This window comes from Cupressus sempervirens, chromosome 1 (genome assembly GCF_028749045.1).
Source record: "Cupressus sempervirens isolate cs-2001-9-10 chromosome 1, ASM2874904v1, whole genome shotgun sequence".
NCBI classification, from domain to species: Eukaryota; Viridiplantae; Streptophyta; class Pinopsida; order Cupressales; family Cupressaceae; genus Cupressus; species Cupressus sempervirens.
In genome coordinates this window covers 877,975,276-878,047,364 of record NC_143118.1, presented here as the reverse complement: position 1 = coordinate 878,047,364, position 72,089 = coordinate 877,975,276, and positions in this window count along the sequence as shown.

Here is a 72,089-nt window from a genome sequence, read left to right as displayed (position 1 = left end):
TTCCTTAATATTTTTATAAATCTTCTCTCGAGAAAAAAAGTTGGCTCCTCTCTATCTCTAAAAATTTTGTTGTTCCTTTCCTTCCAAATACTCCAACAAAAGTGAGGCAGAATCTAGGAGCTTAATTCCTGCAAAATAGAAGAATTAAATAGAATTTTCCATTCACTGAAGAAGTCCAAAAGATTTTTTGGCAGACACCAGCTAATCCCTAAATCCTAGGTTACAAAATCCCAAACCTCCCTAGAGTAAACACAATGAATGAACAAATGGCTTCCCGATTCTAGCTGGTTTTTACATAAAATACATCTATTTGGCATAACATGCCCTCTATAAGATTATCTTGAGTGAGAATTTTATTCTGAAGGGCCAGCCAGTAAAAGATATTGATCTTAGGTATAAGACTAGGGATCCAAGCTTTTACCCAAGGGGGTTTCTCCCTTAAGCACCAAAGAGAGTTATAGCTAGAAGTAATAGAATCACTACCATTGGGATTATCCCCCCAATTCACTTTATCTCTCTTTTTACTTAGAACCATAGAGTTTAACATTATCATAATTGGTTTTAGATCCTCAGATATGATGGAAAGATCTCTCCAACCCTAGCCAATCCTATAATTGCTAACTTTCAACCCAAATTGTCGAATACATTCATTGACCCAAACTTCATAAATAATATTATTAATAAGGGGACCTTGAAAAAACCAACTATCAGACTAGAACTGGATATCCTCCCCATTGCCCAACTTCCATGAAACATTGGCCCTTGCCAGATCCTTGGCCTTCAAAATACCATTCCAAATGACCGACCCTTTAGGAATGTCCTCATTATTAAGAATAAAATGAAGAGAAGGCCTTCTAATTTATTTATTAACCAAGATATCTCTCCATTCTCTAGTGATATTAAAAATACCCCATAATTGCTTTGCTAGAAGAGCCTTATTGAGATGGGTTAACTTCTTAATTCCAAGACCTCCATACTTGTTTGGGAAACAAACATTCTCCCAAGAAATGAGAGGATACCTTTTTCTCCCTTCAAGACTAGTCCATAGAAAATCTCTTTGAATTTTTTCCATTTTCTCAGCAAATCTCACTGGAATCCCAAAAAGACTCAAACCATACATTGGCAGAATCTGTAGAGTAGATTTGACCAGTTGACATTTACCTACCTAGTTGAGTGAAGCACCTTTCCAACCAACTAGCTTTTTACTAAATCTGTCCAATATCCCATTCCAAAATGAATCAGGAGGAGAAGAACCCAAAGGGAGCCCAAGGTAAGTAGAGGGAAGTTTTCCCACTCCACAACCAAGGATCCTAGCAATTTGCCTCTGTCTATCTTTTGGGGTATTAACAAAGAATATCGAGCTCTTATCCCAATTAATTAGTTGCCTCAACCCTTTAGTGTAAATATCAAGGATCTCCTTCATAGCCTTTGCCTCCTTAATAGAAGCCTCCCCCCACCATTATTGTATCATCCACAAATTGTTGGTGGGAGAAAGGATCATACTTAGAGGAAGGCTTAATCCCCTTAAGTCTTCCTTCCTTTTTTTTTCTCTCAATAAGCCTACCAATACATTTAGCCAAGATAATGAAAAGGATAGGTGAGAGGGGATCTCCCTATCTAAGACCTCTAGAAGGTTTAAAGAAGTATGAAGGATCACCATTAACCAAAATAGCAAGAGAAGAGGTTGAAACTAGTTGAGAGATAATCTTACAGACTTTTTGATCAAAACCAAAAGCCTGAAAAACCAAATCAAGAAAAGACCAGTCAACCTGATCATAGGCTTTAGAGAGATCCAATTTTAGTAGCATACCTTCATGTTTACTAGCTTCCATAGATAAATTACTTCATGAACCATCATTATCAAATCTAAAATCTGTCTTCCAGGGACAAAACCAGTTTGTTGCTAAGATATCATCAGAGGAAGAATTTTTAGCATCCTTAAAGTTAGCACCTTCAATATAATATTATAAAAAGAGTTGCATAAACTGATAGGTCTAAAATTATCCAAAGAATTATCCCAGGGAGATTTAGGAATGAGGACCAAGAAAGTGGAATGTATCTCCTTAAGAATACTTCTTGCTCCAAAGAACTCCTAAACAGCCTTCACCACATCTTCCATAACCACCTACCAGTACATTTGAAAAAAGAAGGTAGGAAACCATCCAAGCCTAGGGATTTATCAGTAGGCAAAGAAAAAAGAGCTTCTCTAACTTCCAAAGCATTAGGAATAGCTTGAAGCATTTTATTGTGGTGGGTTTGGATAATTGTAGGAATACACAAAACAATATCATCCTATTCCACCCTTCATAACAAGGGGTCCCAAGACAAAAGAGAAGAGAAGAAAGACACCGCCTCACCAGAGATATCATTCTCTTTTGATAGCAAAACCTACCCCTTCTTGATTCTAGAAATTTTTTTAGTAGCTATATGCTTGAGAGTGGTAAGGTGAAAAAACTTTGTATTTTGATCTCTGTCCTTGAGCCAATTTATCCTTGATCTTTTTCTCCAAAACTTTTCCTCCTTAATGATGATATTATGCAAGTCAGATAGAATAGTCAACTCAACCTCCCTATTTAACTCATTATAGCCTTCTTGCTAAATATCATCTTGAATTGAAGTTAATTTTTTAGACAGATCCTCCTTATCATGAAAGATATGACCAAAGTTTGTTTCGTTCCATACTTTTATCATCCTCTTCACATTACTTAGCTTTCTGGTAACTCTGAACATAGCAGTACCTTCCACATCAATCCCCCACTAGAATTTCACTTTCTCTAATAGGTCTAGGTGAGAAGTCCACATTTTTCAAACCTAAAAGGGAAATTCCTTCTTGGTTCAATAGGAACAACCAAAAGGGAAATAGGAGAGTGATCAAAACCAACTCTAGGAAGCAGAGATAACTTACAAGAGAAAGTTTGCAGCCAATCAGGAGAAATTAATGCTCTATCCAATCTAACCTGAATACACTCTATCCAATTCTTTTGTTAGACCAAGTAAAAACACCTCCCATAAGATCTAGATCCAAAAAATCCAAAACATTTATAAAACTGGAGAGGTCCTGTTTACTATCCCAATCTAGCACCAGACCACCCCTCTTCTCCTCATCCACAAGTAGAGTATTGAAATCTCCCATTATAATACCTTTCCTTAAGTTACTAGTCTGCACCAGCTCTCCTACTTTAGACCAATAATTCTTTCTTTCTCTTTTATTGTTAGGAGCATATAAATTCAATGAAAACCAGCTTTCATTAGAATGCATATGATAGACTCTACAAAAGAGAATGTTGCCATCATTATATTCTAGTTCAAATCTAAAATGCTTATTATTATACAAATTTAGCAGCCCTCTAGATGCACCCTCTGAGTTTGAAGCTTCACCACTCATGATGTTACTAAATTTAATATTCCCCAAACTCTCCTTCTTCATCTTTCTTTCTTGGATCATCAATATATTTGGTCTCTGATCTCTAATCATGTTCCTTATAATTTCCTATTTGTGGGCACCATTTAGTCCCCTTATATTCCATGAAATTATCTTCATTTCACAATAGTAGAACACTCCAAAAGAGTTCTCTGGCGTCCATCTGCCAAACATCTTTTGGTCTCCTCCTCTTTGGCTTTCTTTTTAGATCTTCTACCTCTTCTAGCCATTGTTTCCACATCCAGTTTACTACTGCTTCTAGTCTCAACTAGTGAAGCCATAGAAGGCTCTCTAATGTTTCTCTTCTTAGGGTTTGGAGATAGAGATGATTCTTTCTCCAATTCTATATCTAGTGACCTAGAAACAATTAGTCCTATCCTTGGGGTACTAGGAATATCCTCCCACTCAACATGATTACCCTTCTGAATTTGAAAAGTAGCTGTTGAGTCACGTTCCCTCACAGCCTTCGGAGGAACCTCTAACACTGAATCCTACAGACTCCCTCTCTCAAAAGCCTCCAAAACCCTTCCATTTCCTACAAGAGAGGAAACAAGATTGTCCTCTGGGCCTTAAAAAATAATAAGATCTTTCTCTTCTCTAACCAACACTTCTTCATTGGATGCAAAGGAAACCTCCCTCCCAGAATCTGTAGGAAAACCCACTAAATCTTCCACTTGCTTGGACACTCAAAAGGAATCAATCCCTTCTACTTCCACTGGCTTACTCTGCTATAAGACATCAATCCCTACAAAAACATGAGTATCCACGTGCTCTTAACTATACATGGACTTAACAAGATCTATAAAGTCCACTCTTTCTAGAATATCCTTAGTCTTTGCAAGTTATTCCTCAACTATAGATTTAGGAGCTTGACCCAAGATCTTAGGTCCAGGGAAAAAAACATTGCCTTTCTAAGATTTTGTGGATGATTTTTTCTTAATATCTCCTTTCTTCTCTCCAATCTTTAGAGTAGCAATCATCTGACCATTCTTTTGAAGTCCCTCCTTCTGATCTACATGGCTGATGTTCTTTTTCCATATCTTTTTGTCCCTTTGATGAGAAGAATAAGGAAACTTCTTCTTTTCCATTTTAACTTTCAGACACTGAAAAGCCTTGTGCCTAGTCTCCAAACAATGAAAGCACACAAAAGGGACACTTTGATAATCCAGCTTCTGAATATGAGTTCCTAGTTTAGAGTGGAAACACACTACTTTTGGCATGTCATCCCCCTCCCTTACTCCTATACAAATTCTCACATAGGTTAGTCTACTCTTAGAAGTAGTAATCGGATCTATGGATAAAAGTTCCCCAAAAGATTTAGCCACTCCCATAAAAACATCCTCATTCCAGAATTCCAGAGGTAGCTCCAGGAGTCTAACCCATACCGGAGCTTGCTGAAAGAAGGATTCATTTAGATCTAGTTTAGATGACCATTTTTGAAGCACTAGAGTAGCTCAGCCTGTGCTCTATGGTCCTTCACACAAAATATTAGCCAAATCCTCATTGCATGTGAAATCAAAAGAAAGAAATCCTTTTGCCATTTTTGTAACACTAACCTAACCCTTAAGCTACCATTTCTTTGTAGCGAAGGATCTCACCACATCAATATTTGGTCTTTGCCCAATAAACTTCCCAACCAGAGTAGAAGCCATCGAAGCAATACTGTGATTAACTAATTCATCCAAGATTGTAATCACACATGACCCCTTTTCTAGACTAGATAAAATCTTAATTAGAGGGAAAGATGACTTACCAGAGGGTTTGACACCAAAAAGCGAAGACCATTTTACCAAAAGATTCCCTAGCCTATCCCTATTCTCTGCCTCTCCACCCTCTACCTAACTCTCCTCCTTCAAACATAGTTTTCAATTACCTCCTCCCTAAAGATTCCTACCCAACACTAGTTTCAAATTTTGAAAGGGCTCTCCACGTCCTCTCCCATGTCTGCTCCCACTCTCGCTCAACATTTTTCTCTAACACCTATGCCAAAGTTAAAACACACTATGAAGTTGATTTTAGATAAGGTAGAGGCAGATATTCAAAAGTTTGATAATAAAAATTTAAGGCATGAGATCAAAGGAAAAGGAGAAGCTTTAGAAAGAGAAGGAGAAGGAGTGACTTCAGAAAGAGACTGTATGATAGAAACAATCGGTAGACAACATAGAGGATATTATGGGAGCCACTGGATAGAATCCAGGAAAGTGTTGCAGTAGGCGCTATGACATTAGAATCACTTATAATTGTCTTTGATAATTTACAATCCAAATATCAAATGCTCATAAGAGTGTTTCAAGTATTGGCACAATCTCCTTGCAATGATCCCAAGTATCAAATGCTTATAAGAGTGATTCAAGGTTGGCAACCACTTCAACATCCTTTGCAAGGTTTAGAGGTAATGTCATTGTGGAAAAGGCTTCTGCAAGGGAATGAGCCTTGTGATTATGGCTAGTTTCTTTCTCAAAATATTGGCTATGATATATTTTGTAAATTTCTTGCGAACTCTGCCCATTTTTTTTGGTCTACATTATTTTTCTAGAGGATCTTGAGGTAAGTCACTTAACATGGGTTGAGTGATTTTTATTTTTATTTTATTTGGATTCTAGATTATGTATGCAATTGGATCAATTTTTTTGTTGTGTAGCTAATATGTAATAAGCACCTTAAAAAATATACTAGATACACATGTTCAAAAGGAGATATAAAGAGATACATGTTTAGCAGGAAAAGAAACCAACATTTACATACCCTTGGTGTAAATAAGTACTTTACTATTTACACTTACTTAAGTTTACTTAGGTTAATGCATTATTTAATTATTTTGCATTATTTTATTATTTTTATTTATGAGACTCTTAGGAGTTTGCACACCTTTTGAGTTGTCATGTTGACAACACAGGAGTGTGCAACTCTATTTGAGCACATGGTGTCTACAACACTATTTTGCATGTCCCACCCTTGTAGACTTATCCTCTCATCACCACACTTACTTCTGTGCTTAATTGAGGATAATCTATATCTAGTGGACATGTGCTTGGTTGTATGACACTTCATGGTGCTAACTTCTATGCTTTCTAGAAGCTCTACTGAGGCCTTTATAGTCAGGCACTCCTAGTGTACTCTTAGCATTAAGTTATTAAATACATTGTTATTCTAATCATACTCTCTCCATTTTTTGTCTTCATTTGTGCTTGTGTTTGAGTTCTTAGTTCTTGGGTGAATTTTTCCCTTAGGAAAATTCTTACAGCTAGCAAGAAAATTGTAGAGAAATGGCACAACATGGCAATGAAATCGCAAAGCAAGGGCATGCCATGGCATCAAAATCATAGAGCTAAGGCATGACACTAAAATCATAGAGCAAGGGCACGACAAAAAAACAAAGAGATCACAAGGGCATGGCAACCAAATCACAGAGAAAGGGCACAACAACGAAATGTAGAGATATATAACATGAAAGAAATGCACCAAACACATATTCATAATCATGAGGCTCATTCCCTTGTAGATGTCATAACCCACTTAAATATACATATATATCAACCCATCTAATCAACAACTAGAACCATTTAATAGGTTATGGCTTGTTTCTTTTTAAAAATATTTGATATGATATATTTTTGTAAAATTTCTTGCAAACTTAGCCCATTGTTGTGGTCTGCATTATTTTTGTGCAAGATCTTGAGGTAAGTCACTTAGCACAAGTTGAGTGAGTTTAATTGTTTTATTATTTGGATTCTGGAATATGTATATAGCTAGATCATATATGTAATAAGCATCTTGAAAAAGATCTCCCTAAATATATAAAGAGATACATGTTTAATTAGAAGGACATATAAAGACACAAATGTTTACAAGGAAAAGAAAAAAATATTTACATATGTACCCCTTCTTGCCCTTGAAGAAAATTGTAGAGCTAGGGCATGTAGTTCACAAGGGAATGGCATGACAATGAAACCATAGAGCAAGGTCACAACATGACAATGAAATCACAAAGCAAGGGCATAACATTACAATGAAATCATAGAGCAAGAGCATGAAAAAAAAATGCAGAGATCACAAGGGCACAACAACCAAATGCATCAATCACAAGGGCACCATGAAAATGTTCATACCTCTCCACCTTTTTCATAGCTCTCCCCAAAATCAAAATAAGTGGAAAATGATTGTCGTCTAATCTTCTTCTATTTTATGCTCATGAGGGCATCATAATTATGACATCAACATTGGTATTGTGATGTCATTGGTGACAATGGCAAAAAAATGAAAATAACCACAAATTACACCACCGTTGCAAATTATCCTCGTAATTCAACCCCAAACATTGTAGCGATGGTTGAAAAATGTGACATTTTTTACTTCTTGAAGACAGAGGTCAATGGTTGTTAAAGGATGTTCACCATGTTCCCAAGTTGAGGTAAAATCTAATTTCTATTAGTTAGCCTTTTTCACAAGGATATCATCCATTCCTTCATCTGGATACTCGGAAAGTTACCAAGGGTTTGAGGATCATTGCCAAGGGAAACAAAGTTGGTAGTATTTATCTCTTTGAAAAGCCTATCGAAGTAGGTGTTGTTATGAAAGTCGTGGGCAGCGATGTGACACTTTGACATCAAAGATTAGGCCATATGAGCAAGAAAGGCCTTGAGGTAACACTCAAAAGGGATCAACTACTAGGTCTCCAATTAGAAAACTTGGGGTTTTGTGAACATTGTCTTTACAACAAGAAAAAGAAAGTCAGCTTCTTGAAGATAGGCATCACATGAAGGAAAAACCATTGGAACTTGTGCACTCTGATGTCTTTGGTCCTATTGAGGTAAGTTCTTTAGGAGGTACAAAAAATTCCATTACTTTCTTTGGTGATTGTACTAGGAAATTTTGGGTATATATGATGGCCAAAATTCTTTGCTTAATTCAAATTTTTCAAAGCTCACTTTGAAAACCAAAGAGGTCACAAGATTAAATTCTTGAAAATGAATAAAGGAGGTGATTTTTATTCACTAGAGTTTGACAATTATTGTGCAGATAATGGAATTTGAAGGGTGAAAGTTGTTCCCTACACCCGTCAATAAATTTGGGGTAGAAAAAAGAGTCAATAGGACTATGTTTGAGAAAGCTAGGTGTATGATTTCAAATGTAAGTTTGGGGAAAGATTTTTGGGCTGAAGCATCTAATACAATCATGTATCTAATTAATCAAAGTCCTTCATCGAGGTTGAACTTTGGAATTCTAGAAGAGGAATGGAAAGGAAGAAGAGTATCTTACTCTCATCTTTGGGTTTTTTGTTGTCAAGCGTTTGTACATGTCCCTAAGGGGAAGAAAAGAAAGTTGGATCCCAAATCATAGCCTTGTATATTCATTGGATATGAAGATTAGTTTGGCTTCAGACTTTAGAGTTTAACTGGAAAGAAAATAATTAGGATCATAAATATAGTCTTTAATGAGAAGGTATTTCCTCATTCTAATGATCAAACCTCTATCAAAATAATACATCCCTTTATTTGATATAATGGAAGAAATTCTCAGCATGGAAACTCCTTTCCTACATCACAGTCTTCACAATCTAGTAACTCCTCACAGTCATCTATGAGTAATGTATGGAAATTTACTCAAGATAATAATTCAAGAGACTTTGATATAAGAAGTTATTTACACATAAGGTAGAATAATGATTCTGAGATGAACACTCACTTGTCCCCATTACAAAGATATAGAGAAGATGAAGTATTTTCCCAACTTCATATACATTCTCCTATGGAACCTGATATAGTATATGGTATTAATCCCTCTACAGACCAAAGCATTCCATATGATTCCAACGGCATCCACAATGACCTTCGCAAGGATCTAGCAAAAGGTCAAATTCAGACAACTTGGGCCTCTTCTCTTACATAGCCTTATGACAAAACTTGCACAGTGAACCCCTTTGCTATGTTGGACACACAAATTGGACCAACATTTGGCAATTCATGTGGAATGGGTAATCCAACTCAAGCAACCCATGATTCTGATAGGCATCTCACCGATGATGCACGTTGTCAAAATATTGCATCTTGTGCTTTCCAAGAGTAAGACACGATAATAATGATATGATTTCCCTATCAAGGATACAAGTGTTAGTTCCTTTTCACACTCAATGATAAATGCATAACATCCAAATGTTCAACCATGGAATAACCTTCCAAATTGCAATGTCTTAGATCCAAGTGAGACCAAAGATAGTCACAAGACAATCCAATTACATGGAACTCTTTATAAAACTAACATGGAGGTCACAGCAACTAGGCTTAACCAGAACACTAGAACCATTGACTAATAGTGGCTAGGAGTCATCCCAACCACTCTTAGCCAATAGCTTGGGGCCACTATTATGCATTGGTCTTTGGGCATTAGTTAAGAGTGGTTGGGCCCACTCTTAACCACTATTAGTCAATGGTTTGAGTGTGTCAGTTAAGTTTCTCAAGTCATAGCATTCAATCTACATGGTGCTCTATCCACAAAGGATAATCTATGGCAAGAAGTTTCCTTATGACACCTACACAAAGGATTTCATCATGGGACACTCGGTGGAGTTTAAAATCATAATGCTAATCCACCCAAAATGGCTATGCATGTAGGTAACCAAGCTTCACCAATAGAAGATTGTATAAACACAAAATACAGTAATACTATTGTTAGTTGCAATGATACTCAATGAGATAGAAATTTTGGCTTGCATTCTAAACCAAATCTTGTCAATAGTATTGTGCATAACAGAGTTTTATCTTAGAGAGGAAGTCCCCATGGTGAAGCCTATGAAAAATACTCTCGTAGAGAAAATTGCACAAATATTGACAAAAGACTATACAAATAGAATAATGATCTCAATAGAAAAATTGAAGCACAAAACTTAGAGCCTCAATTAAGGAAATCCACAGGAGAGAAACAAATGCTAGCTAATTTCTCTTACTATGAGCTCTTGTTCGTTGAAGAGGCAAAGCCTTCCATTTTAGTTTCTGAATTATCAAAACCAACTACATACAAAGTTATTGTTAAAGATTCAAAAAATGACAAATGGAAAGTTGTGATGCATAAAGAGATAGATTCTTTACTAAAGAATTCGAGTGCCTCTTGTGTTTGCAGTCTATACCTTGTTATATTTTGATCTGACAGATACTTGTCACTCATGTTATTTTTACATTTGAGATGACCCGAGGGTTAGATGTTATACTTTGATTTCAATATCATACATGTTAGATTACTATGATGTGTAGATGATCATATTTGCATGATGATGTCATTTTCAGATGATAATATGTTTAATGATGATATTTGGTTATCCAATATTTGGACATATCTATGATTTGGTTATATGTTGGATTTAATGTTATGGTTATTTAATTCATTCTTTCTTTGTGATGCTTTATGTGAATGTGAGTGATGTAAATGGATTATATCAGTATAATTAAATAAATGGTTAAATTAGGGTATTAATGCATTTATTGCTTTGGTTATGTTATTATATGTAATTGCACTTGATCATGTCTTGTAGTTTGTAGGATTTATATCCTTAGCAGTGGCACATGGAGTTAGTGATTCAGTTGTTCATATTTTACCAATGCCATCCATGTATGGTTGACATATCTTATTTAAGTGTTTAATTTAAACCTTCTAATGATTTGATTAAATCTGGACTCATTCGCATTATGTGATTAGACCTGTGAACATGTCTATACATTTAGAGGTTTGCATTACCACGAAAGTTGTTAAGGAAATTTTTGTGATTTTGGGTTTTAGGGTTGTATTTTCATTGATTTTAATTTATGGCAGCTTTGCCATAGATGAATTCCAATTACTTGGAATAGTTTTTTTTCATTTGGGTTGATTTGAGAATTAACTAGGTTTCCTGGTTAATTATCCTAATTGATTATTCACTCAAAAAGTGAATAAGTATCCAAAAAAGAAATTAATTCCTCACTTCTCATTTTTGGAAATTACAATTTTGAGAGCATTTTCTAAAATTCTCTTCTAGAGGATTGTGTTTTTGTTCATTCTAAGAGCTACGAGCATGGGATCTTCATGAGATTGGTCTAGTTGGATCCATCTCAGGGAGACTTTTCTTTGTCCTAACATTCAAAATCTTATGTGGTGTATTTATTTTATCTGGCTAATTCTTGTTTTAGCCCTCTTGGCTATCAGGTTGGGCTCTCCCATTTTTATGTTTCAGCTCTATTTTTTGTTCTATTTCTGGTAGTTGTTTGTTAGGAGGTTGAGAACTAGTGTTCCCCTCCATTTTTTATTGTTACTTCTACTCGGTTGGTCAGGTATGAACATTTTTCCTAGTTTTCAAAATGAGGGTTTGGGGTTTTGCACCGTTATGCTGGTCATTTTTTCATACAGTGTCCAAATTTGAATTTTATTTGATTTTCATGGCTTTTTTGTCCTAAGACCAAATGGGTTTTAATTTTAAAGTTTTTTGAGTTTTGGGGTTTTTACCTCAATTTGTGTGTCGACCAATTTTCTTTGCATTTTGTTGGTTGTGGACTTGGATCATCTGTAGGATGTCAGTCAAACCATTTTTGTACTTTTATGTTGCACTAGGATGCATGTCACATCTGTCCTCCCAAAATTGTTTTAGTTGAGTGTTATTTTGTTTTTGTTCTCATCCATCCCTTGTGTTATGATCTTCGTGATGGTGGTGCACCACACACAAGTGCATGCATGTACAATTGGCAGATGAATTGCAAGGGCCAATCTCCCATTTGTATTTTGGTTGAGTTATGTTCATTTGGGGTTGGGTTGGGAATATGCATGCCTATGAGCAATCATTGTTAGATGAGCATGGTTAGGATAGGGTAGCACCATGGAGGGGGCTTCTATTATTGCACTAAAGAGTTGGCATGAAGAAGTTTTAAACAAGTGATAACTAAACAAAATACTAGGTAATAAAACTAGATAATAAAAGGACATAGTGTGAGAGACTTCCCTTGGGAAGTTGAGTTTGCATGATACCAAGCTTGGGCTAACTGATGCCAAGTGACTCTACATGCAACAAGTTAGTTTGTAGTACTTGCATTGTCTCATGTTCTTGGTTTTAGTCATCTTTATTGTCTAGTGTGAGTGTTAGCCATGGATGTTTTATTTATGTGTGTTTTTGGTTGGATCATTATCTCCATCAACATAGGAGTGGACCTATGGGTTTCACATGGTTCGAAGGTGTAGCTACCTATACCATTACTAGGGACTAGTGTACAGAGATAGTCTATTGTTCCAGTGTGATCGGTGCTTGATGTTTCATTTGGTGTATTTGGGATTCCAGAGTATGTTTCCTTATGATTTATGCTTTTATTGGAATGCTTGGATATCATATTTAGATGATGTTAGTTTATTTGACACATTCCTATATTATGATGTTTAGCATATTATTAGATGATATGATTTACTTGACTGGAATATCTATTTCTTTAATGGACTAACATCTTAGATTCCTTGTTCTTATGATGTTATTACATTTTAGTAGTGATGTCCTCATAAGACAAATCTGACTATCTAGCCGGTAGTTTGGTATGTTATTCTTGGGGGATGGCTAGGACCTTTGAAGTCTCATGATGCTACTATGGTTGGAAGGAATCGTGCATGAGTTTGGTTATATTTGTTCATTGTGATGTTGCTTTTAGTACATTTCCTTACTACTATGTTTCATATGGTTAGTTGCTTTTTCGTTATGCATTTCTTGTGTTCTAGTGTTCAAGCCTTGATTTGTGGATTTGGTACTCCTCGGTGTGGAGGAATTGTTTTCCCTATATTTTCATCTTTTATTTTCCTTTCTTGTTGTTGTGTTTCCTTGTGTGATATTGTACTCTCTTGCATGAGTGTTTGATGTCTCATGTGGAGGCTTGCATTGTTGCTTGCACTTCCTTGCATGAGCCTCAGCATCAGTATAGTGGTTTCGTAGCTGGGCCAAGCAGTTCTTCACATGAGAAGGTAGTTCCTCATGTGACTTGATGCACTTCCTCATGTGAGACTATCAATTATGTTTTCTCATGCAAAAAATTGGGCGTATCTCCGATGTTTTTCGAAGAATGCAATTCAGTGTTTCATGTACCCTTTGGGATTGCTTGAATTTCCAAGCTTCGACAGATCAAAGATTTTCTATTCTATTTTTATTTTTGGTTTTTGTCCTTCAATTGAGCATGTCAGTTGGTAGTGGTTTTTGGAGATTCATTGGTTGTCAGGATAGTTGGTTAAAGTCCTCATTGTGATCTTTGTGATCTTTGTATGTTGATGGTCTTGTGCATCCATACATGTCTTTAAAAAAATGGCTTTTATTTATCCTTGTTCCAAGGATATCCAAGTAGGGCATTACAAGAATCGAACTTGATACTTAGTTTCTCTTTTGCCAAATTGAAGACCCCTTAGGAACAAGTAGGTATACCAATTGAAAGAGGAAGCAGAATGCAAAAATCACTTCAAGACCAAATTGGTGGTAAAGGGATTTGATCAAGAAAAGGGGATTGAATTCAATGAGATCTTCTCATTGGTTGTCAAAATGACAACCATCTAAACTATTTTGGGATTAGTAGTAGTGTGGGATCTTGAGTTGGAATAGCTTGATGTCAACACCAAATTTCTTCATGGTGATGTAGAAGAAGCATTATATGTGGATCAGCCTCAAGGATTCATCAAAAAAGGACAAGAATGTCTTTATTGCTAACTAAATTAGAGTTTGTATGGGCTCAAGAAAACCCCAAGACAATGGTATATAATATTCGATCCCTTCATGGTTGAACACAATTTCACAAGATGCAAATCGGATCTATGTATCTACTTCAAGAAACTTCCTAGTGGTCAGTTTGTCATTCTTCTTCTTTATGTCAATGACATGTTAGTAGCTAGCACAAATAAGAGGATAGTTAATGAGTTAAAAGAGAAATTGGCAAGAAAAATTGCAATGAAAGGCTTAGGGGCAACCAAGAAGATTCTAGGCATGATGATCACAAAGGATAGGAAAAAGAGGGAAATCACTTTGTCTCAAAAACAATACATTGAAAAAGTTCTTAATGTTGAGAATTGTGTCTCAACCTTGCAAGCTTTTTTCCAAAAATTCTAGAAATTTTTTAGAAAAGTCTAAAATTTGTTTGTGTTAGTTTTTGACATTTTTATGAGTTGGAAAAAGGTGTACGATTTGTTAAAAATGTGTCTAGTCTCTAGAACAATGTAGAAAGGCTATTTTTAGAGTGTAAAAAACTCATTCTATGATTTTTATAGGGGTTTAAACTAGAGGATGAAATTATGGACGAAAATGGTATTCTTGGAGTGAGAAATTACAAGTGGGTAACATGTGGCATGGTTGTTTTACCCATGGTTTCATAAAATCACAAATGGTTTCCAAGTGGCAAATCACTATAAAAGGAGGACTTGGGGAGGTGTTTGAATCATCAAGTTCAGTTTGCAAGACTAGTGCTAGAAGGAGTCTCTCTGAGTTTGAGTCCAAATTCAAGTTGTGGTGATGCACTCCTATAAGAACTTGCATTACAAGTGTATTATGATCTTCTTGATTTGAGAATACATTGTGTAGGTTTTGGAGGGTGGGGTTTATTCTCCTAGAAGGGTTTCCCTATGGTAATCATTGTGTTATGTGTTCAATTTTATTTTTATTTTGTTATTATGCATTTCTTGAGATCTCTACAATAGTTAGTTGAATTTGCATAATCATCCTCTCAAATATTAGTGTGGGAAGCAATTTTGTGAACCTTAGATTCCTTACAAGTAGTATCAGAGCTTGGATAGTTTTGGTTCTATTTGTTGGGTGTAGGGTTTTTTGAGCTAATCAAGGTTTGAGTGGGAGCTTGTGTAGAGGTTTTTATTTCTATGTTCCAAGATTGCAAAGATGGAAAGCACATCAGGGAGGATTGATGTAGAGAAGTTTTTTCACAAAAACTTTGAAATGGGGAAGCTGAAGATGGAAGATCTATTTATTGATTGGGATCTATGGGATGCGGTCGATGAAAAGATGTTGAGACCCATAGATCCAACTTCAGCTACAAAGTATGATGTGAGAGACGAAAAAGATAAAAGTCTCATCATATTGTGTCTTGTAGATTCTATACTAATTAATTTCCATAAAGAACCTACCTTGAAGAAGCTTTGGAAGAAGCTAATTGAGATCTATCAAGTGAAATCACTTCTGAACAAGATTTTCTTGAGGAATAAGTTGTATTCCATGAGAATGGAAGAAAGTGGAGAGATTTCTGAGCATCTTTAAAGTTTCAATAAGTTGGTGACTTAGTTGACCTTAGTTGGGGTGTGTATGGATGAAGAAGAAAGGTGCCAAATATTGCTATGTTGTTGCCAAACTCATGGGATAGCCTTGTCATGGCCATAGGGAGCACTTCAATTTTCTTGAAGATGGAAGATGTTGTTGGTTCTCCACTTTCTAAAGAGATGAGAAGGAAGGTCTCTTTGAATGCTAAAGAGGCTTTGAGTGTTCGAGGAAGAAAAAAGGAAAGAGGCAAGAATGAGAAGCAGCATGGCCATTCTAAGTCCAAGAATAAGGGGAGATCAAAATCTCATGGTAAGTCCAAGGAAATCTACTAGAATTGTGGCAAACCTAGACACTTTTGAAAGGACTACAAAGAGGAAAAGAAAAAGAAGAAGCATGATTTTGATTTTGAGCCCAAGAAGGAAGATGGAGATGCTTTCATCATAGCCTTGGCCACTCATGTAGGTGATAATGCATGGTTGATAGACTCAGGTGCATCTTTTCACATGACTCCTAATAGAAATTGGTTTAGTAAATATGAAAATTTTGATGGTGGTAAGGTATATTTGGGTGATAACTCAGTTCTTGATATTAACAGTCATGGAAGTATTTGTCTGAAATTTTATGATGGTAGAATTAGAAGATTTGATGGTGTCTTGCATATCTTGAGACTAGTGAGGAATTTTTTATCTATTAGCAAACTAATAGATGTGGGTGTGCATGTACAATTTTTTGAAGTGTGAAAATGGTGAGAGGTGCTATTGTAATAGCAAGAGGAAGCAGATTGGGTACATTGTACCAGCTTGATGCATGCACAGTTGAGTGCAATAGTACTTCTGATAAGATTGTAAAGAGGACTACATTGTTGGAGAAGGAGAGGGTTTCTCTTTCAATAGATGACCATGGTTTTTGGGTACCCAAGGGTGCTCTATCTAGTAAATCAAAGTTATCTATAGAGAAAACTATGTTATGGCACTGGAGACTTAGCCACATAGGTGAGAATGCTCTATGAACCTTAAAGAATAAAAACCTTGTTGATGGGTTGAATGATTGCAATCTTGAGTTTGATTTTTGTGAGCATTCTATCTATGGTAAAAAAAATTGTGTTTAGTTTTACTCAAGTTCTCATACATCCTCATGTATTTTAGATCTAATCCATTCAAATGTATCTGGTCCAGTTGATGTTCCTTCTATTGGTAGATTAGTTTATTATGTTTCTTTCATTGATGATTTCACTAGAAGAACATGGGTTTATTTTCTTGGAAGTAAAGCTGAAGTTTCCAATCATTTCAAAGAATTCAAAGTAATGTTTGAGTTGCAAACTAGAAAGAAGATAAAGCATTTGAGAACTAATAAATGGTGATGAATATTGCTCTAATGATTTTGACACATTTTGTAAAAATTGTGGTATTAAAAGATATAACACAAATCCCTATTCTCCACAATAGAATGGAGTTACAAAAAGAATGAATAGGACCTTGATGGAGAAGGCTAGGAGTATGCTAAGCAAAGTTGGACTACAATAAAAGTTTTGGGTCAAACCTATAGCCACTACCTGCTACCTAATAAACAGGTCTCCTACATAAGCTCTTGTTGATAAGACACCAATGGAAGCATAGTTATGCCACAAGCCTTCACTTAGACATCTGTGAGTTTTTGGTGGTAGGCATATGCTCATGTGCCAAAGGAGAAGTGGACAAAATTGGGCAAAAAATTTGTCAAATGTATCTTCATTAGATGTAATTATGGTGTGAAAGGATACAAGCTTTGGGATCTTATTGCAAAAAAGGTATTTTACTCTAGAAGTGTTATCTTTAGAGAAACTAAGCCTTCTGTTATAGTGTAGCCAGAATAGATAAAAGAAAAGAAAGATGTAATTCAACTTCCTACTACACCTAAGAAAGTTAAATTGAGGCCCTTAGAAATACAAGTTCTTAAAGAGAGCTCTATGAGTTCTAAATCATTAGAAGAAGAGGGGGAACTTGATCATGAACCTGAACTAGATCTTGTTCAAAGGTCTAGTAGATAGAGGAAAGCACCAGAAAGATATAGATATTCTCCTGATGATTGGAGGTGTATATTTTCTTTGAATGCTAATACTGATGAACCAAAATATGTAGAAGAGGCTTTTGGTATGAATGATTCAAATTCCTAGAAGATGGATGTGAAGAGAGCTTTCCTTCATGGAGATTTGGAGGAAGAAATTTATATAACATAGCCAGAGCACTTTGTGGTGAAAGGTAAAAGTCATTTGGTTTGTAAATTGAAGAAATCCTTGTATGGTTTTAAAAAAAGTCCTAGGATGTGGTACTAAAAGTTTGATACATATGTATTGATTTTAGGATTTGTGAGATCCAAATCTAATCACTATATATACTACAAGCCTAATGGTGATTATTTCCTAGTTATTGCCTTATATGTTGATGAAATGTTGTTTATTGGTAAAAGAAAAGGTTTGATCGTAGAATTAAAATATCATCTCTTAGCAAAGTTTGAGATGAAAGATATTGGTACAGGAAAGTACATTCTAGGAATGGAGATTATAAGAGATAGACAAAATAGAAAGCTTTGGCTAGGCAAGAGTAAGCATGTTGGTAATATTCTAAGAAGAATCAATATGCGGGAACAAAGCTTTCTAGCTCATAGTGTCCTTCATTTCCATCAGAGATGGAAGAGATGAGTCAAGTATCGTATCAAAGTGCTATTGGAAGTTTGATGTATGTTATGGTTTGTATAAGACCAGACATTGCCAAAGTAGTGGGAGTACTTTCCTGTTATATGTCTAATCTAGGAAGAGCACATTGGGATCTAGTAAAAAGAGTTTTTAGATGCTTGCTAGGTACCTCAGAGTACTCTATATTTTTTCATGGAACAAGATATTATCATTCCTTGGATATTCAAGGCTATATGGATTCAGACTGGGCTAGCAATTTTAATAGAAGAAGATCCACCAGTGCATATGTGTTTACATTATTCAGTAGTGCAATCAATTGGATGAGCAAGCGACAAGTTGTGGTCACTTTGTCCACTATAGAGGCAGAGTATATGATAACTACTCATGCCTCCAAGGAAGCCATCTAGCTTAAGAGACAATGTTCAAATATAGAGTTCAAATAGGGTGCAGTGACAATTTATAGTGCTAGTCAGAGTGCAACCTACCTAGCGAAGAATCCAACATTTCATGCCAAGACCAAGCACATTGATGTACAATATCATTTTGTGAGAGATATGGTCAAGGATGGCAAGGTGAAGCTACAAAAGGTGGAGACTTTGGTGAATGTTGCTAATGTATTAACTAAGCCCATGAGCACAGAGAAGTTCAAATGGTGTTTGGAGTCTATAGGCCTCTTGGCCCCTAGAAATTAAGTCCATGACACTATGGATCCCCTGACTCTTGCAAGGTGTTCGACAAGTGGGAGAATGTTGAGAATTGTGTCTCAAACTTGCAAGATTTTTTCGAAAAACCCTAGAAAATTTTCATAAAATTCTAGAATTTGTTTGTGGTAGTTTTACACATGCTTATGAGTTGAAAAAAGGTGTATGAGTTGCTAAAAATGTGTCTAGTCTCTAAAATAATTTAGAAGGGCTATCTTTAGAGTGTAGACAACTCATTATATGACTCTTATGGGGGTCTAAACTAGAGGACAAAATTATTGACGAAAATGGTATTCTTGGAGTTAAAAATTACAAGTGGGTAACATGTGGCATGGTTGTTTTGCCCATGGTTTTAGACCATGGTTTCATAAAACCACAAATGGTTTCCAAGTGGAAAATCACTATAAAAGGAGGGCTTGGGGAGGTGTTTGAATCATCAAGCTCAGTTTGCAAGACTAGTGCTAGAAGAAGTCTCTCGGAGTCTGAGTCTAAGTTTGAGTTTGAGTTGAGCTGATGTGCTCCTATAAGAACTTGCATTGCAAGTGTATTGTAATCTTCTTGATTTGATAATACATTGTGCGGGTTTTGGAGGTTTGGGTTTTTCTCCCGGAAGAGTTTCCCCATGGTAATCATTGTGTTATGTGTTCATTGTTATTTTTATTATATTATTATGCATTTCTTGAGATCTCTACAATAGTTAGTTGAATTTGCATAATAGTCCTCTCAAAGATTAGTGTAGGAATCAATTCTACACACCTTAGCTTCCTTACACTTGAGAGATTTGACATGGATGATGCAAAAGTTTCTCATGTTCCACTTATTGGTCATTTTCAATTAAGTTCAAAATTGTGCCCAAAAACAAGAGAAGAAAAGGAATTCATGGACAAAATTCCTTATAAATCAGTAGTTGGTAGCCTTATGTATGCCATGGTTTCTACCCACCCCGACATTGCTTATGCAGTGGGAGTTGTGAGCATATTCATGTGCAATCCTAAAAAAGCTCATTGGGAAGTCATCAAATGGATACTAAGGTATATAAAAGGAACTTCAGATTATGCATTATGTTTTAGAGGAAATAAGGTTTAGCTACAAGGTTACATTGATTCTAATCTTTCTGGAGTCTTCTATAAACAAATGTCTACCACTAGTTATACCTTCATGTTTGATGGAGGTGCAATTAATTGGGCTTCACAGTTGCAATATTGTGTTCCTCTTTCTTCAGTTGAGGCTGAATACTTGGCTCTTTCTGAAGGGCAAGGGAAATGATTTAGCTTCAGCAATTATTTGGTGACTTGAAAGTTCATCAAATCAAATATAATTTATTTTGTGACAGCCATAGCACGATCTTCATGGCACATAATCACTCATCACAACATCTCTCTAAGCATGTTGATGCACATGCTCACTTGGTCCGTCATGCAGTTGAAGAAGACAAACTGGAAGTTGTTAAGATTGATACCAACATCAATACGATTGATATTTTCATAAAGTTTGTTACCAAGAGAAGTTTGAATCTTCTAGGACTTCTCTTGGGCTTGTGAAGAAAAGATAAATCATCATTTAAGTGGGGTATTGGGTGATTAGTTCTAGCATTAGTTGTCCTTCAGGTGGGAGTTTATTGAGATGTGAACACTAATAGACATAATATTTTTTTCCCTCGATTATGACTCTTCATTTTGAAGACTCTTCATTATGTAATATTATTGGTCATGATGTAGCTACATTTGTGGTGAACTAGGATAAATCTAGTGTCATTCTTTTTCTCTTGTTCAATTGTAATTTCATCTCTTGTTTTCTCTCACGAATTCAAACCTTTCACACAGATCATGAAAACTCCTACGATAAAACAATTTAAAAGATCACCAAAACTTCCACATAAAAATAATATGTATTGACCAAAGTCTCCAAATTTTCTTCTTTTTTTAAAACACATTGACCGAAGTTTGCAAATTTTAAAGGAAATAGATCGAAAAATAATTAAACTCCGAGAAAAATATGAAGAACCAATCAATTTTTAAAAAAATGACCAATTTAAATTAAAAATAAAAGAATAAGTGAATATTAGAAATCATACAAAAAAATATTTTAATGCAAAATTTGATTCACTGAAAACATAAGTCTCCCCCTTAAAAGGTGGGACTAAAAACCCATTCTCTACCATCTAGTTTTGGATTCAAAGAAATGTTTATGACCTTAGAATATGGAAAATTCTTATAAAGATGTCGAATGCCTAATAGAAATCTTAAACGCTCTTATTTGGTCTCTAGCCTCTAAATGGATTTGTATCTCATGACATCTCTACATTAACTTGATCTCATGGTTGGTCTTCAAAGTAACTTTATTCATCAGATCTCATTTTCAATCTTTAACCTTCGAGATTTCAGACTCTTATCAACTTCCAATGGCTAATTACATATTATACTTGTCTATCTACGAATTTTTGAAACCATCCTAATGCAATGAAACCAAATGATAGTTAGGTAGTTAAAAAATCATGGATCAAAATCTGTGAATTAACTATAGAGTAGGAATGGTGAAGTTGCTGAAAATTACTTTGAGCTCTTTAAGATGTCAAAATTTCACACCTTATCAATGCAATGCTTAAATACATTTAATTCTACTTTAACATCAAGGTTAGAGTGGTGTAAATTACTTTGAGTTGTTTAAGACATTGAAATTTCACACCTTAGAATTATTAGATATTAAGTTATCAATGCAATGCTTAAATATATTTAATTCTACTTTAACATCAAGGTTAGGTTAGAGTGGTGTAGTCTAGAATATTTTGACTGATAAATCTTGAATTATAGTTGTTAATAAAATGATTGTTTGTCATTGTGGGAAATATTTTTAAATATTTTGAAATATCATTCAGCTATCCTTCTTTTATCTATTATTTCATCTACAGCAGAGATTCGTCCTTGTTTTGCAAGTTTTTCTACTTTTTCTATTTGTGAGAGAATAGATTTTAAAGTGTACTTAGTTTTTAGGTCCTAGTTCATTACTATCTATCTAGTTAGTTATCTCATAAAATAAGGTTAAGATGTATGACATCTCAATCTTGTTTATTCATACTCAACCTTATCTCACAAGTACACTTATAATCAAGCAAAAAACTTATTCTTGTCATTATATCTTGTAGGAGTCTCTTAGTTATGTAGACTCAATCTTGGGGTGTGTGGAGTTCACAATCATCTCTTATAGAATAGACTCAAACACTATGGGAGTCATTTTTAAAATATACCATGCATGTTGAAGTGGTGGAGGCCCTTGGAAGACCACAAGTTGTGAACTCTAATAAGACTTCACAAGGCTAATATATGCTTCTCATGTAACTTGTTTTTTTTCTCAAATGGTAGAATCCTTGTATGAGATGTGAATATTTTTCTTGTGTAAGCCTTGTGCTACATCTAGGAATATTTAGTAAATGAAGATTTTCTTGAACTAAAATAAGAAATTATGATATTTTTCAAAGTATGGCTACAATAGTTGGTGGTTTCTTCAAATACTCACAGATTCTATCATCTTCTTCTATGAGACACACCTATGATGATATAAACCACGAGAAATATCACTATACATAATTTGAAGTGCATGCACATAATGTAAACGTAGGTTTTGAACAAGTGAAAATATAGAGGAGGTATTCCAAGCCATTCTCTTTATAATCAAACATCACCTACCTCAACCTAGTTCTCTTAGAAATCTTTGGATGTAGATGAATAAATCGGTTTGGTGATTATATCATCCCACTCAAAGGGTCATTCTTGTTTCCCTTACTTGGATATCAAACCATAAATTTTTCCTTCTAAAGGATTTTTTTATAGTCATCGCGATCTATATATGACCTCCTCAAGCACTTTGTGTAATAGTCTTACCTTGTGTGTGTGTGTGTGTGTGTGTGTGTGTGTGTGTGTGTGTGTGTGTGTGTGTGTGTGTGTGTGTGTGTTTGTGTTCTTACATGTTTTATCAAAAAAAAATTAATATAGGGTCATTTGTTTTAGATTATAAAATGTGAAATTGGTATCTAAATAGATTGAGAAATGGATATCTAATTAGGAAAATAAATTTCTTTGATTGGATTGAAAAAATGGGTTTCAAGTTTTTCTTTATTGGTACACATGTGAAAATATGTGTTAAGAGGACATAAGGATTTATACAAACATAATCAATGATATTTTCCGTCCAAATAAAATGGAACTAATGATTATATATTCATCTCTTGAATTCAATGTATACGACCTAAATATAAATATGATATGGTCTTATTGTTCCAAAAGTATAAGGAATGTATTTAGTTGCTAAATAGATCAAGTTAGAGTTGTTAATGGTGGTAAATCTTAGAAAATGTTATTGTTATTGTTGTTATAAGAAAATGGCAAATTTTCAATTAGAATAAAAAAATTTGTATTCCTAATTCTCAAATCAAATTCTCCAAAAATGCCAAATTTTTAATAGAAAATTTCTTAATTGTAACACAATTTTAATATTTATCCTTACTCCATTTGTTGGAATGAGCACAATGAATTTCAACGAAACCATTGGCCATTTTTTTTCTAGGCAACCTTATATTTTATTCAATAAAGGTATCAAACAATTTAAATATTTATGGATATTTTCTTCCCTATAATGATACTCTTGGCAAGACAAGAGTCATATGGATTGAGTAAAAATCATACATAACTAGCACTTGTACATTTGAAGGGTGCAAGGGTTAAGCTGGTAGTATTATATTTAAATGACCGTAGTATATTAATGATACATAAAGATTACTTATAATATTATTGATATGACTAGTGTATTCTTTTTCATGCACATTATTAGCTACATTAACAACATGTAAAAATGGTAATTTATGTGCCTATATTTCATTCTAATCAATGCATGATATTATCTTCTTCTTTTTTAGTAAACTCTAGCTTTCTATATATAATTTCTCCCCACAACTTGTTATTCTCTCTATCAACTCCAACTCCATCTTTTCCACCAGTTACCACTACAATTATTTCACTCTTTCCATTTGAAAAGTTATTTTTATTGTCTATCTCTTGAATAGCTTAAAGTGGTCATCACCATCTTTGAATCCCCATCACACTCTACCCACTCGTTCACTTTTGCATAGCTCAAACGTGTTGACAAAATTCTTGCATGAGAATTAGAAAATTCTACTGATCATACTTTCAACATCTTTTGAGTTAGTTCTATGTAATGATTATTTGGGACACATTCAAGTAATTATTGTGAAAGGATTATTTGAGCAATTGTTTTGAAAGGATTATTTGGGACACGTGAAAGTTGAGTTGATCATATTTCATTAGAACCACATATATATTTATTGAAATAACAAATTTTAGAGATGTTGTAGCCCTAGCATGTCCACTTATATATGTTAAATTGGGTAGTGACCATTAAAAAGATTTCCTCAAACACCATCTGTAACTTGTTGGATAACAGGATATCACTCTACACTGGTAGACGATACAACTCTTCAACACCTAAAACACAAGCCAAAAATCTGTGATAAACAAGTGGTGAAGTACCAACCCAAGAGGACGGTGGCTGAAAAAGCCAGTAACAAAAATATTGGAACATGTATCAAACAAAAAGAAAGGCCTTTGCAAATCATTAATCTAAGTTTAGAACTCTATAGATTGAAGCCGTTTGAGACAAATGAAAGTTATAATAGCACATATTAAAGACTTAGCTTTAAAAATACCATCAGATATAAATTCTACCTTTAGAAAAACAACAACGATAAATAGATCTGAAATGAAATATCAATGATGTAATGAGGCGTCAACCTCCTCAATCATGACATTGGTCATATGAAATGATTGGAAGATCATATATCATAGGAAATGATTGGGGCTACTACAACAACTTCCTTCCAATCTAATAGCATATTTTTGTTCACCACTTTAGAAACTACTAGAGTATTGTACACCATAATCAAACATGGTGACAAGCCCATTATGGGCAATGGGTCAAATTCTATCTTATTTACTAGAAACTATGAGAAATAAATCACAACTTTAAAAAACTTCGCTCAGCACTAAAAATTACTGAGTGCCAGTTTTCTCGGCACCTTAAGGAGCCGAGTGGTAGTTTTCTCAACATGTGAAGGTGTCGAGTGGCATTTTTCTCAACACATGAACGTGCTGAGTGATAGGCAGTAGGTGTCAAGTTAGCTTGGCACAAGAAGAAGTCGAGTAAGCTTGGCACACAAAGGGCAATGCTTGGAAACAATGGATGTCAAGTTAGCTTGGCTCAAGCTAGAAAAATTATAACTTAGAGAAATTTCAACGTGAATATTTCCACCATTAAAACTAGAGAGCCAAAGCTTGAAGCTTCTAAACAAACTTCTCAAATGCAATGAATAGGAGAAGAACAATGGATTCAAGTATGCCTTCTTGCTTTCTATTCAACTTTGATTAAAAAATATTAAAAAGTCTAGGAGCATTCGGCTTCAACCAGAAAACCCTAAAATAACCCTAAACTGGTAAAACTTCAAACTTTAATGAACTTTAAACTTGTAGCTCTAATGGTTACATAAAATGGTGCTTAGAGCAATCACTGCTTCAACAGGACAAAACCAACAATAGAAAACTTACAAAGTGAACAAGTGAAACACTTTCCAACTGGATCTATTGATCTCTTTCTTTTTGCTTTACTCTGCTCTGCAATTTCTATCTTCTCTGCTCTGTTGAACTGACTCACTGAATGAATGAATGTAGAAAACATTCCTTTTGTCATATTCCATTTTACCTCTCAACAATCAAATTTCAAAATCACCTACCAAAATAAATGCCTGCCATCCATAGATGCCTATGGGAAAGAAACTGACAGGGTAGATGGGTGTGGGGCTTGAGGACAACCTGCAAGCTCTCAATGTTCAATTTCCAACACTCCCCCTTTGTCTTGAGACCCACAAACAAGGATCACTGCTGATCCAAATAAACTACACCAAGACACTCTCTTACGTGCACAAAACTTCCAATGCCTAATGGCTTTGTGAAAATATTTGCTAGCTACTACTTAGACTTACAAAATTCCATCTTGATATCCTGATTCTCCACCAACTCTCTAATGAAGTGATATCTGATCTCAATATGTTTGCTTCTCCTATGGAAGACTGGATTCTTGGACAATGCAATTGATGAAATTTTTTCACAATAAATTATGGTTCCATCCTCTTGCCTTTCATTCAAATCTATCAAGATCCTCCTTAGCCAAATTGGTTGACATGTTGTTGCATTTGGTGCTATGTATTCAACCTCTGCTATAGATTGAGCAACAATAGGTTTCTTCTTGGATGTCCATGAAAGTGCACCCGATCCCATATGAAATACATATCTAGAAGTTCTCTTCCTATCATCTATACTTCCAGCCCAATCACTATCAGTGTAACCAACCAACTTGAATTCATTTGATGCAGTATACAAAATTCTAGATCCCTTGGTACCTTTCACATATCTTAGGATCGTCTTTCCCACTTGCCAATGGGAATCCTTTGGTGTTTCCATAAATTTGGAAATCAAACTTACTGCATGCATTAGGTCTAGTCGAGTTGTAGTCAAATACAATAAACTTCCAACCATACTCTTGTATAGTGTTGGATCAACTCTCTTGCTAGAGTCTTCCTTGCTCAACTTTAGACCTACTATTGTTGGTGTGGGGGTTGCCTTACTATTCTACATTTTGAATCTCTCTAAGATCTGTCCTGCATATTTTTCTTGAGAGATGAAGATGCCATTATGCATTTGTTTTACTTCTATGCCTAGAAAGTACTTCAAGAGACCTATGTCTATCATTTCAAACTCATTTTTCATGTTATCTTTGAACTCACCAATTAGAGCCTTGTCATTACTAGTAAAAATCAAGTCATCTACATACAAGACAACAATCAACACATTTCCATTTGTTGCGTTGATGTAGAGAGTAGGCTCACCATTACTTCTGCTAAAGCCTTTGCTCATTAAATATGAGTCAATCCTACTGTACCATGCCCTTGGAGCTTTCTTGAGCCCATAAAGAGCTCTCTTCAATCTATATACTTTGTTCTCTTCACCTGCTACTTCATAATCAGGTGGCTGCTCCACATACACTTATTCCTTCAATACACCATTTAGGAAGGCAGACTTCACATCCATTTGCTATACCCTCCATTTGTGTTGAGCTGTAATTGCTATGACAGCACACACAATTTCCATTCTTGCAACCGGGGCATATGTCTCATCATAATCTCTACCATACTACTGTTTGTAGCCCTTGACTACCAGCCTTGCCTTATGCCTATCAATCTTGCCTTCAGCATTGCATTTGGTTTTGTAGACCCATTTCACTCCAATCACTTGCTTCTTGGGAGGAAAATTAGTTAGCTCCCATGTCACATTCCTTTTTATAGCATCTATCTCCTCATCCATGGCCTTACACCATTTCTTCTCCTTAACAGCTTCTTCAAAATATATTGGATCACTATGAGAAAATAATGCAAAATTAACACTCTCATCATAATCTTCATACCTTTCATCTTCATATATCTCCCTAAGACACTTGGTCTTTCTTGGTAATAGGGAGGAGAGTGTGGGATCATAATCTTCACTACTGTTGCTTTACCGACTAGCTCGGTCTTCACTGTTACTTAGTGTATACACCTAAATCTGATTACACCGCTTTGGTAATCCTATTTAGATATGTCTAAAGGCATCATTAATTAAATTCCTATTTAATTAATCCTTTTCCATCCCCTAGCTAATTAATTTAATTAATCAACTATAGTCCTAATTGATAAATCAAATAACACATTATTTATCAATTAATCCTATTCTCCTATCTAATTCTAAATCCCAAATTTATTAAAATCACATTAATAAACAAAACCCTCAAATCTAATAGCCCCTAAAACTATCCTAAATCCCCCACTTAGCCTAATCCACCCCATTCACCCATACTAACTAAGCTTAGCCACTAACTTACCCACCCTCATGAATGCCATCCACTTGCACATCTCTAACATCATTAATCTAATCCTAACCCAAGCCTAATCCTCCCCCTAACCGTGTCACATTCCCTAAGTGAGCTTAAGACTTTCCTAAGCCAAACCAAAGTCTCCTCCCTCAAAATATCCCAACCATAAAACTTTATCCCAACCACAAAGCCTTCAATGCTCTTACATGCCCTTAAAATCTCTTACAAGCCATTATGAGGACCATTTAAGGCCTTGAGCCTCCTTTGTTGACTCATCCTTGCCTTTCCCTCCACCCAATGACCTTGTGACATGTGTCACTCCCTAATTGGTGCTAAACAAGCACAATCCATGTGCTCCTCTTTGAATACATCATAGCCCTCCCTAAAGCTTTCATCTCTCCTTGCATCTTGGCCCTCCATTCCTCCAACCCTTGGCCTATAAATTGAACCTCCTCCCTTCACAAAAAGAATCCACCTTCCATGCAAAGTTATAATGCTATTTTGAGAGCTCATAAACTACCAAAATACCATTAAAATGGCAAAATCACTCCATGACTCCATTGTTGAAACCTTGCTTCATTCACTACATCCATCCATCTAAGTTTGAGCTATACTTGTGAGCATACATACCTTAAATTGGGGACATATCTATTGCATCATTGTGTTATACCATTTGGAGCTTACCATTCTTGGTTTGCCTCCATTTGTGGTGATAACAAATCGGTCCTATCTTAAGTGTTTACTCATTTTAGTATTGTTAATGCTTTCCTTAATAGTTAGTGTTCATTTTACTCTACTAAACTAGGTGATACACTTGGCACTGACACTCGATCATGCCTAGAGGAGCTTGGCAATGACTGAGGCTGCTTGTCTTTTCTTCTATCTGCTCCTTCTTCTTGATGTTCATCAGCATCCTCTTCATTCATAATTGGTACTTTACTTGAGGTGCTGGGTGACTTATTAGTTTGTCCATACCAAGACTGGTTTTCAAGAAATTCCACATCTCTTGATAGAATCATCTTATTGTTCAATGGGTCATACAACTTGTATGCCTTTGATTATGAGCTATACCCTGTGAAGATGCACTTCACACCTTTGTCATCCAATTTTTTCCTTTTCTCTTTAGGCACATGTGCATATGCAACACATCCAAACACCCTTAGGTGTTCAACTGTCCATTTTCCTTGTGACCATGCTTCCATTGGAATTCTATCACGAACTGCCTTTGCAGGACACCTATTAATTAGGTAAACTGTTGTTGCCATGGCCTCTCCCCAAAATTTAGTTGGGAGACCTTTCTCTTTCATCATGCTCCTTGCCATTTCAACAATGGTCTTGTTCTTTCTTTCAGTCACTCCATTCTGCTGTGGTGTATAGCTGGTTGTGAGCTCTTTCTTTATACCATGTTTGCTACAAAAATTTACAAAAGAATTGGAGGTATACTCCCCTCCTCTATCTGATCTTAGGACCTTGATACAGTGTCCACATTCTCTTTTAGCCTAGGCTTTAATTTTTACAAATTTATCAAATGCTTCAGATTTATTCTTTAAGAAATACACCCATGTCCTATGACTAAAATCATCAATGAATGTCATGAAATAAGTACTCCCCCCAATGGAAGTAACTTGCATAGGACCGACTAGGTTAGTATGCACTAACTCTAATGGATATCTAGCCCTCCTAGACTTTCTAGAATTAAAGGGAAGCCTATGTTGCTTAACCAAAATACAAGCCTCACACTTGTCACATGAATTTCCTATACGTGGAAAACTTTCTACCATTCTTTTATTTGACAAAAAATTTAAACTAGCATAGCCAAGATGACCATACCTGAGATGCCATAGTCATGAGGGGTCTTCAATCACACTCCTTAGAACTAATTGTGTGGGAGGTACAACACCAACTTGAGATGAGAAACATGTCTCTATCCTCAAGGGAAACATTATGTTCTTTGTCATTTGAACTGTTGCAAGTAAGTTCTTGCTCCCATCCTTTTCATGAATGACACACATGTCATTATCCATCAGTACTTTGTATCCATTTTGAATGAGCTGACCAATGCTCATCAAATTGTGCTTCATACTAGGGGAAAAATACGCATTTTGCATTTCCTTCTTCTCACCTTTCTTGGTGTAGACCATAATAGATCCTTTTTCCCACAACTGCTAGGGTTCCATTGTTACCCATTTTAATCTTAGATTTGAAAATCTTGTTAATAAATGAAAAAAAGGTTTCATTACCACTCATGTGGTTGCTACATCCACTGTCAAGGTACCAAACCTCAGGGCTTCCTTCTTCACCAACATTACACATGATGAAGGCAGTGGCATTGTTTCCACTTCCCATGTTCACATCAGCCACATTTGCTTGTCTTGACTAGTCATTTTACTTCTTCCAGCATTCACCTGCATAATGCCCATATTTATGATAGTATTAGCATTCTACATTACTCCTATTTGAGTTGTAGTTTTTCTTACCTCCTCTTGAAGTATTTTGTGAGCTACTTGCTCCATCTACTCTTCCTGAGCTTTCTGCTGCAGCATTTCTTTGTCCTCCATTACCTCGGCCTCTACCTCTAGAGTTTCTGCCTGAGCCATTTCTTCCTCTCCCCCTTCCTCTTGAATTTGACTAAGCCTTGAATGCTTGCTCTTGGGAAGAAGATGCAAATCTGTTGATCCTATGCTCATGGGTTTGAAGAGTACCCATCAACTCATCCATTGTCAGAACAGTGAGGTCTTTTGCCTCTTCGATGGTCATGACCAAATTGTCATATTTATGAGGTAAACTCCTCAATATCTTTTCCGCTATCCTCTGCTATTGATAGTCTTCTCCATTTGACTTTAGTTGATTAATCACATTAGAGGTCCTTGAACTGAAATCTGCAACTGATTCATTTTCCTTCATCTGAAGGTTCTCAAACTCCCTCCTTATATTTTGTAGCTTTACAATACGGACTTTATCAGTGCCTTTGAAGTTCATCTCAAGGATATCCCATGCTTCCTTTGTATAATTTGTTGCTGCAATCTTTGGAAATACTATCTCTGCCATTGCTGCTTCAATAAGACTTAATGCCTTAGCATCCTTCCTCCTTGACTCTTTCAAATGAGTCTTCTGTGCATTTGTGAGAGCAGCATACTGAGTTGGGTCTGTCACATCATTAAACCCATTAATCACAAACTCCCATAAATCATTTGCAACCATTATGGTTTTCATTTTCTTTGCCCATGTATCATAATTTTGCCCATTAAAAGATGGTGGCTGCTACCATATCTTTCCTATATCTACTGCCATGTCAAAAATCCCAAGAAAATAAATTCCCTAACTCACTATGGATGTGGGGCCTCAAAGCTCTGATACCATGTGAGAAATAAATCACAACTTTAAAAAACTTCGCTCAGCACTAACAATTGCTAAGTGCCAGTTTGCTCGGCACCTTAAGGAGCCGAGTGGCAGTTTGCTCAACACGTGAAGGTGTCGAGTGATAGGTAGTAGGTGCCGAGTTAGCTCGGCACAAGAAGAAGCCAAGTAAGCTCAGCACACAAAGGGCAATGCTTGGCAACAATGGATGCCAAGTGAGCTCGGCTCAAACTAGAAAAATTATAACTTAGAGAAATTTCAACGTGAATGTTTCCACCATTAAAACTAGAGAGCCAAAGCTTGAAGCTTCTAAACAAACTTCTCAAATGCAATGAATAAGAGAAGAACAATGGATTCAAGTATGCTTGCTTGCTTTCTATTCAAATTTGATTAAAAAATATTACAAAATTTGGGAGCATTTGGCTTCAACCAGAAAACCCTAAAATAACCCTAAACTGGTAAAACTTCAAACTTCAATGAACTTTAAACTTTCAGCTCTAATGGTTGCATACAATGGTGCCTCAAGCAATCATTGCTTCAACAGGACAAAACCAACAATAGCAAACTTACAAAGTGAACAAGAGAAACACTTGCCAACTGGATCTGTTGATCTCTTTCCTTTTGCTTTGCTCTACTCTGCAACTTCTATCTTCTCTAATTTGCTAAACTAACTCACTAAATGAATGAATGTAGAAAGCATTCCTTTTGTCATATTCCATTTTCCCTCTCAATGTTCAAATTTCAAAAAATAAATGCCTGCCATCCATGGATGCCTGCGGGAAACAAACTGACAGGGTAGATGGGCGTGGGACTCGAGGACAACTTGCAAGCTCTCAACGTTCAATTTCCAACAAAAACATTATGGATAATTGATGGTGGTAAAAACAAATTTTATTTTGCCTAAAAATATCATACCCACATACTTATTGTTCCATTCAAACAATTGCAATCACTATGTAAAAAATGGAGAGTAAAATGTGATCTCGAGCCAAACAATTCTTTGGTTCACAAGTTTAATCTATATTATTTCTTCCACTTAGAAAAATAAGGGATGACCACAAGATTGAAACAACCAATAACAAGAGCTCTTGTGAGAGCTAGAGTCCCTATCTTGTACAGAAGGGAGAATTAAAAAAAATCTGAAGCATGGAACAAAACCAGTAAATTTTGAAAGTGGAAATTGGAGCTGTCAGCTATTAGAAATTTTCCTAGTTCTTTAGTTATGCTTCCAATTAGAAATTTGGGAATCAGATTTAAATGGCTAGTTAGTAGTGTTCCTATTCCTAGGTGTTTAAAATAATTTAAAATAGTATATAATATCAAATACATAATGTTAATTTGAAAAAGACAATCCTGTGGAGAAACTAAGAGGAGTGCCTCATGTTTTAAACATAATATAAATTAACAAATTAACAATTCAAAACTCTTTATAAAAGATCTGAATATTACATAGATGTGTAGTTATATTTACATAGAGTTCCTCATGTTTTAAGCATAATATAAATTAACAAATTAACAATTCAAAACTCTTTAATAAAGATATGAATATTACATAGATGTGTAGCTATATTTACATATTGTGCCACATATCTAAAAACAAACATTTATAGAATGTTTGAAGAAAAAAAATGACTGCTCGCATTTTTTTCCAATTTTGTTACAAACAAATTAGCATATTTGAAAATGAACATGAATAAAATCTTTTTAAAATAGATATTACTCCCAGCCTCAATTTTCAAATTTGGTCATTCCAAAGCATTCTCATGTCTTCCAAAATTATGCAAACTAAATCTAAACAAAACTTCTAAAAGGAAGAAAACACTGGAATAGAGAATGAATAAATTGAATAGTACATGGTTGTAGTATAAAAGGAATTTATATGCGAGTTGGTGGGTTCTGATAACAACATCAAGACAATTAATTATGAGAAAGTTAAGAGAGTAGATTTGAACTATCGGACCAATTCATAATCTGCCCTTCTTTTAAATTAAGTGAAAGTGCTCATTGTAATAGGATTTGAGAACATATGCATGAACTTTGATTGAAACCTACATGGTCTAAACTTGGATCTGTAATTTCTCTAAACAATGCCTTCAACACTTGTTGTCTCCAACAATGAAGATTCTAGAGTTTCTTTCTTTAACAATGAAGCAAGGCAAAGATTCCACCTTTTTATTTTCTAATTTTTGACTTTCAAAAATACCTATAAACCCTAGGAAATTATGGATGGGTTAATCAGAAAACCAAAATTTGTACATATAATTGGTTTTAAAAATAGAACCTTGGAATCTTTGCTATAAAACATGTTTTTTTTGGCATAAATTAATTAATGTCCACCAAATGGGGACTAAGGGGAACATTAGTTCCCTGCCTTATATAAGGAAAGGACTAATAATAGCTTGTGATTGATGGAAACTAATCAAATTTTGAGTACGAGTGAATATAATAGTAGAAATTTAATTTACATATCCACATTTTTTCAAATTAATTATTTATAAAAGAATATTTTTGCTATTTTTCAGCCTCAAAAAAAAAGATTAACTTTGTAAATTGAACAATCATGAACAATCCAGCATTGGGCAGGTGCCACTCTGTCTATTGGCAATTCACTGGTGGAATGTTTGCATACCAAAAGAACCTTTTGGAACTTCAATGGCGATTTTCTACCTTAAGGGAATGCACCAAAGCTTGGTGTAATTGAATCTTGAAGATATCTAAGTTGTAGTGTTTTTGTTGTAGAGTTATGATGAGAAGGAAACAAAGAAAACAATTGGGGGCTAAGATGTACAATAAAAAAATGTATTTTGAAATTGTCAAAAATATTGTTTAAGGCTTGATATAGCGACCTCAGCTACACTAACTAGGTAGTAGGCTACATGTAGCCACTATTCATTTTAGTTTCCCATTAGCTAGCAACCAAATATAATTAGAGTTGCAGGTACACACGCTGCTTAGTCTTCATAACATGACTATGAAGCACCCAAAAACTAATGCCACCAACACTTCAAATTCCTATTGCAAATGTAATTAAACAAAGGGATCCTTACCCCATCCTAGAGCTTATAAATAGTAAGGCCAAAATGGAGCTTCACAAAAAGATCTTGAACAGTCAGTGAGTTGTGATTACAATTATAATCGAAATAGAAGTGGCAAGCAATTCAAAATATATCGTTTGCTTGTATCTAGAATTAAAATGATGAATTTATGCATTCACAAGAAGCAAGTGAATCACAAAGTCAAATCTTAGAAATAACCTTAGCTATCTTATTGAGAGGTGAAGGGATAAAAATGATAGGTTATTCTTGTTCATAGTCAAGTAGTGCTCTCAAATCCCATGCAAAGAAGATCAATAATAATTGTGGCATTGATTGTCATGCCACTTCAGGTTCCTCACAACCAAGAATGTAATGTTCTACTGTTACTGTCAAAAGTAGTTTTGAACATTATAAGGAGAATTTTAAAGCCCTAATACAGAGTCATTCATTGAATCCTCTAAATTTCCACCCAAGCCATCTAAATCAAATGAGAAATTTCTTGGCAAAAAGTCTACTGCCTAAGCATGATAAAAGAACGAGTAGAAGTACCCTTCATATTGGTGTGGGTCATTAAAAAAATAAGGCTTTGCCAAAACCTTTTAGAGGGCTCCTCTTTGTTGTGCTTTGGAGATCACAAGTGGCATTTCCTCATATGAAAGGGTTTTTTCCACTATCTACAGTACATGATGTGGTGGTTCTCCTGATATCAACTTTAGATGGTTTTATCGCATATGAATACGTCTCAGTGGTAGGCTTTGTGTGAGTCTTGTAATAGGGTTTATCTGTCATCTGAACCTCTATAATTAATCAAGAGCTTCTAGTCTTCTCAAAAAGATTCCAGCGTCCAGTTTCCAGTCTACCTCATAAGCTTCCACACCAGGGGAAAATTCTAGAGAATAGGAAAAATTTGTATTTTTTGAATTGAAAAAATAAAGAAACCCCAGCTAAGTTGTGAGTAGCCAATAGAAAAACAAAAATAATCATTGTAAAACTATTTTTAAAATAAAACTATTTTGAACTTTAGTACTTAATTTTTATGAAAGAATTAATTAGAATGAGGCAACTAAGAACATTAGTTTGGAAACTAAATCTAATATGAGCACATTCAAAATTTTATAATCACTATTTAAAAATTTAAATAAGAATCTGAGCCCAAGCAATATATAATTTAAATAGATTGAAGTGTTCATAAGGCATATTAAGACTTCAACTAAAACTTACTTTTGTGCAATATCTCATAATTCATAATTTATCTACTACAAATTACATATTGTGAACTTAATTCCATGACTTGCTATAAAGTAGGGGTGTACATTTAGTCATAATTAGTGGACTAGCTTGAGTTCCCATATCTAAAACTAGCACTTGCACTAGAAGGTACAATGTGTATGCCAATAGTAGCATATGATGTACAATTTCTTCAATGTGATAGAAGGGCAATCCTTTTTGCTGTTACTCTTTGCTTTGCTAATTGTTGGGATGATGTCTTGTTTTATGTGCAATTGATTTAAACAATTTGTAACAAGTGCACACCATCAACCTGTAACACTATGTTGAAATTTTTTCTTTTGAAAATCATATCATATCATGTATAAGAGATATAAATTTAATTAAAAATTGAGGAGCAACTTACTTTCTGATTGTTTGGTACCATGAATGTTCATATCAACATGTCCCTCCTTAAAGTTTTCCAATGAATTGTTCATACTTGAAGCTTGTTCTTGAACTATTTGTTGGCATCATTAAATTCCTAAAAATAAGTATTTTCATTACATGTATATTAGTTGATGACATACATATTTGTATAGAATAATAAATAAATAGTAGGCTTGCATACCTTCATTGTTGAAAGGGAAAGTTCTTCTAAGTGTGTTTCTTCTTTTGTCCTTATGGTTGTGAATGGATTGTTTTACATTTTGTTATATCTTTTGAATGAGAAATGTGGATGAATGCGCAGGCCCATTAATGACTTGAGTCTAGAAATTATTGTGAATGCCAAACCTTGCCTTTATATTTTACCAATATCAATTGTTGTATTATGTAGTGTATGCCCCTAAAATTTGAGGATAGTTAAAGCCCAAGCCACTGTTAGGTACTTTTATTTGTGATCCCAATGTCAAAGGAACTATTGGTATGACTTAAGATTGTTTAATGAGGATTGTATACCAAATAGTATCTTCAGGCGTGTCACTAGTAGTGGTGGTGTAGAAATGTTGAATTCATTTGATGCAGTCAAAGCATCCACCATTTCTTTTTGTTTGTTTTCATATTTATCTGGATCAATAGGAATAGGTGTGCCAAATATCTCCTTCTGTGTGGTTACGATTTGAAGATCACCAATGACTATCCACCTACAAATGTGTCACAATTATCATTGTTAATTGAGGATAAATCCAATAATAAATAATATGTTGAATAATGATATGATAGTAAGGTAATAAAGAATTGGTGTACTAACCTATTTGTACTCATTTGTGGGATACTATACTTTATTAATCGAATCATTATTCCAACCACCGTGTCTCTTTTGAGTATAAAATGATTGTATATGGTTGGTATTGATGCTCATTGACTATGGAAACCATCAGATACATATAACTTGTATCATCTAATACTCTCATCCATGCCACCAAATTTGGAGGTAGCAACAACTTGTACAATTGGTTCATTGATGATTTTTCCACTATGTATCTTGGTTATGGCATGTGGGCTTAATTGTAGAGCCATGGTGTCCAATATCAGTGCATCATCTTGATTGTTGATTATTTCATCATGACTTTATTCTGTGGGTATTGTGTTATTGTTTCTATAAAACAAACTTTAGAAGAATTAAATTTTCAATTGTGGATCAACTACAAAATTTATTTTGGTGAAATCATTAATAAACTCTCTTTTATTCTATTTAGTATTGTACAATAGCTAAAATTATGAATAATTGAATCATATCTCTGTTATTATTTTTCAAGAAAAAATCATGTATATAGTAGAATATATGTTTAGTGTGTTTTGAGAAGAGGATTTATTTTTGCACAAACCTAAATCAACATTTTTCATGAATAACTGAGATAACTCAACATCGATACAATAGATAACGATGTTTATAAAATCCATTAAACTTGATTGAGATATGCAAACATTAACAAAAGAGATAGGGATGTTTACAAAACCCATTAGATTATAATTAGATGGTTTTTTTTTTCAAGTATTTATTAAAATTGAAAATCTTGTTGACATTTATACAATAGATAGAGATGTTGATAAAAATCCATTTGACTCATTTGACATAGGTAAACACTGATAGAGTAGATAAAGATGTTTACAAAACCAATAGACTATAGTAAGGTGCTATTTTTTGGTAATTATAAATGAATTTCAAATTCTTCTTGACACATAGTTTGAATTATAGAGATAATATCAAATTTATTATAAGACATAAAATCATTTACTTAAAAAATAACATTGAAACATATTTTAAATATATATATGATAGAGATTCTTGTGGAATGTAAACAGGTCTCAATTGTCGAGATATTGACAAACTTATTGTAAGAGAGGATGTTGAAATCTATGACAACTAAGACAAATTATGGTTTCTCACATGGTTTCTATCATTGAGATATTCTTGAACTTATTGTAAGACAGAACAAGTTCTATACAATAATTTTTGTTCAGAGACTTTAGACAACAAGATAATACTTTTTATAAATGAAAACATGATATATGTTTGTAATTGGAAACTTTTAACTGCCATCAGAAATATACACCATACAAAGCTCCTATTCACGAAATTTACATAGAGTGTTTTCTCCTATAGATGCATAAAGTCACACTCCATAATTTTTTATCAAAATCATAAGCAATGTAGCTAAGCATAGAAGGGACATGGGTGGTTAGGACCTCAAATTACAACCAAACCAACCTAAACAATCATAATAATGCATACATAAAGACAAATGCAGCTATACATAATCATAAGTTGTTCACCACTCACGTAAGTGGTGAACATCCTTAATGAAAGAACTATATATGCACACTATTGGAAGGAGGAAAACTATTAACAAGAGAACCAATCCACCCTCTAGAAAAAATCTGTGAAGGGGCTTTGGAAAAGGCTAAGCAATTTCATTGTGTTGAGAATTGTGTCTCAACCTTGCAAGCTTTTTTTAGAAAACTCTAGAAAATTTTAGTTGAAAAATTCTACAAAATTATCAGAAAATTCTAGAATTTGTTTGTGGTAGTTTTCCACATGTTTATGAGTTGGAAAAAGGTGTATGATTTGTTAAAAATGTGTCTAGTCTCTAGAACAATGCAGAAGGGTTATTTTTTGAGTGTAAATAACTCATTATATGACTTTTATGGGGATCTAAACAAGAGGACAAAATTATGGACGAAAATGGTATTCTTTGAGTTACAAATTATAAGTTTTTTAAAACCACAAATGGTTTCCAAGTGGAAATCACTATAAAAGGAGAGCTTGGGGAGGTGTTTGAATCATTGAATTCAGTTTGCAAGACTGGTGCTAGGAGTCTTTCTGAGTCTGAGTTTGAATTCGGGTTGTGGTGATGTGCTCCTGTAAGTATTGTAATCTTCCAATTTTGAGAATACATTGTGCAGGTTTTAGAGGGTGGGGATTTTCTCCTAGAAGGGTTTCCCCATGCTAATCATTTTGTTATGCATTTATTGTTATTTTTATTATGTCATTATGCATTTCTTGAGATCTCTACAATAGTTAGCTGAATTTGCATAATTTCCCTCTCAAAGATTAGTGTAGGAAGTGATTCCATGCACCTTATCTTCCTTACAAGTGATATCAGAGCTTGGATAGTTTTGGTTCTATTTGTTGGGTCTAGGGTTTTTTGAGCTAATCAAGGTTTGAGTGGGAGTTTGTGCAAAGGTTTTTATTTCTGTGTTGCGGGACTACAAAGATGGCAAGCACATCAGGGAGGGTTGATGTAAAGAAGTTTTCTAGCACAAACTTTGAAATGTGGAAGTTGAAGATAGAAAATCTATTTATTGATTGAGATCTATGGGATGCAGTCGATGAAAAGAAGCTAAGGCCACAGATCCAACTTCAGTCATAGAGCATGATGTGAGAAACAGAAAAGATAAAAGTCTCGTCAGATTGTTTCTTGCAAACTCTATACTAATTCATGTCCATGAAGAACCTACCATGAAGAAGCTTTGGAAGAAGCTAAGTGAGATCTATCAAGCAAAATCACTTGTGAACAAGATTTTCTTGAAGAAGAAACTTCTTCCTTGAGAATGGAAGAAGGTGGATAGATTTCTGAGCATCTTCAAAGTTTTAATATGTGGGTGACTTAGTTAAGAAAGGTTCCAAATATTTCTTTGTTCCTTGTCAAACTCATGGTACATCCTTGTCATGGCCATAGGGAGCACTTCAGTTGTCTTGAAGATGGAAGACATTGTTGGTTCTCTACTTTCTGAAGAGATGAGAAGGAAGGTCTCTCTAAATGCCAAAGAGGCTTTGAGTGTTTGAGGAAGACCAAAGGAAAGAGGAAAGAATGAGAAGAAACATGGCCATTCTAAGTCCAAGAGTAAGGGGAGATCAAAATCTCGTGGTAAGTCCAAGGTGATATGTTGGAATTGTGGCAAACTTGGACACTTCCAAAAGGACTACAATGAGGAAAAGAAAAAGAAGAAGCAAGATTCTGATTCTAAATCTGAGAAGGAAGATGGAGATTCTTTCATTGTAGCCTTGACCACTCATGCAGGTTATAATGCATGGTTGATAGACTCAAGTGCATCTTTTCACATAACTCCTAATAGAAATTTGTTTAGTAAATATGAAAAGTTTGATGGTGGTAAGTTGTATTTGGGCAATAACTTAGTTCTTGATATTGTTGGTCATGGAAGTATTCATGTGAAATTTTTTGATAGTAGAATTAGAAGATTTGACAGTGTCTTGCATATCCCAAGACTAGCAAGGAATTTTTTACTAATAGATGCAGGTGTGCATGTACAATTTTTTGAAGCAAGTGTGAAAATAATGAGAGTTGCTATGGTAATAGCAAGAGGAAGTAGATTGGGTACATTGTACCAACTTGATGCATGCATGGTTGAGTGCAATAGTAATCTTGATAAGATTGTGAAGAGGACTACTTTGTTGGAGAAGGAGAGGATTTCTCTTTCAACAGATGATCATGGTTTTTGGGTACCCAAGGGTGTTTTATCTACTGAATCAAAGTTACCTACAGAGAAGACTATGTTATGGCACTAGAGACTCAGCCATATAGGTGAGAAAGGTCTACGAACCTTGAAGAATAAAAACCTTGTTGATGAGTTGAATGACTACAATCTTGATTTTGATTTTTGTGAGCATTGTATCTATGGTAAACAAAACTACGTTCAGTTTTACTCAAGTTCTCATAAGTCCTCATGTATTTTGGATCTAATCCATTCAGAGTATTTGGTCCAGTTGATATTCCTTCTATTGGTAGATTAGTTTATTATGTTTCTTTCATTGATGATTTCAGTAGAAGAACGCGAGTTTATTTTCTTAGAAGTAAAGCTAAATTTTTTAGTCATTTCAAAGAATTTAAAGCAATGGTTGAGTTGCAGATTAAAAAAAGATAAAGCATTTGAGAACTAATAATGACAGTGAATATTGCTCCAATGATTTTGACACATTTTGTAAAGATTGTGGTATTAAAAGAGAGAAGACAACTCTGTATTCTCCACAGCAGAATGGAGTTGCAGAAAGAATGAACAAGACCTTGATGGAGAAGGCTAGGAGTATGTTGAGTGGAGTTAGACTAGAACAAAATATTTGGGCCTAAGCTGTAGCCATTTCCTGCCACCTAATAAACATGTCTCCTACATTAGGTCTTTTTGATAAAACACCAATGGAAGCATGGTCAAGCCACAAGCCTTCACTTAGACATCTTAGAGTTTTTGGTTGTGAGGCATATGCTCATGTGCCAAAGGAGAAGTAGAAAAAATTGTATAGCAAAGCTGTCAAATGTATCTTCATCGGATATAGCTATGGTGTGAAAGGATACAAGCTTTGGGATCCTATTGCACAAAAGGTATTTTACTCTAGAAGTGTTATTTTTAGAGAAATTGAGCCTTCTTCTATTACAATGCAGCTAGAATAGATAAAAGAAAAGAAAGATGTGATTCAACTTCCTGCTACACCTAAGAAAGTTGAATCAAGACCCTTAGAAAGACATTTTGTTGAAGAGAACTCTACAAGTTCTAAATCATCAGAGGAAGAGGAAGAACCTAATCATGAACTTGAACCTAATCTTGTTCAAAGGTCTAGTAGATAGAGGAAAGCACCAGAAAGGTATGGATATTCTCCTAATTATTGGAGTTGTATATTTACTTTGAATGCTAATATTGATGAACCAAAATCTGTAGAAGAGGCTCTTGGTATGAATGATTCAAAGTCCTGGAAGATAGCCATGGAAGAAGAGATGGCAGCTCTTAAGAGGAATGACACATGGGACCTTGTATCATTTTCTGAAGGATGGAATCCTGTTAGTTGTAAATGGGTGTTCAAAAGGAAGATGGGTTCAGATGGAAGCATTGAGAAGTATAAAGCATGATTGGTTGCAAAAGGGTACTCCCAAGTTGCAGGAATTGATTATGGTGAAAAATTGTCTCCAATAGAAAAAATGACATTCATTCAATTTTTGCTTTCTATTGTAGTAGCTTATGATCTAGAAGTTGAGTAGATGGACGTGAAGACAGCTTTCCTTCATGGAGATTTGGAGGAAAAAATTTAAATATGACATAGCCAGAGCACTTGATGGTGAAAGGTAAAAGTCATTTGGTCTGTAAATTGAAGTAATCCATGTATGGTTTAAAAAAAATTCCTAGGATGCGGTACTAGAAGTTTGATACATATGTATTGAGTTTGGGATTTGTGCGATCCAAATCTTATCATTGTATATACTACAAGTCAGATGGTGATTTTTTTTGGTTATTGCCTTATATGTTGATGGCATGTTGTTTATTGGCAAAGGAAAAGGTTTGATTGCAGAATTAAAATCTCAACTCTCAGATAAGTTTGAAATGAAAGATCTTGGTGCAACAAGGTACATTCAGGGAATGGAGATTATAAGAGATAGACAAAATAGAAAGCTTTGGCTAGGCTAGAGTAAGTATGTTGGTAATATTCTAAGAAGATTCAATATGCAAAATTTTAGACCATTGAGTGTTCCTATTACTATCAGAACAAAGCTTTCTAGCTCATAGTGTCCTTCATCCCCATTGGAGATGGAAGAGATGAGTTGAGCACTGTATCAGAGTTTTGTTGGAAGTTTTATGTATGCTATGGTTGTACAACACCAAACATTACACAAGAGTAGGAGTAATTTACTGTTATATGTCTAATCCAAGAAGAGCACATTAGGATATAGTAAAAAGAGTTTTCGGATACTTGCAGGGTACCTCAGAGTACTCTATATGTTTTTATGGAACAAGATATGAGCAGTCCTTGGATATTCAAGGCTATGTGGTTTTAGACTGGGCTAGTGATTTTAATAGAAGAAGATCCACCAATGCATATGTGTTTACATTATTCGATGGTGCAATTAGTTGGATGAGCAAGTGACAAGCTATGATCACTTTGTCCACTACAAAGGTAGAGTATATGGCAGCTACTCATGCCTGCAAGGAAGCTATCTAGCTAAAGAGAATGTGTTCAGATATAGAGTTCAAAAAAGTGTAGTGACAATTTATAATGATAGTCAAAGTGTAATCTGCCTAGCGAAGAACTTGACATTTCATGCCAGGACCAAGCATATTGATGTACAATATCATTTTGTGAGAGATATGGTCGAGGATGGCAAGGTGAAGCTAGAGAAAGTGGAGACTTTGGTGAATGTTGCTAATGCATTAACTAAGCCTGTGAGCATAGAGAATTTTAGATGGTGTTCAGAGTCTATGGGCCTCTCGGCCCTTAGCAATTAAGTCCATGACATTGTAGATCCCCTGACTCTTGCAAGGCGTTCAACAAGTGGAAGAATGTTGAGAATTGTGTCTCAACCTTGCAAGCTTTTTTCAAAAAACTGTAGAAATTTTTACCTAAAAAACTCTAGAAAATTTTTAGAAAATTCTAGAATTTGTTTGTGGTAGTTTTCTACATGTTATGAGTTGGAAAAAGGTGTATGAGTTGTTAAAAATGTGTCTAGTCTCTAGAACAATGTAGAAGGGATATTTTTTTAGTGTAAACAACTCATTATATGACTTTTATGGGGGTCTAAACCAGAGGAAAAAATTATGGACGAAAATGGTATTCTTGTAGTTACAAATTACAAGTGGGTAACATGTGGCATGGTTGTTTTGCCAATGGTTTTGGCCCATGGTTTTGTAAAACCACAAATGGTTTCCAATTGGAAAATCACTATAAAAGGAGGGTTTGGGGAGGTGTTTGAATCATTGAGTTTAGTTTGCAAGACTAGTGCTAGAAGGAGTCTCTCTGAGTCCGAGTCTGAATTCGAGTTGTGGTGATGTGCTCTTGTAAGTATTGTAATCTTACAGATTTGAGAATACATTCTGTGGGTTTTGGAGGGTGGGTTTTTTCTCCCAAAAGGGTTTCCCTACAGTAATCATTATGTTATGCATTCATTGTTATTTTTATTATGTTATCATGCATTTCTTGAGATCTCTACAATAGTTAGTTGAATTTGCATAATCACCCTCTCAAAGATTAGTGTAGGAAGTGATTCCGCGCACTTTAGCTTCCTTACACATTGAAGATCAACTTCTATGCTTACCCTCCAAACATGACATAACAAAGGAATTGCTTCCTAAGGAGGGGTGACTAATTTTGGTGGCAGCTCAACTGAGTTTTTAAAAATAGTTTCTCTAAAGTAAATCAACATAATCAAAATCAACCAATGTTGTCTCATGCCCCATCTTGCACCATGTTTTTCTTGGAGATCATATAGTCAAAGGTTTTAGCCCTTTAGTTGATCTTCTAGGTGAAATTAACATCATTGTACCTTGTGCCAAGACAACATGGAGGTAGATTTTTAAGCAACATTTGAAGTCTCTGGAAAAGCATATATATTGTGGAGCTTTTACAAGGGGGAATCATACACCAAATTAATGCCTCTCTTGAAAGAATTCTAAAAAGATTCCTTCGCCTTTTTGCCTATATTAAATGCATTATGTCAACATCCTCTCTCTGTTCAACCAAACATCCTTCAGAAGCCATTCTTGATCGGTTTCTTATATGGATGATGCAAACCAAAGCATGTAATAAGTGAGAAATATAACAAAGGATTATGTTCTTCTCTCAAGATTGATGTACAAAAGGTTATTTTTTCCCTATACACATTATGAAGATATTGCTACATATATGGCTATCTTCACAAGAATACAAAATCCATTTTCAAATAATTGTCCTATGTTCCATTATACACAATTTTATCATACTAACTAAACATTTTCCTAATAGTTGTGCTTCTTCAGTCAAGGACCCACTTACCATCCTCCATAAAATAGTCCTAAATTCATTAAAAAAACATGCATGCATACATAGGTACAGTATTGGCACTGATGTTAAAAGACAACCCAACTACTCACAAAATTGAAAAATTAAGATAACCAAACAAGCAACTAGGCAAAATAAAATAGCATGCCCTTCACCCAAGTCTGTAAATTTATCATGGAAGTTATAGCTATTATGGAAATATCTTACCTTTTTCAAATTTTCATTTGCTTTCTCCTTCTCTATGCATAGTAGATTTCCTTGAAGAACAAAAATGCCTGGTTTTAAATATCGTCTAGGTCTCCTTGCAGAATAGAGAGGCATGATTTGTCATTCCTCTGCATTATCATAATTGGACAATGGCTAAATGGTAAACTAAAACATAAGTGAGATGCAAACAATGATTCCAAAAAAAATTGATAAAGTATTTATGAAATCAGTAGTTGAAAATTTAAAATACCTCATTATACATTGTTGAATGATGTGAGGAAGGAGAAAATATTTCAACAATTTAAATTGAAATCATTGGGAAGAAGTTGTTAAGAAAATTCTTGATAGAGACACCTAAATGAATTTCATGGAGGCAAAAGCTTAATATAGAGGATTGTGGAAAATTAGTTTCTGCATGAAGATGACAAGAAGGAAGCCACCTGCATGCATTGTACTTGGTCCCTACGCATTCGCATTGGAGGGGGTGGTGGATGGTAGTTGGTAAAAGATCGTGCTCCACCATTATTTTTATAGTTTCAAGATATATTCTATGGATGAACAATTCTATCATTAATATATTGTAAGTTCACACAGTACAAAAGGAAAATGAAAGAGCTTGAAACAATAATAAAACAATATTTTAATTTTTAACTACAACCTCATACTTTGATTAAAAGGAATTAGAAATGAACTCACTTAAATATAAATGGAGAGTGATAAATTTTAATTTACTAAGGTTTGGGAATTTTTGTTGTGGCGGAATAAATTGCAATATCAAGCCACAATATTATTTTTAATAATTGGTCTCATATCAATGTTGTAAATTTTGGTGCGAAAATAATGTAGACCGGATTTTAATGCTTAACAATTCAAATTTGTCCATCTCTGGCATGGAAAGCTTTATGAAAACTCATTGATTTATTATTTCTCTCTAGTAAAGTGGAAATAACCAATGATGAAAAAAGTATCTCATATTAAGTAGCATTTCAAATTAGTATATTGCTGGCCAACATCTATCAGTTTTCAGATGTAAGACAATTTTTAGGCCATTGTGTGCCACAATAAAAAAGCCCGCTGGCTTAAATATGAATATCTGAAATTTGTCATGGATGCAAAAATGAAAATTTTTCATATTTTTTATTTTTCAATTATTTTATGTCCTTGTCATGTGGATGAAACCATTAACATTTGTTTGGGTTGCATCATTGGTAAAAAGAAAACTATAATCAAGTGTTTAGAAATTTGTTTACTCTATTTAGACATCATTTGGATTAGGAAGATGATTTACTTGGTTTAGGAAAGAACAATAATGGTGTAGGTTAGAAGAGGAGGTGTCATTGTTTTGCATCTTTGAAGAATTAGATATATAATTGTACTTTGTAACATCTATATTCATTCAACAAGTAGAATTTTAAATTATTATTATATTGTGTTTTTTTTTAAAGTGTCTTGCTACTCTTTCAATTATAGCCATTTTTGTATTTTTTCAATTTATCTTGTTATGCTCTCAATTATAGAACTTGTTGAGAAAAACAAAGAAATTGATAACCATCAAACCAACAATTTGAGAGGGTTATGGTTATCCACTTCTTGGTGGAAACATGAAGATAATAGGTTCTCAAAAAGGAGCATTTAATAGAAGTATAATTGATAACAATATTAACAAAATAATGTGTGCCCACTGTTGACTTTAAGGTCAATTTATCTATTAGTGACTCAACACTTAGTCAATTGGTTACATTGCTACCAAGCTCTATAGTTACTATTGGGCTTATCATTCATCTAGCAGTGTTAACCAAGTGTTTTAGTTGCTACCAAGCTAAACAATCAGATTACAGTTCATGTCAAGCTACATAGTGTTTATCAAGATGTTGAGATAGTTTGTAGTATAGCTCAAACATAGTCATGTCTACCAAGCTATCCAGTAGAAGTGATGAAGATCTTAGTGCTAATTGAGCTCTGTAGTGTTAACCAAGTTCTACAATGTCTATCGAGCTCATAGTGTTAATGAAGTGAATCCAGTGTTCACTAAGTCATGCGGTGTCAACTGAGTGATTTAGCATCTACCAAGTTTCTCAGTGTTCGCCAAGTCATACAACGATGATTGAGTTTGAACTACTCAAACTGATCAATATGGACTAAGCTTCAACTTCAACCGAGTGCCAGAGTTTTTTTAAGCATTGACATTTTTTTAGTGTCATAACATCACCAAGTTTGTCTGTTGAACCCGAGTTGTAGTAGTTGGGCCAACTTTGTGAATTATGATGAATTTGGTATTGTAGCCAACTCTAGTAAGTAATTATTTGGATTGATATATATGTAACTCGTTGTATCATATCCACGTGTGTCAATGAGAAGTAATATGAAGTGTATGAGTGTGAATTGAAGAAGGCTACAAGCAGTATAAGGGACAACAAAGATTTATCTATCACAGCAAGGTGATCATTATAATTCAAGGAATCTCATTCAGCTAATCAAAGTTACATATCAGAGATTAGCCACTGATTCATTCTAACAAGTGTATTATTTAAATCCTTTAATTGGATGGACTTAACAGTATTTTTGCTAAATCTCCTAACTAAGTGCATACTTCATTGTATGTTTGTAAATCCTTTAACAAGGTGGACCTCACAGTCCTTATTGCTCCTAACAGGGAAGATTACCAGAAGTGGTCAATTGTAAGCCTTAATAGATTAACTTTATACTGTAGTACTAAAGCTTGTAGGTATCATCCCCACCCCAGTTTACTTTCTAATTGGAAGGTTTCTGGGTCACCATATCTTGTGTCAAAGTGTTATGAATGTTTTATTTCTTTCATGCATACATTTAGATTAGAATAATATATGAAGGATTAATTGGTGAAGTGAGTTAAAGTTTTATGGGTTCCTAATTCACCCCTCCCCTATCAATAACCTAGCCTACCTTATATTCCCAACAATTGGTATTAGAGCTACTAGTTCTCAAAGAAGTTTAACAGCTTGAGATAAGATCAAAGGCAATGGAGGTATACAGGCTAGAAAAGGCTATTGAGAATGAAGAGATGGATCTTGAATTAGATATTGGACAACTCAAGACAGAAAAGGAGCAACTCTCTCAATCATTGCAAAGAGGAAAATATCTTGCAGTACAAATAGATGACAATCTCTATATTGAAGAAAGAATTGAAGACTTATGTCCAAAAAGAAATTTAGATGAAGCTGATGCAATAATCAAAGACCTACTTGAGAAGAATTCCAATCTTCAAGAAGAGGTTAGAAAGCTGAGAAGAGAGCAAGAAATCCAATTAGTTAGATTATGTGAAGTCATGGAAGAAAAAAAAAGACTGCAAAATGATCTTAGTATTGAAAAGCAAACCAATGAGAGAATGATGAAATTTCATGAAAGCATGAATCAATTGAATGAGAAAACTCAATATATACACAAAGGCAAAGCTATATTAGGATATATAGATGAAAGTGAATCATCTCAACAAGGAGCTCAAAAGAACAAAAGACCTACTTGCAATCATTGTGGTAAGATAGATCATACATCCAATAAATGTTGGGGCAATGGTAAAGAAAAATTTAATGGAAAGTGTTACAATAAGCATGGTCATAGAGCAAGTGAATGCATAGAGAAACCTAAGTTTGAAGGAAAGTGTCACAATTGTTACAAACAAGGATACAAATCTTCAGAGTGTAAGACCAAGAAGTGGAACCCAGTAGAGTAAATTGTGAAATCAATATTTGGATGAGATTACAACTCATGGTGTAGATATCACTACTGTGGTGAGTTTGGGCACATTGGAGAAAACTGTGTGAAACATCACATGGGAAAAGAGACACTATAAAGAGATGTGTTGTTTGTACAGAACTTGGACATCTTTCCAAGAACTGTATGAACACGGGTAGAATTGAAGATGAAAAGAAAGCCAAAGCTAACAATATCAAAATAAAATGAGGTAGAAATGGGTGCAGAAATCTCCAAAGAATGCAAGCCAACCCATGTCAATGAGTTGGGTGGCCCAACCATTTCAAGTTAGTTCCTTATGGAGATCACTGAAACTATGATTCAGAGGCTACTTCTTGTCCACAACATTCATTCTTTCTATCATTGTTCTATTCAGGAGCTTGGAACCCTAGAAATGAATGAGGCATACAACAAACTTTGTGTGGATGGTATTTTGAAATCCAAGCACAAATATTTGGAGACAAAGGGTTTGACATATATACTACATATGTCGAGGGAATTTCAAGTAAAGTGGATCACACTCATTCTGAACCATGTTCATCACATGCAATTATAGTTAGATCATCCTATTCTAATAACCAAGAAGATGATACACAAGATCACTCGATTTCCCATGTTAAACAAAGAAAAGACCACTAAAACCGTAGGTCGATCAGAATTGACCAAGAGGAATCTTTTCGAATGGGATGGAAGAGGTATGAAGCTAAGTAGTGTGACTGGCATGGAATTGAAGTTTGGCATTTGTGTGATAGCTTACAAAATCTAAAGCTCAAGCCAACTAAACAGTGTGTCATGTGAAGCGGTCAACCTAGCATACAAGGTGGTGAAGAACAACTTATCCTTCAACCTTGTCGAGCTACTGTTGAATAAATTGAGAAAGAATATGGAGAGCATCCGAGTATCAAAGAACAATTTGTGTAAGTTTGGTTCTCTCTTGACATGTTTATTTTTCTATGCTAATAATTTTTTCCCTTGTAAAGGTATTGTAGTATCGAAGAAAGATACTCCAGTTTTATACCAAATAAATGAATTTAGAGCAGAGATGGGAGAAAACTTTGATGGTATTATGGACAACTATTTTGAAAGATTTAAGGAGAAAATGCAGAGTAGATTTAGGATTCCCAGGAAACTTGTAGAAGACTATGAGGAAGATATTTTTTCTATGGTTGACTATGACAAGGTTTACATTCAGACAGTTAGACCTAGAGTGGCATGGATTAAGCCTCTGGAATATGAGGTTGACATTGATGACACTAAAGATATCATTGAGGCTCTGTTGAATGATCCTGTGGATCCTAAAACTACATATTTTGGTACTTATGGTGAGGCTAAGGCCATAATTGAGCTTGATATCAAGCTACCTCAAGTAGTAAATAGAGGAAGGAAGAGGATAAAGAAAATCATCAAGTTCTCCTCTCATGATTATTGAGGGTAATGGAGATGATATAGAAGATGAAGATGAAGAGGATGATGCAGATGAAGTAGTACTTGAGGAAGAGGAGCCTCCAAAGAAGAAAGGAAAGGTTAGTATAACCAAACCTACCAAGTCTTCCCCTCCTGTGTTTATAAGAAGATCTACAAAATCAAAGAGGAAACTGAAGTTAGGCGAGGAAGATGAAGCTGAGCAGATTATCTTTCAAAGGTTTGCACCTACCCTTTAGGAAAGATTAAAGAAGAAGGAACAAGGAACGGGTATTGCATGTGTTGAGTCTCTTAAGTATGAGACTAGGAACGATGAAGAGAAAAAGCAGATTGAGGATACCCTTGTGATGAAATTGGGTAAGTGGAAATATTCACGTGGTGAACTTTCATAGAAAGTTCCTAATGTACTTTTGAATTTAGTTAAACCTCGATGGAATAGTGTAATGTAAACTGCTAAAGACATCAGCAAACAAACCTTGAGACAGTTTATGTCGAGTCTCAATGAGAAAGAGGTGAAGGAATCATTGAAAGTGAATGAGAAGAAGCTCATACCTAAATTCAATACATGTCTAATACTACTAAAGAACATTGAATCTATGGTGGAGTCTACTACTACCACATAGAAGATTATCTATGGGTTGCACAAGCTTAGTGACTTTGTTGTGCAAGTTGATGACAAAGATGGAGAAAAAGATGATGTTGAAGAAGAAGTAGAAATCAAAGATGATGAAATAGATGATGTCAATCTTGATGATGAGGAGGAAGAACAGGAAGCCACTAGAGGAAGCCTTCCAAGAATATAGAGTATTGAAGAATCTCATGTAGAAAAGATTGCAACACAATTTATGACTTCCTTTCCTTATTCTCCAAACAAAGCCTTAGTGCAATCAAGCTTATAGAAAGCTTCTACCAAGTTGGTTGAGGACAAATCTACAACACCATCCACACAACCAATCTCTCAAATTTTTATGTTGAGTACTTCAATGACTTAAGTGCTTAGCACTTCATCTGATGAGCAGCAAGTTCTTCCAACATCAGGCTTGACCAAGCAACATCAAGGTATTCTTGTTGTTAGTGTTATTTGTACTATTAGTACATTTGGTGATATTCCTACTTTTTCCACTATTATTTCCACCATGGCCAATGCAATGATAGTTGAGAATCAATCTCAACCAAGTACTAAAGTTGTAGATAAAGGTAATGAAATTGCTTCTACCTTTCCAAAGGTTAAGGGCGAAAAAGAGAAAGAAATTGATTTGGATGAGGACACTGTTATTCCAAATTGGGATACCTCTAACCTCACTCCTAATCAAATGGATACCCTGGGTGAACTTTGGAAGAAAAAGCTAAGAAACAGAAGCTTAGAGAAGAGAAGAAAAAGAAAAATCAAGTCCTTGAGGATATAAAGAGAATATTTGTTAATGCTCTAAGTATTGAGGTTGATGAGAAACAACCTATTATGGATCAGTTAGTTGAAATTGTCCACAAGTACAATGAAGAATTGAATGGACAAGAAAAGTTGATGCAAAGAGTAGAGAGAAAATTTGAGAATAAAATGTTGGAACAGAAGATTGCTATAGATCAAGTAGAATTGTCTACCATTCTTACTTCATTGGAAACACCTATCAATAATGTTGTTTCTTTATTTGTCAAATTGAGTGACACATCTATCTTCACAAAGGAGATCAAGGATAAATTATCCAAGATATATGAGGATATGAAGGCAAGTGCACACAAGTTGTCACTTGATCCGAGTTATAGTTCTGTAGACTTCACAAATATTAGATATATGACAAATCTCCAGGCCGATTAGGGCCACACTTGCAGAAATTCAGGGCATGATTCTTCCAAACATGGATGCACTGCAAAAGCACATTGAACATGTAATGACTCTCGTCCATGATAATAATTTTTCCATAGTTGACCACATGATGGAATTTTTAGTGGAGGTACAGATAGCCTTGCATACAAGGTATTGTAAGAGAATTGGGACAAGACTATGGTACTAATCTTAAAGGTACATTCTAATTTCTTGTCACATTTTGGTATTAGCTTGTAGATATTATACAACTTTGGCATTTATGTCAAAAGGGGGAAGAAGAAGTTTATCTGTATAAAGTAAGAAGTAATTATAAATATGCTTATTTATAATACATAGGAGAATATTATTGATAAAGGGGGAGAAGAATATTATACTCCAGATATATGTAGATAGGAGAGATATGTGTATGGGGGAGTAGCAATATGTACAGATAAGCAGTAAATATGTTTACAAAAGCAATTTTGAAAAATCAAAAAAATAAAATATTTTGTTGAGCTACAGTAGTAGGAAGTCAAAATGAAGTTGAAGACAGAATGTTGATAAAGGAAGTTTTTTGTAATTTTTAGGATTCAGATTTTTGATCTGATAAGTATTTTTGTCACTAATGCCAAAGGGGGAAATTATTGACATTAAGGTCAATTTGTCTATTAGTGACTCAACAACTAGTCAATTGGTTACATTGCTACCAAGCTCTACAATTACTACCAAGCTTATCATTCATCCAGCAATGTTAACCAAGAGTTACAATTGCTACCGAGCTAAACAATCAGATTACAGTTCATGTCGAGCTACATAGTGTTTATCGAGTAGCTGAGATAGTTTGCAATATAGCCCAAGCAATTCAATGTCTATCGAGTTATCCAGTAGAAGTGATGCAGATCTTAATGTTAACCAAGCTCTGTAGTGTTAACCAAGTTCTACAGTGTCTACCAAGCTCGTAGTGTTAACGAAGTGAATCTAGTGTTGACTGAGTCATGCAGTGTCAACCAAGTGATTCAACATTTCAATTTATCTTTTTATGCCCTTAATTATAGAACTTGTCGAGAGAAACAAAGAAATTGATAACCATCAAACCGACAATCTGAGAGGGTTATGGTTATCCACTTCTTGGTGGAAACGTGCAAATAATAGGTTTTCAAAAAGGAGCATTTAATAGAAGTATAATTGATAGGAATATTAACAAAATAATATGTGCCCACAAGAGAAGCACATATATTTATTTGTATCAACTAATCTTGCCACATCCACTTCATTTTTTTGCTTGCTTTTGAGATTCTTATTTACACCTCCACAACTAAAAGGGGTTTTGAAAATATTGGTCACAACACAAGAATATTATAGCAATGAAATTGAGAAAATGGTAATAGACAACAAGCTTTGTTAGGCTAGATATGATTTTCATTGTAGTGAATATAGATTTTTCATGTATGTTTCACAACCTTTGGAAGAGATCTTGTCATATGTTCTTGATTGTTGCTTATATTAATTAAATATCTTATGGCTTCTTAGCCAAGACAAATAAATGTGTAGAATAACAACGTTTTTAGCATTGTCAACAACAAAATGAAAAAAAGTTATAGTTTCTAAGAAGTGTCCATGCATGTGAAACATTTTAAGATTTTAAGATAACTCTTAGGGAGCTTCAAAGGGTATTGTCTCTATAGATGATGATAATGAATATATTACCAATAATAATTGACAATAGTAGATGTTGGTGATATTCAAGATAGTGTTTTGTACCTTTCAAGATTAACAAGAAGCTTAGAACTATTGTTCGCACATTATCCTCATTTTGATATTGTTTTCAACAAAATTGAAATGATTATCATTACTTTACATTCATTTTGAAATATAAATTTCTAAAAATACTTTACATTTTATTATTTTAGAATTTATTATATTTTTTCTATGGCACAATTATCAATAAACAACATTAACTCCATAGATTTTTCAGAAAATTTAGCATTTGATGTTCATGATCTGCCTGGTTTGTAGTCGGAAACAATTAAAAAATTGAAAAAAAATCACTACATTTTCGTGAATCTGGGAAAAAAAAAAATTTGACTTTGCATTTTGTTTCTAGATCACCCTGTCCCATTTTTAACATGTGGAAGCTCTCTTTATTCTCTACCAAGAAATACTATTTAATTATTTACCATTAAAAAAATATTATCTTGAAAGTATGGAACTTTATTCTCTACCAAGAAATGCTATTTAGTTATTTATCATTCAAAAACATAACATTATATTTAAAGTATCTATTAAAAACTAAGAGTAAAGTTTCTGGCCATATATTTAAGATGAAAGAAGGTGGCAAAGTTTTAAGAACAATTTTATTGCCCGTCACTTTTGCGTACCCCACGTTAGTTGTTTTCTGCACTTGTCCTCTTAAAGGGAAACGAGTGAACGGTGGTCCCCACACGGTAAACTGTGACAGGTGGTCCCCACACGTTATCTCCATTAGCACAAAACGTGTGTGGCAGGTGGTCCCCACGCGCTATTAATGATGCACCAAACTTTCCCATTATGACTCGAGGGAGATTCTACTGTTTAAAGACGGACTTTCACAAGTCCAAAGTTTTCTTTTCCAAAAACACTTTTTAGTTCAAATCCAACAAATGTGAACTAACGTAAATTTCCTTGAAAGTAGAATGTTAGGTCTCTTTTTCTTTTCAAGTGGGATGGATATGTCCTTGATATATAATCTGCTTTCTTAAAAAAAAAAAATTTGATTCTGCTTTGTTACTTAGAATTGACTAATTGACCATAGGTTGTTCGTGATCTCTTTTGATGTTTTGGACAATATTTTCAATGTTCATAGATTGTGGACACTTGATTTGTTTTGTTTAGATATATTGGATAGTGTCTTATAATATTTGAAATTAGAAGGGTGCAAGAAAACTTTTTTTAGAATCTATAAAATTGAAAAAATATTAAATTGTCAATTTCAAATATCTAAGTTATATCTTGTCTACAAGATTTAATCTCAACATAGTATAGGTGCATAGGTGATGGGTACTTAGGAGAAAAACTAAAAGGCAAGATGTTCGGTATAATAGGTTTTTTGACATGATAGTATGTGTGAAATGGCTACGCAGCAACCACAACACACCTTTCTATATTTATTAAACAAATTGAAAAATACAAAACAATTATATTGTAATTTTAAAATTAATTATAAAAATCAAGCAATTTGTCAAATCAGGTGCAAATTCATTATTGCGTAGACAGTGCCTAACATGTGTTTTTACATGTGATTTAAGGTTGTGTGAAGTAGGATTGGATGGGGAGTTTAGATTGAAGAAATTCATGAGCTAGGCTTGAGAGTAATTCTTGAATTTCTACAAGGCTAAGCCATTAAAATTGGCAAAGGTGAATTTTTATTTAGCATTCAAACTATATTTATACTAGAGGGAGAAGCAAGGACCTATAAATAATTATGAGAGGAAAAAATAAGGTTTTATATTGATTTTACTACCTCTAATCTTCGACGAAACTTCTAGTATGGAACTAGCATAGAAAGTAAATATATTAGCAGAAGGGCAAGAGAGACCACAAGACAATTTGAGAGATGACCAATGGTATGAAATTTTTCAAGCAATGAGTAGTAATTCTAAGCAATAAATGCTTGTGGGAATGACAATGTCGGCACTTTATGTGTAAAACACATCTGTGGATAGACTATTTGATTACAACTAGTAATAAGTAGATAATTTATATAAGGTGGTGATTAGTTTCAACATGATTCATCGCCCTTGCATTTTCAGATGGCTTTCTATATCATGGCAAATAAATCTACATATATTTTCCTATTTAGGTAAGGATTATTCATATAAACATACATTTCTCATCCTCAAATTATAGCATATATAAAAATGTATTTATTACAATCAGGGTGATTCGTTCTTCCATGGTATATTATTATATGAATATATTGTTGTTGGAAGTCTTATTGGGAAGCGAGATATTGAGAGAGGGGGGTGAATCAGGATCTAAGAAACTTTTACTCCTTGAATAAAATAATAGATTAACTACATTCACTCCTAATCCATATCATATCTTAAATCATACACTATATAATCATGAACTATAAAACTGAAATAAATCTAACTATGCATCAAATCCATCAACATGTAAATTAATGTAAACACATAAGACAAAGATTTTGGTTACCCAAAAACCCTCCAAGGTGAAGGTAAAATTGGGGTGGGGATGACACCCACAAATCTCCACTACTGTAGTAATAAAGTTCACCTGTTAGGGTTACAATGTTGGTCGCTTCTGATGGTCTACCCTGTGAGGGGTCTACTCGGTTAAAAGCTTTTACAAGACTATTAAGTCTACCTTAATTAAAGGATTTAAACTTGCAATGAAGTAAGCACTCTGTTAGGAGATTTAACTAGGTCTATTAAAACCACTATTAAGAGATTTGTCCTAATACACTAGTTATAATGTCTTAGTAGATGATCCTTAATTTTCTCTTATGAAGCTGATTATATATCTTATCTCTGGCTTGTCTGAATTTGATCTCCTTATCTGATTTTCTTTGTTCTACTAGGTTGCTCTGTTTGATCACTTTATCAAACTTAGCCTTCTTCACTCTAACCTTAGCCCTTTTGTGCATTCACGATCTTTCTTTTCACACACATGAATTTAGGGTTTGGTCCCTTCATAAATAGACAATCATGGAAGGCTCAAGATCATAATCAACGATCCAAAATTCACCCTTTTGTCGCTTAGTCCTTCTAATTTTTTGATTGGTTACTATGCCTTCCTAGGGATTGATGTCCTCTGACAAAATGTGTAATTAGCTCCTTAGTTGTCTCAACAATCCATAAATATCACATAGAAGTCAGTCAAAATGATTTATATAAGTGTGTGTGTCATTACAAACACATATGCCAAAATAAGTTTACTTGGCAATTGAATATCCTAATGCTCGATCATAATTAACATTCATGTTGTCCCTCAGCTTTTATATGTTCAAAAGCTACTAACTCACTCGGCATAAACTAATTTTACATTTCTCGGCTTCCTTATCTTTTACTCAACATATATTATGACTCAGTCTATACTGGGGTGCTCAACAACCTTAGACTTTCTCAACATGTAGTGAAAACATACACACGTCCATGTAGTTCAACCTTTATTAGATGGCTTGGTCGTAGTGATGATGTTGTCCCTATGCTTCTATATGCCAAAATACCTTTACTCGGTAATTGAATATCCTAACGCTCGGTCATAATTAACATTCATGTTGTCCCTCAGCTTCTATATGCTCAGAAGATACTAACTCACTCGGCATAAACTAACTTCACATTTCTCGGCTTCCTTATCCTTTACTCGGCATATATTGTGACTCAGTCTATACTGGGGTCCTCGGCAACCTTAGACTTTCTCAGCATGTAAAAACATACACAAGTCCATGTAGCTCGACCTTTATTAGATGGCTTGATCGTAGTGATGACCGACCAACGGTGCCTAGAAAATGACTAAGTGTTGGACACTAATAGGCAACAAGTCTTAGAGATCAAAAATCTCCCCCTTTGACATTAGTGGCAAAAATACTTTGTCATGTCTTATCAATCCATTCAAAATTTCAAAATATATAAAAATAGAACTCCCCCTGAGACCGTGATTCAATCTCCAAAAAACTTAACTTTGCTATATATAGTATATATATACATGTCTTTGCACACCTATTCTCTAATGCTAATTCATCTAATTTCTCCTTTGTGATTTTGGATTCTAATTTGATTTCCCTTATGTCATGAGTTAACCCTTTTGTTGTGTCATGTCTAATTTCCCCATTGTTTTTTACGCTTATGGCTTGGGGTTTGTAGGGGTCAATTGGTACTTGTCCAAAAATGTTTTGTGATTTGATAAAATCACCTCTAATCCTTGATTCCATCTGAATTTGGCTGATTCCAATATCTCAATCTAGATTTCTTACTCAGCAGCTAGATCAGCTAAACTATCTACAATTGAGAGATGAGGATCTCTCTTAACTAAACCTTGTGCAACTGATAGTTCCTTCTATATCACCTCCATATGAGGTAGTAACATGGTTTGAGTTAAAATCAGTTTAGTTCTTATGTTTCTATATTTAGCCATCAACTCAGCTAATCTCCCTTGACCAAATGTCAATTTATTGAATGAATGGGAGCTTGAACTTGCGTTCTTGCACAAAGAATTAGCATAAGCCTTGAAATCATCTTGAAATTGTTCAATGGAGCGCTAATTCTCCATGGTGAAGAAATCAACATCATGAGGTAGCAACATGGTTTGAGTTGAAATCACTTTAGTTCTTATGTTGCTATATTTAGCCATCAACTCGGCTAATCTCCCTTGACCAAATGTCAATTTATTGAATAAATGGGAGCTTGAACTTTCGTTCTTGCTCAAAAATTAGCACAAGCCTTCAAATCATCTTTTAATTGTTCAATGGAGTGTTGATTCTCCATGGTGAAGAAATCAACATCATAAAGTTTTATATACAATGAATGAATAGCCTACAAAATTCCTTCCAAAGTCATTGCAAGGTTAGAAAGGTCAACCTGTCTTATTGCAAGTTCTATTGAGACTTTCTCCAAAACTTTGCGCTCAAACTTTTTCACAGACCATCTCATCATTTTCTAATTGGTCATTATATCTTCATTAATTACTTTTTCAACTATATGAACTAATTATTCCAAAATTAGTTTTTTCTCATTTACATCATGAATATCAAATGCATCTACAAAAATATCTTTAATCTCATGGAGTACCTTCTTCTACTTGAACTCCCTCTTTAGTTGTTCTTGCTTTGTCTTACAACTTAGCAAAGCTTGTAGATTTTGCATTTGTTCCAATGTCATATTATCAGGATCATACTTAGGTAATGCGATGACCTCATCTAGAATCACTGGAGTCCCTAGTGTAGAAAACTTTTGTTCCATTACTTGTGACCATGGGATGTTGTTACTCGGCAATGATTTTTGATTTTTTTCCCCTTAGCACTCAATCCAGGTGTTTGTTGTTTAGTGGAGGTTCTCTCCTATTGACTAGATATGACCTATTGAAAAAATGTAACAGTTAATACATCAATATAAACAACACTTGGCAATTAAATGAGGGCTTGAATAGCCTCTTTCTCCTTAGGCTTCTTGGTCTCTAGCAGCTTAGATGATGCACCGTCAATCCATGGATAATCTTTATTTGTAACAAAACTAGATTGGTGCATAGAAGAGAGGAGTTTGAGGTGTTTTTTAATGCATTTTTAAAATCTTCCTCAGTTAAGATATTTTGACTTTGTGGTGATGAATCAAGAACATCATCTATAGTGACAACATCTTGTTGTTCACTACCTTGTACTAACTTCCTCACTTGTTCTTCTAAGCTCTCAAGCTCATCATAGTCCTCTTGATTATCTAACTCAATAGCATCTCTTCCTTCATCTTCTTTCTCCTCTTCTGTTGATGGAAGTAATAATCCAAACACTTTCTTCCATATCAAAATACTCTCTTTTTCAACCTCATCTACTTTATTCTTCAAAATTTTATATGCCCTTACTTTTGGCACAAAATTCTTGGCAAAATATCTTAGGGCAATAAACATATGTGTCTTCCTTAAGTCGGGCATTGTTTGGGCCAATGTGATTTCCCTTATTTGTCTTTCAGTAGATAATGCCCACTTCCATTTTGCATCTAATTTATTAGACAACTCTTCAAGAATACCCTTCCCTAACTCTACAGGTGTGTACTTAAATTTTGTCATCATATCTAGCATGGCCTTCTAAATCTTCTCTTGATCTTCCTTATTTAATGAATCATATTTAATACTGAAACTTGCTATGCTAGCTGAGTTTCTGATATTCTCACATATCTTATCTATTGTCATAGGAGGTCATCTAGGTATAATTTGAAGCTTTCTCAAATCATCATATTCAGTTTCCTCTCCTACATCCTCCTCCTCATCAAGTGTGACAATCAATTTCCTTCTTGGCTTCTTTGGTGGACTCTACTCAGTCCCTTTTGTTTGTTTCCTCTTTGCTAGGCTTTTCTTTGTCTTAGCAGCCAAGGATTGTGCTACCTCAGACCTTGTTATTATTCTCCTCTTAGGCTTAGGTGCAAAAGGTGTAACTACCTTCTTCACATTCTTCTTTGGATCCTTCTTCACCTTAGGATCAAGAATTACAATTTTCCTCTATTTGGTTGCCTTGGGCTTGGAAACAACTAACTCTTTACCCTTTGATTCTTCATCATATTCTTCTTCTTCATCAAATTATTTATCTTCACATTTTCCTTCTATTATCTAAAGAGATCCTTTTCCAAGTTTTCCCTCAAGAACTACTATCCTCTTTTTATGTTTCCTATCCATCTTCAGCACTTTGATTTGCATTACCATTCTAGTCTTAGTTAACTCATAGTTTCTGAAGGGCTCAACATTCTTCTTTATTTCTTCTTATAATAACACAGTGACTATTTCAGGGATTTCATCCACATTTACTTCATCTTGTATTGGTCTTAACCATGCAACCCTAGGTAACACCGCCTATGCATACATAAAATTTGTATCTACCATAAAATAAATATCTTCATAGTAATGATCCACCATAGATTGTGGGATCCTCATTCTATTCTTCATTTTACCCTTAAACTCATCAAAGAAATTATCCATTATGGTGTAAAAATTTTCACCCAATTGTTCAATGAAAATATTGATTTTCTTGAAGACAGGTCTGGTTTTATCTCATACAATAGTGCCTATTGTAGGAAATGAATTTTGAACATAGAAAAATCTACAAACTAGCAATGATCCAAACTTGCATGATGTATTCTTGGCTTTACTCATTGCTCCAAGATCTTCTAATAGTTGTTGTAGTTGTAGCTCGGCCATCTCATAGTTGTGGTCTTTCTTTACAATTTTGTAACATAGGTTGACTACAATGCATGAAACAATGTTTAGTAGGCTTGACTGATATAGCTTGTGTGCAATTACATGTGTTGCAAACTCAATAATAGGGTCTTCAATTCCATCTATATATATTCCACGGCCATTCCACTTGGCCTTCGCCTAAGCCTCAATGACATTCTTCACAACACATCTCATCATCTTTACCCTATCCAGGGTTGGATAACTAGTAACTTGGTGAATGATTGCTTTGTTTATCTTGACTAGCCCACCTTCTAACCATAATTTGATGTCATGTACTCAACTTAGTAAAATCTTTATCCATTTGACTTTGAATACTTTAAGAAATGCTAAGGCACAAGTAAGCCCTTTCTTGGCAACAATCTTATTTTCATCTTTCAAAATTCCATTATTACATAGCCTATCATAAGCATCTCACAATTCATAATCTCCAATCTCTACAACCTTACACATGTAACATGATTGAACATCAAGAACCATCAAAGCTCTAATTGGTATCAATGATAGAGAACCAAATGTATCTCTAGTCATTGTAATGTCAAGGTAAGTTGTGAGTTTGGGTGGAGGGCATTGGTCATTCCTCACAATTTGTGTGTTTCTTTCCTTCAACATCTCTTTTCCAAAAGCAGACGAGGCCATTTTGAAAATAGGGTTTTGGAAACTTAACCTCAAAAAATTTGAAAGAAAACTTAATTCAACACTGCAAACCTTACTTCATTCTTCAATTTGTCAATGACACATTGAGATTTTTCTCGCACTTTCACTGAAATCTCCTTTGAATCACATGTGTGTACTAAATCACTTGGTAAATGGAAATGAACTTCAAAATTTTGATATAAACCTCCAATTTATTGAATTAGGTCTAAAATAAATGTGATATACTAAATTAGATGCATTGCACCTATCTTGGCCTTCACAGAAGATTATGTTTGCACTTCTTTCCCTCCATCACAACAGATCAACTTGGTTCTGTATAAATGCTTGGTTGATATGACATTACTTAGCTGCTATAGATAATAACACTGATGCTTGACACCTATTATGCATATGAAATATTTTGTTTAATTTTTTTCTTAGATCTGTCCCAGTGCATCTTGATTCATGCTTATATGGACTATTAATCACACTAATACATTTGGCATCGATTTGCGACGGCTAAGTGTTGCAATTACGACGAAAATGTGTCGCCACTATGATAGTAGTAGACGTCGTTGTTTTTTAGTCACAAATTATGACGTCTATCCTCTGCCGTCACAATTTTGACACCTGACATCGTAATTTAACCACTTTATTCCGGCACGAATCCTGTCGCAATGCCTGCAGTGTACGTCACAATTTTGACGTCTACCAACGCATTGCAACGAGGTCGCATCGGCATCTGGCCACGGGGTTGCTGTGGCGGCAGCCATCCAATTACTTCCCTAATTGCAATGGGGACATGACGGCACTGGTGGCGGGGTAGCTGTGGCATCGACGCCGCTGGTCGTCACAATTCTTACTAGGACGTCGCAATAACGACGCCCTAGTAAGAATTGTGATGGCAACGCTATGTCTGCGATGCACGTTCCATCGCAATGGTCATGCGGACGTCACAATTGTGACATCCGCAGCAAGCATTGGGGCGGGGCCGCTGTGGTGGCGGTGCCAACTACCGTCGCCACCACAACGATCCCACCGCAAGCATATTCAGCCTGCTGCGCCTTCAGCCATGGTGTTTTTGGTACTTTTGGCTAGAAATACATTTAGTTTCTTGACTATATTTCTGCAACCTATGTGGATTCATAGCTTTTACACATGACCCATTCATTTCCCTTCCCTTACAGAGAAAAGTACCATTTTTGCCTCCCTGCCAAAAGGAACATATAAAGAATCATTAGGACTAAAAGAAATTTTCTCAAAAACAAACATATACACTGCAACATTAATACAAAAAACAAGCACCTGAAATAAGGAACCATCTTCTAGGGATAGGAACTTGGCAGCCTCACTCTCATTATCTATAGAATTTTGGACCACACTACCATTCTCTAGATGTTCACCAACTACAAGTTTACCATTTGAATCATTTTTTGGAAGTTTAGTAGCATGATGCCGAGTAATAATACCTGTCAAACCATTTGTAGAATGTTTGACATTCTCATGATCTGTTACCATTAATTTTTGAATAGGCTTCAGAATTTCTACCAATATAGTTCTCATTATCATTGCTCACATCACAGTTTCGAGAATGTCTAACAACCATAATATTAAAATTACCCACAGAATCAGTTCCCTTTATTTCAGATTCCTACTTCTTAACATTATTACTAGACCCATTCGATGTGCATCCATTACTTATGGTATGACTTGTCCAGAAGACATTATTTGTTTGAATATCATTGGTTCTTGGAGGCACCATCTATAATGTAGCATCATGATCTACTGATGATTTGGATTTACTACATGACTAGCCAGAACTTGTGTTCTTTTCTAGACTTTCTGAAATGAAATTGACATTTGACAAATTTTCTACCTTTGGGATATCTTGTTTACACCTGCAACACTAAAAGAGATTGTTGTTGTTTGGAAAGAATGCATGTTTTCTGTCACCTGGGGGGCATATGAATCTTTTAAGTGGTTTTCCTTTGGATGTCCAATGTTCAATGACACCCTCTTCTTTAGTTTAGAGCCATTATACTGAGATTTAGACCCACCTGCTGTTTGAATGCTAGTTTTCTTATCTCGTATATAGAATAGCATGTAAGCTTTTTGGGAAAGCACACTTTTCTCATTGACTGAATAGACCTAGAGTACAAAACATCATAAGAATAACTTCAATCAGTCTAAGTGACTTCAGTATAATTAGTGTTACCATATAAAGAAAAGGTTCTACATAAAATTGTAGTTCTTTTGTGTATTTTGTTATACACAAATTATAATGAGCTTGCTCCACAAAATTAAATATGTCTTCACAATTGTAGCAAATTTATACCCGATTATCATCTAAAGCATGCCAGATGCCTGTGGATGAACGAATAAAGTAGAAATAATGACCAAAATGTGTGCTCCAGCCATCATGAACAAGAACACCATAAAGAGTGTTCTTAAAATTGCCCTCCTATGATTGATCAATAGACAGAGAAACTAGAATATCATTTAAATGTGCAAAAATTATTATAAAACCAGTAGATATTACAAAAACTATATTATTAGATTCCACTGAAAATGTGATCCACTGGCAAATAATATTGTAAGGGCTACTTACATGTGAACTGCTAACAAATGGTTTGAGATCCAACGTACAACCAAAGTCTACTTTTTTGTCAATTTTTCCTCTAGATCCAACTACACTGAAGCGCTTGAGATGAATTGCAAGAACATGTGGTGCTTTATCAATTTTGAGTTGTTCTAGAGCCTTCACTTTTACTTTGCATCGTTCACATTGATCTCTTTTCACACCCCCATCTAACTACTCCACTGCCGTGTAATGGGATAATGCTTTCAACAAGGAATCTGCTCGAATGGGCTCTAGGCTCAAATCTAAGAAAGGATCAAATTTATTTGAGCAATAAGAACATTGTGTGCACTTCACCTACAAGCCAGGTTGAAGCAATTGTTAATGAATAAAATACTTTTCTAAGACTATAACCTAGAGTTCCTAGCATAAAAATAATTTTGAAAGGTTTAAGTGACTCAAAAAAGTAGAAATAATGACCAGAATGTGTGCTCCAGCCATCATGAACAAGAACACCATAAAGAGTGTACTTAAAATTACCCTCCTATGATTGATCAATAGACAGAGAAACTAGAATATCATTCAAATGTGCAAAATTTATTATAAAACCAGTAGATATTACAAAAACTATATTATTAGATTCCACTAAAAATGTGATCCACTAGCAAATAATATTGTAAGGGCTACTTAGATGTGAACTGCTAACAAATGGTTTGAGATCCAACGTACAACCAAAGTCTACTTTTTTGTCAATTTTTCCTCTAGATCCAACTACACTTAAGCGCTTGAGATGAATTGCAAGAACATGTGGTGCTTTATCAATTTTGAGTTGTTCTAGAGCCTTCACTTTTACTTTGCATCATTCACACCCCCATCTAACTGCTCCACTTCCGTGTAATGGGATCTAATGCTTGCAACAAGGAATCTGCTCGAATGATCTCTAGGCTCAAATCTAAGAAAGGATCAAATTTATTTGAGAATAAGAGCATTGTGTGCACTTCACCTACAAGCCAGATTGAAGTAATTGTTAATGAATAAAATACTTTTCTAAGACTATAACCTAGAGTTCCCAGCATAAAAATAATTTTGAAAGGTTTAAGTAACTCAAAAAAGCAGAAATAATGACTAGAATGTGTGCTCCAGCCATCATGAACAAGAACACCATAATCAATCATTTTCTAACATCTTTTTATTTTGTTTATCATGTAGTGCGTCATTCTATTTGTGGATGATTCTGATTGGTGAAAACAAAGTGAATATTGTTACCAGTCACAAAAATTGTTTCTAGTGTTGAACTAGAATATACAACAAACTCTGTGACTTGACTTCTATTAGTATATAAAGCTTTCACAAAGCTTCCTCTTATCATATGTAATATGTTAGGATACAGAACAATCCAAATTAATCATTTAAGAAACAAAATGGCTAAAGAGATGAAATTCAACTACTTCAAAAATTTAGCTGGGCATATAAAAATGTAATGTTGTAATACAGAATTGAGCTGACCTGGCATGATGAAAAAAGAATGGACAAATAATATAAGCCTGTAATTCTCAACAAAAAAGTGTGATTTCTGGGATATTTCAATACCCTTTTACTAATTTTAATAAGTACACGGATAAAACTGAAATTATAAAAACAAAAATATGTTAGTTCAACCTGAGAAATGAAATTAACCTAGCGTCTGAGTAAATAATTGTTTAGCAAATGTATAAAAATGTAATTCTACATCATGCATCTCATTCTGTAGAAGATCAATATCTCATATTTTGGTGTTGATGGATAGACTTACAACATTCACTCAATCATGCCTGAATTTCATAAATAAATAATCAGTAAAGTCTATTTCCTCTCCATAAATTTTTTTGACCTAGAACTTTTGATAAATTCGGGTAATGAAAATCTAGAGAAAATAAATGTTGTTTCACATGTAAAAATGAATGCTTAGTGTTCTTTTAATAAATTAATATCTTCCATGACCTATATTTACATATTTTGATATCTTAAAAATGTGGCTAACTTTCGTGACTAAAAAACTATATGGACCATATTCATTGTAAACACTGCTTTAAATCAATCAAGAGTAGTGCTCCTCACTATAATTCTATTTCTTTTGAACATACCATTTTATATTAAAATAGAAAGCAATAACATGGTATTTAGAATTGGTCGATGGCCTATACATATCATTAAATTCTAAATTCCTACTACACATTCTCATTTGTATTGCATGATGTCTACCCTACAAAGATATAGCTTATTTGACATTTGATAACATGATGACGACGAATGAAATACAATAAGAAAACATTAAGATTTCTTTAAAAATGAGAACATTCAATGAAAACTTGTACCTAGTAAATTTAGATTAGTCAAAAGTCAACTTTAAAAAGCATGATAGTTGGCCCAAATAAAACATATATAACAGATGATGAGCAGGCTTACCCTTCCAAAATTTTCTCCATTTCTTGGATTCGCTTCTCAGAGGAAAAGAGAGACTCTCGTGCACCAACTAAATTATCAATACTAGACCTTAGAACCTCAAAATCATGCCTAACTTTGCAGAGCTCCTGCTCATTTTCTGTTGCATGTTGTCTTTGTCTTGATGTTTCCTGTTCCATATCTTCAAGCTTCTGCTACATTTCCTTGAGGACACCACTGGTACCCTTGGCAACCTTCTCCATTTCTTCTACTCGTGCCCACATGCTCTCAATCTGTAGTACCTTTTGCTTCACTTGATCCTGACTAGCAGAAGCTTTTTGCTTCTCTAAAAGCTAAGATGTTCAGGGAGATAAAGTGGGAAAGATAGAGAGGAACAAATAAAGAGATATGGAGGAATAAGGAGAAGGGGCAATAAAGAGATATATAGATGGTGAATGAGAGAGAAATATATAAGGAGATATAGAAAGAGGGTGATAGGGATAGAGGGATAAATAGGTTATAAAATAAGTAGAGAGAGCTAAAGCGGAGATGGAGATAGGGAGAGGTAGCAAGAGGAAGACAGAAATCATGAGATATGCTCCTAAATTTTCCAATTAGAGTCCTTTCTCATTGGACAAATAAGGAAGATATTCGTAATGGTGCCTAGTAATCATGTATTACATAAATACATGCAAAACATAGAACAAGGTATTTTTTCTATTTGATTTTCTACCTCTTCAGTGTACCCATTGCACATCAATGTAGTATTGCTAGTTTTTTATTCATGTTATGCATGGAAAAAGCATACAGTAAGGGTCACATCAAAGTTTTCATTGGTAAGGAGAAACCCAACAAATTACCCACCATATTACATGGGCCTAAGGAAAGCTTTATGCTTGACCAAAGGCAAGGCACCTGCAGCTAAAAGTCAGGATGATCGAACTGGAGTGAACAATGATTTTACAGAAAACACTTTGAAAACTTGTTAAGAAAATCTATCAACCTGCAATAAGATTGTATTAAAACTAGAATTATACAAATCCATATTATTAAAACTTAAAATACCTATCAGTATTAAGTGTTCAAAAAAGCACATGCCGGACACCTCTTGGAATGTTTAGGGTGTCCATAACCTTTGCTACAATAAGAAAGAAATCCAAATAATATTAAATTTTTGCTAAAACTCCAATTCACAAGGATGTATAGTTATGTTCTAATAATCAAATACTAACAGTAAAAAACACAAAGCTGAAATGGATGTTGCTATTTTTTCTCCATTCATTCAGAAAACAAGCTTGATACTAAAATGTAAGTGTTTTCTCTTTAAATTATATCATGCTGATCACAAATACTAATCACATATTAGTTATCCAAAAGGGTGCAATAATGACAGAGGAGCCAAATACTAAAAGATGCAATGAAGATTTGTAATTCTTCAAATGATATTAAAAAGGCATCAATAACCAGTCCAAGGACATTATTCAGACAGAAGATTACTTTATATTCTATACAGACATAAGTGGTAGTAATCCACTAGACATCAGAAAGCTAGATCCCATGAGTACAATGATTAAGATCAGGAATAGTGACATATATATCACATAAGTAACAAGAGTTACATCAAAAATTGCAACAGTACAGATCACCCATCATTGGGTCATCACCATTACAAAGATATTATATCAGACAGAGATCAAATAAATATCCAACGTCTTTACAAACCAAACAAAATCAATCATATCACATTTCAATAAGGCAGATATCAGATACAATGAATAACTTCAGACCAGTATGGTACATATCACTTTTACATTATGATAAATCTGTAACAGTGATTACTTGGTCTTGCAAATTGCTCTACAGAAATTCTAATGATACTTATTGCAGATTAGTAATCAACATTAGATCGTCAAGATCTATGAAATTAGGTCATTTAGTTGACTATCACTATACTTCCAACTTCAATATATATAATCCTTGTTTAGTCTTTGATATTGATTGGATTGGGAATTTTCACAAAGTCATTTCCATCATTATTGGAAGTGTTTTTGGTTATCAAAGTTTGATTGAAGATATCGAAACTACTTAAAAAGACATTTGCATATTGTTCATCTATATTCTTTACCAAAGATCAGTTGCATCTCTCTAGCAGTGAATTAAAGAATATATCAGAAGCATGGGTGATATTACTTGTACATAACATCAAGATACATGCACAATTACATTGATATATCTACCCTGAAAAAAATATTGTTATTAATACCTAACATTTATTTGTGGAAAAATAAAGAATTGAGTATAAGTAATAATAGAAAGAAGTTTATTGTGATTTAAAATATAAGGATTTAGTCACAGACCCTTAGGAGTCATATAAGGGAACATCAAACATTAGCTCTAACCTTAAATAAGGGATTATTAACAAGCTGAAAGTTATCCTTGTTTCTGATGTCAAATCTCTCTTCTTCCAAACTTTCCTTGTCTGATTTCTCTGGACAACATTTCAGGTCATAGATCTCAGCTAGGTTGTCCACTTTATCATTTCTTCCTTTGTCTTTTGGTTCCTTGAAGTGTTTTGTTCCTACACCTTGATTTTCTATTTTTTATGTTTTCATGAACATCTATCAACTTATTATTTTTTCACTTATATCAATCCAAGGTCCTACGATATATAGTTGTTGATCTATTCTTGCTTACTGTCTTGTTACCTCATCCTTAAAGGACTTCAATGCTATATGTTGAGAATTTTGACAAGGTAAATGTGAGTGAAGTTCTTGAAGCAATATTTGAATTACAATACTTAGTCTGAACAATCTCTCCTATTTATTTTTTTGCAACTTCTCTCTTTCTTGTGAAGCTATCGTCTTGGCATGCCTAGATATCATAGAGCTCTTTCAACATCTTCAGCAAGATCCCTTAATTTCCCTAGTTCTTCGCTTGCCATAGTTTCATCAAAACATTTTCTCACCTACTTGTTCCTATCCTTCACTATCACATCTCTTTGTCTATCTTCCTCAAGGTGATTAGATTTGACACACAATGTATTTTTTGATTGACTGACATTAGAAATTTTACTCTTCTCATGCACAAACACTAACATGCTAGTCAATGTCATGTACTTTTTAAAAGGTGAAGGATAATTTTGATCAACATCCTTATCTCCAAGCAGCTTCACATAATCTAAATTATGACCCCTAGATTCAATCCCTACTATGTCATCCTCAATGTATGATGTTGAGATGCAGTAAGAACAATCTCATAATCATCATCAATCCATGTACTCATTTCATTTGTGACAGAAGGAGGACTCAAAAAATTAATTGCTTCTATTCCTTCCAAGTCTCAAAAACTATTTTCTCTCCTTGTATCTTGTTACCACTGTTTTTGGTGGTCTATTAAGGTTAGATTCTGAAAATCTTCCTCCCATTCACTTCCTAACTTGGTTTTTTCTTGTTCTTCCTTTTCAAGTGAGGCTTCAGTTTTTCCTCTTCCTCGGTTTAAATGTTGTGGTTGTTGTATGGAGACAAGTAGCTTTAGGATTTAAATTCTCCACCTCTAGCTCATGGAAACCCTTTGCTTCTACATATGCACGAATCGGTCTTTTGTACATAGCACTATGCATTGGAGTGGCAGTTAGATTTGTACTTTTTACACCACTTACCAATATTTGGCTTGAGTAAATTTGTCTTGTTTGCCCAAAAGTGTTGACAGCTTCCAAGAAGTTCTCCAAATTGGCACAGAAATTCCTTTTGTCTAGTCCTCTCACAAATCATGGGCTCGCCAACACTTCTCAACAAGTGATGAGACATTTAGAGGAGCAATCATTTCATCAAAAAGGTCATTTGTAGATACATATGAATTGAACTAACTTGACTTATTATCTGCTATGTCTACATATATTTACCATCAAATAATAGGAATGTCTAAATTCACTTGGAATCTAGGAGAAACTCAATGACCAAAGGTTTTCCATGACAATGAAGCCAATAAAACCACTCATTTATCCTCATCGTTGCCCGCATCAGAATTCACCTCAATAAGGTATGCCTTACCCTTACCAAGAGACCCATGTCTGGTTTCCAATTTTCTTTGGAATGAAAACAAAGATTCGTTCTTCTTAACTCATTACTTGATTCTTTTCCTAACTTAGGATATGTGACTTTAGGCTGATTAGGAGCCTTCACATTTGATTCATCATTTGATTTTTGATTCCTGAAGTTCTTATTGTATTGCTCAGAAGGAGGTGTGACTTCAACATCAAGAGCATGGTAGAAAATTGTATTGCCTTCTCTTCTATAGGCTTGAGTGCCAAGAAAGATTCTTATTTATGAACCCACGGCCTGGCTGATATTTCTTTGGTTCCATTGAAAATTAGTATATTATTTGTTCAAGGCATCTTTATACTCAATTAGCTGTAAGCTTTGTCTAGCTTGTCAAAGCATGAAGCCTTAGATGCATAGGAATATAGTCTAAACATAGGACAAAATAGAGAAATATTTAGTATCTTATTGAGCTTCACTTTGTTTCGAGAATAGTTTAATATTCTCTACTAAACAGGGCCAACCACATGAAAGTGGAAGCTCATTTGGCCCCACCCCCCTCCCCCTAACATCACTCTACATTCCCCGTTAACATCTAACATTCATTCATTCTTTCAACCATTAATAAAATGTAACATTCAATCAATATCACATGATAACATTCATTAACACATTAGATTCATTAACATGCAACATTCATCAATATTCTACATTAACACATAATTCATGAACATTCATTAGCACATAATTAAATTCATTGAGACATAAAATTCAGTCATTATCAATTAAAATATGTAGATGACAATCATTTCTTTTTTTTCTTTCTATTTTTTTTTTCTATGTAAGCTCTAAGAGGAGCATCACTGTCATCATCAATTCCCCCCTCATCAGTTGTTCTGTTCTCTGTTCTTGATGATCTCAAATTCCTATGCTGTTGCAAAGGGGGGTCCTCTGTAATAACAAATAAAAGAGTTAAATTAAAAATAATTTATTATAATTGTTACAAGTATTTAATTATTTTAAATAACATAACTATGGCACTCTTTACCTGATCTTACCACATCATTTTGTCTGGACTCAACGTCAACACGGTCACGGACATCGACCCCTACAGCTACTATACAAAATGTTACGTTAATCCAAACACCAATTGCAATTACATATAAAAAATTTAATAGCAAATGTATACCTCCACCACTGGGATGCACATCATGCGAACCTTCGGCATCCACAGATTATGTAGAAGGATTGTCAGGCTACATTCCAACATCCTACGCATTGTTATCATTGCTTGCTTAAAATAGATATACTCACTTTATATTGGAACTTAACATCAAATAGACTAATTGGTAAAGTATTCAATTTGAAATAAATTTCATTTAGCTTATTTACCTATGGCTTAGATGCATCATTATTAGAACCTTCCACACTAATTTCAACTCGTAGCTGTTCAGCCACAAATCTATAGC